Source organism: Eptatretus burgeri, chromosome 5 (assembly GCF_056783735.1).
Source record: "Eptatretus burgeri isolate ZD-2024b chromosome 5, Ebu_testis_v1, whole genome shotgun sequence".
Classification (NCBI taxonomy): domain Eukaryota; kingdom Metazoa; phylum Chordata; class Myxini; order Myxiniformes; family Myxinidae; genus Eptatretus; species Eptatretus burgeri.
In genome coordinates this window covers 67,911,361-67,983,449 of record NC_140965.1, presented here as the reverse complement: position 1 = coordinate 67,983,449, position 72,089 = coordinate 67,911,361, and the positions used below count along the sequence as shown (strand labels likewise).

General features: G+C 43.8%; 1 protein-coding gene across 1 annotated transcript; it reads right to left on the bottom strand.

Moving 5' to 3' along the window:
- Positions 1–14,113: 14,113 nt before the first annotated feature.
- LOC147026629 (uncharacterized) lies at positions 14,114–47,467 on the bottom strand. The gene is made up of 5 exons (XM_085882267.1): positions 46,952–47,467; positions 39,293–39,417; positions 17,443–17,593; positions 16,352–16,382; positions 14,114–14,364 (listed from the first exon to the last, which is right to left on the bottom strand). The coding sequence occupies exons 1-5, from the start codon at positions 47,133–47,135 to the stop codon at positions 14,310–14,312; spliced, it is 546 nt and encodes a 181-aa protein (XP_085738393.1). The 5' UTR covers positions 47,136–47,467; the 3' UTR covers positions 14,114–14,309.
- Positions 47,468–72,089: the final 24,622 nt, after the last annotated feature.

Genomic DNA, 72,089 nt, shown 5'->3' with positions numbered 1-72,089 from the left:
GTCACACATTTCTGCCAACGTACAGGTCGTTTTGTGATGCCGTCACTATAGAACTGTGCATTCTGCTGACTTAACGAACACTTCACAGCGGCCTTGACATCATCGTTGGAAGAAAAATGCTCTCCACGAAGGTGTTTGTTAAGTTTGGCGAAGAGATGAAAATCTAGCGGAGCCAAGTCAGGGCTGGTGATCCTTTGTGGCGATACTCCATTGACCATCTCGAGCGATTTACACTCAGTCATCCCAACTCTCATCTGCAGCGCTTCACCTTTCACATACGAAGTCATGCCGCCCGCCCTCTTCCATCTTGATGAATCCAGCACGAAGACATTGAGTGTCAGATTGATGAAACTTTTCACTCATTGGTGGGAAGAACAAATGTGTGGACTGTGCTTTGTTTCATTCAAATATCTTTACCCGTTTTGGAATAAAAGAATAGGAGGCATTACTTTTCAACATGACTTGTGTAGATACATATATACAGATATTATACAGAAGACAAGTCTCAGAGTTGTGAGGTCAACAGTTAGAACCCCAGCCGAGTCAGAACAAAAAAAATTGGTAAGTACTGCTTCCTTGCTTGATGTTCAGCATTTGCCTCGGACATGAGCAAAAGGATAGAGCATGGACAAACAACCAACCATAAGTTGGCAATATCAGTACAGGCTCTGATGCGCCGAATGACCTCTTCCTGCATGCACGAGTTTGGGAACATTTTCAAGTCAGAGTACAAGTGCATGACGAAGCCAAGGTGACAAAGCCATCGGACCTTCGTTCAACTCCTTGGACACGTTGTTTATAAAGAGATCTCATTGCACCCCGTGTTTCACATGACATACACAATTGTACCCATGCTGGTTGAGTAACCACTTTGGTGTCAGTGACTGGATAACAAGAGAAGAGTAAAAAGGTGCCGGAGAGGGCAATGTGTCAGTCAGGATAATGTTGGTTATATCAAGAGTTTAGTTGAATACGAAATGATGGCTCTGTGTGATGACTTCACAGTGACGTCACATTGGGCATGCCCGGGAGAGATGTCTAATTGAAGACCGCAAGGGCACTAGAGTGGATGTGCATGTGCTTCATTACCTGTCGAGTCAGAAACCTGAGAAATATAAATTCCCGGTGGCCTGAGTGCACAACTAACCCGGCCTGGCAAGATCGCTCAGAGGTGGTGCACTTAACCTGACTAAAAACTACCACCCTGGTGTGTGCACCGTCCATGGGAATGATGTTAAGCCGGGTGTCCCATCTGGTAGCATTTGCTGGTGAATCTTACACATTTCACGGTAGCTTTCGATAACAGGTTTTTGTGTGCCGGTACCCTGGCCAAATTCCTACCCTGACTCCTGCTGGGAAAAGCAATGGCAAACAACTGAGTGTATTATCTTCTCAGCGACTCAGCAGGGAACAAGGTGCACACCCAGTGGCCTAAAATAATTTGCTCTGTCGATGACAAGTCAAATGGTGATCCCACAGGAAAGAGTTAATAAAAGAATGTTTAAATTTACAACAGTAAATTTGTTGTAATTGTTGAATCACTCACTTTCTCGCCAAATTTCCTCATTCAATCACTCATTTTGTTTCTTTGTCATGTCTCTTGCCTTAAATGGTTGTTGCGATCAATGATTTCCGTTTCTGTTGAGCCATGCATACTCGTCTCACCCAACCCCGAGGCTTGTCCCACCAAACAATACAAGGAGTCACGAAACAGCACCAGCTTGGTAAATGAGTAAGGAAGTGAAGTATCAAAATAATCATCATCATAGTTTCATATGCAGCATGGCTGCTGGTTGCATCATTGCTTGGAGCATGGCTGTGCTGCTAATGCAGTTCCCCCTATTACCAGTAAGCTGGTATTCACACTGTCAGAAGGATAACAGGCCGAGTCAACCTACTTAGTGTTATTTAACGACCACACAGGGGGCTCAAATTCAAAGCCCTAAGATCTTAAGCTCGCCGCCTGAACCATTAAGCCAACACCAAGCTTTATCAAAAATAATAATATCATGTGATAACACTTGAGAAACTAGAAGGGCACTCGGTAGAGAGCACATTCCTCCACCAGGCTGAACAGTTTACGTTTTGTATCCCACTGTTGGCTAGATCTGGATCCAGACCTGAACCAAAATCGAATCGGCTTGCTCTTGTCACCGAACCAACTCATCCACCAAGTTGTCATAACTCGTCCATAACTTTTAAAAATACCATGCTATACAGTATCTCGTGCTTGGCCCTCTCAATGGTGATGAATCACTTAAATAATTGTCATATCCGGATACGGATCTGGATCTTCACCAAAATCGAATCAATTCGTCCTTGTCACACACCCAACCTGTCCACCAAGTTTCGTCTGAATCCGTCCCCAACGTTTTGAGATATCGTGCTCACAGACAGACAAACAAATTGGCGTGTAAACATAACCTCAGTCCACCTTCGGTGACCGAGGTAACAATACAAGGGAACCGAGAAAAATGCTTCTGTAAAAGTTTCATGGTGTCATGGAAAAATATTTATTGTTTGTTTATACTATAATTTAGTATAAAACACCATGACCTTCTTGAACCACAGTACAAACGGATGAAAATTCTGAGCTCCTGACTACATACAAAGCTTTCATCCACAGTCTGATGGAGTACTGCTTCCCCCTCTGAGGTGGTGCTCCTGCCTCACACCTAGCTCGACTTCACGCTGTGGAAACCAAGGCTTTTAGGATCATTGGTATCTCCCGCGATGAGGCTGAGTCTTTGGGCCTCTCACTCTCTCACTGCAGGCAGGTTGGTGGTCTTTCTGTCTTCTACTGTCTCTTCTCTGGCCTTGACACCCCCCCCACCCTGTCTGTGATATGTCCCCCCCCCCCCATATTTCCACAGGGCACTCAAGGTCCACCAGCAATCCCCTTTTGGTAAAACTACCAAAATCAAGAATTACTACTCACCTTCACTCTTTCATTCCTCTTTTTTCCAGCCTATGGAATAGACTCCCACACTCTCTTCAATCCCACTCTTTTCCTTCCAGGTCTTCAAAACAGCTGCTCACCACCATCTCTAAGCCTGGTGTTGGCTTCGTGTTTAGGATGGCTGATTTGGGATCCTTGGGTCCTGAGTTAGAGCCCTGTTGGCCACTGAATTAATACCAGGTGGGGTTGACTCAGCCTGTCATCCTTCCGAGGTTGGCACATTGAGCACCAGTGTACTGGTAATAGGGACACTGCATCAGTGGCATAGCCGCTTCCCTAATCAATGATACAACCAGCAGCCGTAAGGCTGTGCTCAAAAGAAAGAGAGAGAGACCACCATCTCTTATCTTCCCCCATCCAAAACCACAATCTTTTCTACCCCCATTAATCCACCCCAAACCTACCTCCTTCAAATTCCCTGCTTTCCTTCCTGAAAATCCTCCTCATGTCCATCTTGTTTACCTTGTGTACCCCACCCCATCCCTCTCCCTTACACAGATCTCCTCATGTCTCTGTTCCCCACTGTTTTTTCCTTCCCTCTCCTGCCCCTCTTGTCTCCTGCTGCTCTTGTTGCACATTATGTGTGTTAGCTCTCATACGAGCCTTGACATTGTCCACAAAAAAAAGATGGGGACATTGGATAGTTATGGAATGGTTGATGATACAGAGGAAAATGGCTTGTTCTGTTGGTATATTGGCCACAAACGGGAAGGATTGGGGTGGAGAAGTAGGAATTCATGGACGCACTGGAGAGGATTATGGAAATTGTTGAGCTGGAGGTGATGCTGTGCATTGCGAGGGACATTAATTTGCATGTGGGAGTGGCGAAGTTGGTGAAGACGAATGTGTTGGGAAATTTGGTGGGGACCGAGGAATAGAGAGGGCTAAGAGCTGGTGGAGCAGGTGGTGAGAAATGGGATGGCCATAGTTGGTTCACTCTTTCAAAAGTGGGAAAGTCACAAGATTACCTATAGGAGTGGACTATAGGAATATAATTGGATTTGGTGGTGGTGAGGAAGCAACAGTTGTGGAGGGTTCAGGATTGTAAGGCAGTGGCAGGAGAGCGTGTTACCATGCAGCACAAGCCTGTGATGTTTGTGGTATGGAGGTAGAAAAGAGGGAGGTTAAGAGCAGGGATTGGAAGATTATTAGGTGGGCGAAATCCAGGAGAAACATTATTGGAGGATACAAGGAGAGGATGAGGGCCAGGTATGATCAACTTAACAAAGAAGTGGAAAGTTTGGAGGAGGAGTGGAAGAAGTACGGAGAGGTTTTTAGGGGAATTGCAAAAGTTTTGTGTAGAAGGACGTCAGGAAAGGGTGCATAGTCGAGGGATGGAAACCAGGTATGGTGGACAGAGGAGGTAGCAAAGGCAGTTGGTGAAAAGGAGGTTTGGAAGAGGAAAGAAGATCAAGGATAGAGGGAGGCAACCGAATGCAGGGTTGGTGCACATGTCTGGACAGAAGAAGAAAGCAGCAAGGACAGCTGTTGATAAGGTGAGGAATGATATGGAAGAGGTGTACAACAAGTTGGAAGAGGAAGATGGGAGGAAGATGATTTATAAATTGGTCATGAGAGGGATGAGGTTGGTAAGGACATGAAAGGGGGGAGGAGGGAGGTTGTCATTAAAGATGATGGTGGGAGGCTTGCGACAGAGAGGGGGGTAGTATTGAAGGTATGGGAAGGTCATTTCAAAGAGCTGTTGAACAGAGAAGAAAGCAACGGCGAGCTGGAGATACTATATTATGTAAAGGGGAAAGTGGAGTTGATGGAGATCACAGAAGAGGAAGTGCAGACGGCATTGAAGAGGATAAAGAAGGGAAGAGCACCAGGCATTGATGTGGTGCATACAGAAATGATAATTGCAGCAGAAATCGGAGTCAGTTGGATGAAGAGGCTGTTGAATATATGTTTGAGAGAGGGTTCAATTCCGGAGGATTGGAGGACAGAGTATATTGTGCAAATCTAGAAGGGGAATGGCGATGCTCAAGATCTGGGGAAGTACAGGGGAATTACACTCCTTAGTCATGTCATGAAGGTGCTGGAGAGGATTCTGGATGGGAGTGTGGAATTAAAAATAATTAATTCCATCTTGTGAAAGATGAGCATGGACATTTTGGTAACAGAAAGCTCTATGGATCACATGACTATTGCAAAGCACTGGTGTTTCTGCCATGATCATGCTGAAACAAATATTTTCCATATTGAGATAAGTGTTCTTTGTCCACAAATTATGTATTTATTTCTCTTTAATTTTTGCTTTCAAACAATATTGAAGTATAAAATATGTTGTAAAGCATTGGCTAAAATCACTCTGCAAAGAATGGTTCACATGCGCTGAATTGAGATAAACAATTTCAATTGTCTGCAAGATAATTATGCTTATCAGGTCTCTCACAATCACAAGGTCAGAGCTCATTAAATTTGCAGAGTTGAAACTGACAGGCTACAGTAAATGTTCATTATACTATGGTCTTGCTAATAAACTGATATATCTTTCCATATTAAACCTTAGGATCATTGATTAACCAATATAATAATAATGAATATATAATCCCCATGCTGGCCCAAGTGCATCTGGGCCTGGAAAGAGATCTTGTTAGTCCATGTTTAGTTAATGGAAATATGTACCCATCTGTTATGTTTGTTACACTAAATATGTACTTGATAAATCATTACATACTGAAGGTTTAAAAAAAAAAAAAATAGATATAGTATGTTAGTTAACTCTTCTTCTTCTTTTGGCTGCTCCCATTAGGGGTCGCCACAGCGAATCATCCGTTATGATCCACATAATGATTTGGCACAGGTTTTACGCCAGAAGCCCTTCCTGACGCAACCCTGGTCGCCTCTTAAGACACAGGGATATGGTACACCTATTCTAACCGGGGCATACACCGGGCCCAGTACACTGGTACTCACTTCGCCGACCTTGGAAGGATGACAGGCTGAATCAACCTCCCGGTGTGTATTAATTCAAGCAGCCAAATACTTGATAAATCATTACATACTGAAGGTTTTAAAAAAATAAATAAATAGATATAGTATGTTAGTTAACTATGTAACAATATAATCTTATATTTTCCACTTGGTTGACAAATTGGGGAGAATTACTTTGGTGACGCCGGAGAGTCTTGTCCCCAAAGGCATTAGTCTCATTAACTCTGGCCTCCCATTCAATTGCAAAGTTGCACAAACACGAACTCTGTCTTCCCATTGTCCTCTTATCAACAGGAGTCTCATCGAACTGCAGAGGTCATTGACCTCTAATTGTTCTGCAAAGCTGTTCAAACCAGATGCTCCATCTGCTTGCTGAGATAAATGCTTATCATTGTCTAAAGTAAATGAGGTTTTCTGTGCATACACGCCCTACCAAAGACACGCATTCTTTCACAATACAATTTGTGTAATTATGTTTTCTCTTTGCTGAAAGGACCTCATGTGCAAACAAAGCTTTCTTGAAGTTTGATTGGCCAAGTGCGCTGTGATGTTCTGACCTCCTCCCAATTTCAAATTGTATAAAAGGCCATGTATTCTGGCTCAGAGGCAGAGATAAGATCTGCTTGGACTCTTGAGACGAGCTCTTCTTTCCACATCTGTGTTTTTTGTATCATAAACGATATGTTAAATTATAAAGGGTTTTCTCTGTTGGTTGTAAATCTCCACCACAGAGGATAAAGAAGAGCATGGAGATGGAGATCGGAGAAGAGCAGCAGGGGTTTAGAAAGTGTAGGGGGACAACGGATGTGATGTTTGTGCCTAGACAGCTGGTGGAGAAGAGGTTGGAGGTGCAAGGGGAGATGGCACTGGGATTTGTGGACCTGGAGAAGGCCTACGACACTGTCCTGAAAGAGATGGTGATGGCAACACTGAGATGGATTGGAATGCCAGAAGCAGAAGTCAGGTTGGTGGAAGGGATGTACAAGGGAATGAAGGGAAGAGTTTTGGTTGGTCCTAAGATGTTGGAGGAGTTCAGCGTGAACATCGGTTTGAAGCAGGGAAGCTCTCTCAGCCCACTCATGTTTATCATAGAAATGGAGCTGGTAAGCAGGAAGATGAGCTTGAGGGGTAGTAATGGGAGGATGTTGCATGAGGACGATCTAGCTGTTGTGGTGGAGAGTTGACAGGAGATGGAGGAAATAATGGGTGTCTGGAAAGAGGCATTTGAGAAACATGGGCTGAAGATGAGTATGGTGAAGACTGAGGTGATGTGGGTCAGGCAGCAGAAAATAATATGATGGGGTAAGAGAGACTGGCAAAAAGAGCGAATAGGTTGAGGGAGAAGGGTAGGCAGAAAAGAGGTAGACTGCGGTTGAGATGGGAGGATTGTGTGAGTAGGGATATCAGTAAAGTAGGGTGGTTGGAGAGTGGAGAGTTGACTGAGGACAGAGGTTGGTGAAGGAGAATCATGGTCAAGGCAGGGCAGAAGTTTGTGGTCATCAGACCTTACCCCTTATAAAGGGAAGAAGAGAACAAGAAGAATAGGCAACTGACAGCTGCCTCAATTGCTTTCAAAAAATAAAAATAAAAACCCGGGTTACTTGCATGAAGCAAAAACATACTGACTGTTTCTCATGTAATACACCGCACTGCACAGGAAAACTGTACTGTAAATGGTGGAGACTTGTAATACCCTTTCGCACCTGCAGTGGCACGACATGATATACATTTACATAGAGAATTTGTGCCCCTTCTTGTGCCCATAGAGAAAACCCCGCCCCCAAGACCACAGAAAAGATTAAAAATACCACTATCGGAGAGTGGGCTAGCAATTTCTATGTTGGGATGGCACGGAAAAAAAAACTGGTGGTCCCACCCACTATATACAAAATTAAAGTTGGAGTATCTCCTCGAAAAAGTCACTTCGGATACATATGAGAGCCTACCTGGTCTGTTCAGCTGACTGTCGAGGCAGGGAGACTTTTCAGTACTCCAGACCATGGCAAAAGCAAAAAACAGCAAAAAACGTCAAAACCAGAAAATCTTCTCGTTCATAATAATGATAATAATAATAATAATAATAATAATAATAATAATAATAGGACAGCACATTCTGAAGCTCAACAGGATCAGGAGCAACAGTCACTCAAACCCCCTGCAATCCTCCTTCGACCCTGATTTTTTTTTTAAAGCCATGAAAAAACTTTGGTACATCACAGGTGATGAAAGTTGTGATAATGTTTCATCAAAATCATGTTTGTAGTTTCGAAGAAGAGAGAAAATACCTATTTTGTGGGGTCAAACCATCCCACCACTCCCTCCCCCCCCCCCTGTAGATCGCCTTCATAAGTGCAGATTTTGATGCGGTCAATACATTTTGGTACATCACAGGTGGTGAAGGTTGTGGTCAAGTTTTAAAGAAGAGAGCAAATACCTATTTGGGGGGGTTCACTGCACACCCCATAGACACCCTTAATGAGTACAGATTTTCATGCGGTCAATACACTTTCGTTAGGCATCAGATAAAAAGCTTGTGGCCAAGTTTCATCAAAATTATGTGTTTAGTTCAAGCGATAATGACTGAAGTGTTCACAGACTGGCTGACACTGCTCGATCACATAAGCTCACGAATCTAAAGTCCAGGTGAGCGAATAATAATATTCAGACGGTGCATTTCCGAGCTGCCTCTCTCAATAGCAATGACTGGTACCATCTGACAGTTTTACTTGGTGCAGCATCCTTTGCTATCATAATTTTAATAGCTTGAAAGGATAACACGAAAAGTACCAAAATTGCTTTCCTTTATCTCTACTAATATATGTCAGTATGTGTGTGTCAGTTTGTGTGTGTCAGTTTGTGTGTGTCTTCCATAATTCCAAAGCCCCAGCAGGCTGAAACTTTGCATGCATACTAAAGGACCTCCGAGGAAGTGCATGGCAGAAAATTAGGTTTTGGTAAATGAAAACACCCCTTTTTGAAGATAATGAAAGGCCTTATTTAATTACCCTTTATTAGATGCGTCCTCGGCCACTTCGCTCTCTCTGGGGTCTTAAGGCATATCCTGGGTTACCTCGCTGGAGTCTGAAGCCGCCATGTTTTTTGACCTGCTCAACCATACCTTGACTTTGAATAGGCACAATGATTTCTGAATGATAAAGTTTTTTGGTTTTTTTTCCACTCTCCTCACTCATATTGTCGATACCTACAAATTGCTGGATACATGGCAATGCTTATAAATGCCTGGAGATGCCAACGCTTGTGGCATTATTTCATTTCCGCACGTGCCATAACCTCGAGAATCAATTAAAACTAAGCTGAATAACAAAATTTTAGCTACAGGATTTAACTTCATAGAAGTTCCGACTCCTAAAAAATGTGTTCATTTCTTCAATTCGGACATCACTTGGGCGTTTCTGGGTGCATGGATTTATTGATGGTAATTGGTGATTGCTTGCCAAGCCCGGAATTCTGATGGAGTGCTTTCTTGACTGCTAAAGCCACTTGCCGAGCGCCCTACAGTCGATAGCAGTACAGTTCATGTCCAAAACGGGATGTACAGTCGGCAGTTGCTATACAAGGCAGAGGTACATATACAGCACACACGGACGTGGTACACATGGGTAGATTTGGATCTGTAGGGACTCTCAGTGGGTGAGTGGACATGCCATGTTTGTCATGGGCACCATGGTGGCAAAGTTTCATCCCGTATCTTATGGAGGTTTCATGAGGTTTTCCTATGTCCTCGTGACTGTTTCGAAAGCAATTGATTACACTGGGCTGCATTTGAAATATTTTTTTCAGAGGTCTAGGTTTTCTCAACGGTGGTTATGTGTTTTTTGCATGCTGAATTCAGAAATGTATCGAATTTTGCTCAATCAGGTCAAGTTTTTGCACAAAAAAAATTCACTATCTCAATTTTAAGGAAAAAAAAGTCAAAATTTTTGTTTTTTTAATTAGCATTTTAAAAATTCAAAATCAGACTTACATTGACAGAAAATGTACAAACTATACATATAATGACACACATGGCTGGTGGGATTCTAAATGTGATGCGTTGAGAAGGGTAAATAATAGATTCCCTCTCTTATGGAAAGCTCCTTTTTCTCTTTACGACAGACACATTCATGCACGTGAGATAGCATTAGAACAATGAAGGCTCAACACCCGCCTTTTCCATCGACGTTTGACACCCCGTTCAGCAGCTCTATGGACGCTAACTGGCTCTTTTTCATATCGGGCTGAGGTGATAATGAACATTGAGGTGATAATTGTTGTTGATGTTTTATGAGCGCTTCACGTTTTCGCTCGGTAATTCTTACAGATGGCTGCTTTTTGCCGTTCGTCCAGCACCACAAACATGGCACCGTAAGCCAGGAATAATTGCGGGACGTGTGGGTTGTCACAGCAATGATTCACAAATGGGGCAGGATGGGTTTTGCTGGAGTCTGTGCCCACCCAGATGGGCCGCCTATAAAAGGAGGATGAGAAGTCCGTTCTAGGTGGGTCAGTTGACAACGAGTCAGTTTGCAAGTCAGTTGGCGTCATTGAGTCAGTATCAGTCAGACGACTTTACCAGTCAGTCGGAGTCCAGTCAGTCAGACGGCTTTACCAGTCAGTCAGACGGCTTTACCAGTCAGTCAGAGTCCAGTCAGTCAGACGGCTTTACCAGTCAGTCAGAGTCCAGTCAGTCAGATGGCTTTACCAGTCAGTCGGAGTCCAGTCAGATGACTTTACCAGTCAGTGAGTCAGTGTCAGTCAGACGGCTTTTCCAGTCAGTCAGTCGGCACCAGTGAGTTGGTGACAGCCTCAGCGTCTTACAGCTTGTCACAGTGCCTCACAGCGCCTCAGCACTTCACAGTGCCTCACAGCACCTCAGCACTTCACAGCGCCTCAGCACTTCACAGTGCCTCACAGCTCCTCAGCACTTCACAATGCCTCACAGCTCCAAACAGCTGTCCATCGGTTGTGGCTCCTGGCGGTGGGTGACGCTCGGATCATTAATGCTCCTGCTCGAGACCTGCTCTTGGCGTACCTGATTCTTGGCGTCCCTGGTTCCTGGGCGCTGGCAATGGACAAGGCACGCTAACACATTTCAGGACGTTTTCATTTGACGTACGACTTCTATTTGGTGAGCGAGATGATTTCTTGCCCCCCTCCCCCCCCCCCATGATCTGCTGGGTACCCTTGTCTGTGTTTAATTGTTAAATAAGGCATTGAGATAAGCCTTTGCTCTTTGTCTCTTTTTCTATCAATGCCTGATTATTTAATTGCTTGTGATCATTTTGATTGATTTGGCCTGATTAATTCTTTATTTGCCTGCGATTATTTTGATTGATTTGAATTTGCTAATTTTTACCACACAGAAATAAAAAGTTCTTTTTATTTATTATTTTTTTATGAATAAATTGCTTTGTTGACGTTCCAACCTGTCCGTGCTTGTCCTTTCCTCCATTGATCCAGCATTATCCGAACCTAGATGGACCGGGAGGTAATTATCACAGGAATTAACCAATAATAGTCGGCATGCACCAGCGGTTAAACGCTCGGCCGCCCAAATTAAGATCTAATCAAGATAAGATTGGTGCTTTGCCGAGGGCACGCTCCATGTTCAGGAAACCACGTGACCTTTAGTTAAACGGCATAATTACATCGTGGACACTGGAACTCGTGGTTAACTGAGTGGCGTTCATGGTTCTAAAGCAACCCACCGTACCACAAAGTTAATGGTGAGCGGTGGCCCCGGGTCCGGCGCTTCAGAAGACAACCGGGATTAAACCCCCTCATAATACACTCGTACCCAAGGCCGTAACACGATGTACTCCAACATTTATAAATCAGTCTTAGAACATATATATATATATATATATATATATATATATATATATATATGTATATTATATACAGTATATATATATATATATATATATGTATATATATATATATATATATATATATATATATATATATGTAAATATATGTATATATATATATATATATATATATATATATATATATATATATATATGTAAATATATGTATATATATATATATATATATATATATATATATATATATATATATATATATATATATATATATATATATATATATATATATATATATATATATATATATATATATATATATATATATATATATATATATATATATACATGAAAAGTGAAGAAACAAATAATAAAAACTTGCATTTTTAATGCAAAAGGATGTAGGGATGTTACTCCAAAAAGTATCTAAACAAGGTAGGGATGGTCACATTAAATGATCATGTAAATCCACACCCACATCTTTCATTGAATAATAGTTGTTCCTCGAAAAGACAAAGTTATATCGATCGAAAAAAATACACACACACACACACACACACACACACACACACACACACACACACACACACACACACACACACACACACACACACACACACACCACACACTTTTCTAGGGACAACCATTATTGAAAGAAACCATGTAGGGATGGTTTTGCATGATCATTTCTTGTGACCATCCTTAACTTGTTAATGTTTACATACTTTTTGGAGAAACATTCCGACATCCTTTTGCATTAAACAAAAAAATTTTTATTACTTTTACACTAAATGGGGTCATGTTGATTCGATGAAGCAAGTCTTGATGTAATCGGCCCAGAACTGTAGTAGGAGTAACGCAACAAACACAGAAACACTTACAGGAGGATGAGATTGGAATCCATACTCTGTGCAGAGCGTTGGTGCTGCTTAAGCAGTCTCCTTGACTATTGGGCACAATCCTGGACGGATCGCCACTCCGACACAGTATACCAGCAAGCTGGCACTCATTTTGCCGACCTCGGAAAGATGACAGGTGGAGTTAACCCCACCTGGTATTAATTCAACAGCTGAGCAGGATTTGAACTCAGGACCCTCGGATCCAAAGCCCACCACCCTAACCATTAAGCTAACACCAGGAATAAACACTTACGGGTCCGAGAAGTAAGGAATAACCAAGAGCTCATGGAGGAGCTTGTACAGAGAGCATGTGTGGGACAATGGCATGGCATTAGGAGACATCAGTGTAAATTAACGTGACTTACAAGGACGTTGGTAAACAATGGACAAATGCGTAGCACATGGCATTCAAACATGGGTTTCTGATATCATCACCTATTATTCAGAGGGGAGCGTGAAGAGACCAGCCCAAATGAATGTCTGAAAAAGGTCTAATGGTATCGTGACCTTGCCGAACCATGCAAGGCACTAAAATCCCGGTAGACCTTGCTCTCTTTTGAGCAGTTCATTTACAGTTTACACTCCAACGTTTCAGGTGGTTTCAGAGATGATAGCAACGTTGGATGCATGGTTCGTGAGAGATCTTGAAATAATGAGAAAAGCAAGTGAAAGTCCTTTAACCCCCTTGGGTTACAAGGAAAGTGTAGAGAAGGTCATATGTGATCACAATTAAGTGATGCCATTCTCACCAATTAACTAGGAGAGTCTTGAGAAGTGAAGGGAGGACTGCAGAGCTATATAGTATAGAGTTTGTCAGGACAGGAAACATGAGCTACAGGGTCTACAAAGCCATTTGGAAGGGGCCAAGTTCAGCTCAAGACCCGACCATGCCATAAGCATCAATGGGATGTCCCACTGTGGTCCTACTAGAGCTTGATCATAAGTGCATTTACACCTGATCCCACTAAAAAGGTCCTCAAGAACATATGGTAGTAAACTAGTAAACCATATAGCCTATTTACATAATGGGAACGAGACCATTGAATAAGGTAGGGGACCTTCCCGAGTACCACAGGCTTTGTGTTTGCACTTGTTCATTTATTCGGCCGTCCCCTGCGCAGCGCAGTATGGGGTTTTGCATCGTGTGCGTGTGTGTGTGTCTGTGTGTGTAACTTTTTTTCTTTTTTTTTTTACCATTTTAGCTTTTGTCATCAAATTTTCAACAAACCTTTATTTTGAGTATATAGAGAAGATAAATTAATAATTTGGTCAAAAGGTCAAAGGTACCGTTTAGCATACGGGAGAAGAAGTCAGAATACAAAGCAGACAGGCTTTGCATTTTCAGATGTTTTCTTGTTTGTCTTTGACATATATGCACTCCTGAACCACTGAACACGGTGGGGAATTTATATTTGACGGTTTTATTATCCTTATAACTTTTTTGCTTCTAAACCAAATGAAATAAAATTTCTATACAACATAGGCACATACTTCAGGTTTTTTAAATCAATTTTGATTCTTTATTTCTTAAAAATTACATCAGACAAATGGGCCCCTTGCGAATGCGTGCATTCACGACAGCGGATCATCATATTGTTCATTACCGCAAGCAATGTCTCTTGATCAATAGAGCGGATGGTTGCAGTGATGTTTGCCTTCAACTAATCGATCGATGTTGGATGTTCCTTATGAACTTTGCCCTTCAGAAATTCCCATAGGAAGAAATCTGGTGGAGTTAAATCTGCCAAATAAAAGTGTATCTCATCTGTCATGATGACCTTGTTTGTGAAATTGGCGTGTTCATTGAATTTAAAGAAAATTAAAAATTAAAAATGCTCATTGCATTTACAGTGCTCCATTATGAAAAACTTTCAAGTGTTATCTGTAAAACAAAGAAAACAACAAGCAGTCATAGACTGGTACTTACGATATCGTCAACTTGACTTCTGACCTTGTCTAATAAAAGCTGTCTCTAGAGAAGGTAGCGACGCAAACCAGAAGTTTCTACGATGATTCTGCACCGAACGATCAAAAATCGAATGTTTGACCTCACTGTGACCTTGAACTTTGACCGATTTTGACCAAAATCTAATCAGCGCTAGCCATCACACTCCTGAATCACGTGGTGTAATTTGACATTGGTAGCTTCTTCCGTTCTCGAGTTACCGTGCCTACAAACAAACACACAAACAAACAAACAAACAAACAAACAAGCAGTCATAGACTGGTACTTACGAAATCGTCAACTTGACCTCTGACCTTGCTAATAAAAGCTGTCTCTCGAGAAGGTAGCGACGCAAACCAGAAGTTTCTACGATGATTCTGTATCAAACCATCAAAAATCGTAACGTCGACCGAAGCAAAAATCTCCATTTCTCCACGCAATTATATTATACCTGAACGTAATTCAACGACGCGTCTGCTCGAGCGCGCTGCATCATGGGATGACCTGTGATGCGTCCAGTGAAATATTTTTTATACAATCTTAAAACGTCTCCAACACATCCGATTTTTACCAGAATTCCGACAACCGAGTTTTAAGCGTCCAAAGCGATCGCAAAAACCGAAGACAAAATTAAAATCGAAGTTAAAACGAACTCGTAACGTCGAGCGAAGCAAAAATACTCCATTTCTCCACGTGAATTTACGGAATTATGTTTGACCTCACTGTGACCTTGACCTTTGACCGATTTTGACCAAAATCTAATCAGCACGAGCCATCACCCTCCTGAATCACTTGGTGTAATTTGACATTGGTAGCTTCTTCGGTTCTCGAGTTATCGTGCCTCCAAACAAACACACACACAAACAAACAAACACACAAACAAACAAACACAAACATAGGACAGAAGTCATCAATATATTTACGAAATCTTTAGATTTTGTAAGTAACAAACACACAAACAAACACACAAACAAACACACAAACAAACACACAAACAAACAAACAGAAACGGAACTGATCAATAAACCTACGAAATCTTTAGATTTCGTAAATAACAATCACACAAACAAGCAGTCATAGACTGGTACTTACGAAATCATCAACTTAACCTCTGACCTTGTCTAATAAAAGCTGTCTCTGGAGAAGGTAGCGACACAAACCAGAAGTTTCTACGATGATTCTGTACCAAACCATCAAAAATCGAATGTTTTGGATGTTTGACCTCACTGTGACCTTGACCTTTGACCGATTTTGACCAAGATATAATCAGCGCGATCCATCACCCTCCTAAATCACGTGGTGTAATTTGACATTGGTAGCTTCTTCCGTTCTCGAGTTATTATTTTTTGGATGTTTGACCTCACTGTGACCTTGAACCTTGACCTTTAACCGATTTTGACCAAAATCTAATCAGCACTAGCCATCACCCTCCTGAATCATGTGGTGTAATTTGACCTTGGTAGCTTCTTCCGTTCTCGAGTTATCTGTACCAAACCATCAAAAATCGAATATTTGACCTCACTGTGACCTTGACCTTTGACCGATTTTGACCAAAATCTAATCAGCACTAGCCATCACCCTCCTGAATCACTTGGTGTAATTTGACATTGGTAGCTTCTTCCGTTCTCGAGTTATCCTGCCTGAAAACAAACAAACAAACAAACAAACAAACGGAAACGGAAGTCATCAATGTACTTCCGAAATCTTTAGATTTCGTAAGTAACAAACACACAAACAAACACACAAACAAACAAACAGAAACGGAAGTGATCAATATACTTACGAAATCTTTAGATCTGTAAAATCTGTAAAATCTGTAAAACAAGGAAAACAATCTTTAGATTTCGGAAGTAACAAACACAAACAGATGACGGAAGTCATCAATATACTTATGAAATCTTTAGATTTTGTAAGTAATAATTAGTTGTGCCAAGAAAGCTTCCAGCGAGAAAGATTGCAAATGTGTCAGGTGCTAGAATAACACCTCGACATTGCAAATGAAATGCTTGATGTCAAATAACGGAAGGGTGTTGCACCGACAGGCATATGGCACAGCTTTGGAATGACCTTGGGGCAATACAGAAAAATTACTTGCATTGTACAACTCGCAAATGCAACCCATCGCTTCTCTGAAGGAAATATTTAGTGGGGGGCAGAAAGAGGGAGGGGAGGGAGAGAGGATGGAGGGGAGGGGGGAGAGGGAGAGAGAGAGAGAGAGAGAGAGAGAGAGAGAGAGAGAGAGAGAGAGAGAGAGAGAGAGAGAGAGAGAGGGTGGTGTGGGGGAGGAAAGGGAGGAGGTTGAGGGTTAGAAAAGAGTCTGGGACTGGAGTTAAATCTGCCAAATCAAAGTGTGCCTCATCTGTCATGATGACCTTGTTTGTGAAATTGGCATGCTTATTGAATTTAAAGAAAATAAAAAACGCTCATTGCATTTAAAGTGCTCTATCATTAAAAAACTTTCAAGTGTTATCTGTAAAACAAGGAAAACAATAATTAGTTTTGCCAAGACTGCTTCCGACTGGAAAGATTGCAAATGTGTCAGATATAAATGCCCCACCCTGTACTTGGGATGTGCCAGGGAAGGCTTTAGCTGGTGAAAAAAATATATATATATTGGCCAGGGGGTTCACGATGGGGGAGGGAGGGTGTGGGACCACCACAATTCTCCAAATGTAAATATGTAGGGCACAACACCGCTTCCAGTGTGAGGGTGTATTGCATGTCATCCTATAATGCCTAAATTCTGGGGGAATTAACCCATTAGCCATTAACGAGGTTGTCAGGTGAAGGTAAAATGCACCCTTAATTTTCATCATGTTTGCCCTGCCCTGAACCATTAAGTTGTCATGACATGCAGCCTCACCCCTTGGTTACCTTCCAAGCATCCTAACAATGTAGTCAAGTGAGTGGGATGATGGAGTAATTTAGGCAAGAATAACACCTCCACATTGCAAATGAAATTCTTGGTGTCACACAACAGAAGGGTGCAGCACCGACAGGCAAATGGCACAGCTTTGGAATGACCCTGGGGCAATAGAGAAAAATTACTTGCATTGTACAACTCGCAAATGCAACCCATCGCTTCTCTGAAGGAAATATTAAGTGGGGGAGAAATATGGAGGGGAGAGAGAGAGAGGATGGAGGGAGTGGGGAGAGAGAGGGGGAGGGAGGAGGTTGAGGGGTAGAGAGAAGAGAGAGCTGGGGACTTGTGGAGGGGGAGGGGGGCAGTGCAGGATTGAACGAAATGGAGTATGTTAAAACAGCACATTAAGACAGCATGCAGAGACCGCTGGGAGATGTCCATGGGGGTGGAGAGAGGAGGGGGTAAGTATAAGGGAGATGTGGAGGGAAGGCAGCATGAGGGGAAGAGAATGCGGTGTGAGGGGAAGGGAAGGCAGCACAAGGGGAGGGGGAAGTGAAGGCAGCATGAGGGGGTAGGGAAGGGAAGGGTGATAAAACATGCCAGAATTGCAATATTTTCTTTTTAACTGCTGGATTCTATATAAAACCGGGTGGGAGCATTTAAAACCCATGCTATCTACCTGGCAAAGGCCTGCCTGCATGCATACTCGCGCATGCAGCTACCTTTGCACCCCTCTGGTCGGATCACTCCGAATCTTATTTTTTTTTGTCTCAATATTACAACAAATAAAATACACAATTACACCAACCCACACTACAAATCGACAACTACCTTTAAAATAGACATCTTCATACAATTGTTACCCTTGCCAAAGGAGAGGGTATTGCGTTTGGGTCCGTTTCTCTTTCTGTACAGAACTTTCGTACCTTTCTCCGCAACTGCTTGTCGGATTGAGATGAAATTTTCACCAGAGTTGCGACAACTCATGTAGAATGTTTTAATGATAATTATGACATCATAGGTCACGTGGTGTGGTAGCCATGTTGGAAAAACGGAAAAACTTTGGACCTATGTTGAAACTTGGCATATGGCAAGTACTCATGGGGAATAAGTGTGATTTTTTTATGACATCATAATTGCACATGTAGAATGCTACATCTGATCAGTTTGAAAAATTTTGAGGATCATCTAAAGATAAAATGGTTTCCAGAAAAAAAAATTGATGACATCATCGGTCACGTGATTCGGCAGCCATACAACACACAACAAGCATTTTAAGGCCATTTTCCCCGCTAAAGCGGAGGTTAGCCTTGCAGGACCCATGACAATCTCCTCCACTTTGCCCTACTTTCTGCATCTCCCCTTCTTAATCCCTTTGCCCATATTTCTTCTTCCACCACCTTTAGCCAAGTTTTTCTCGGTCTTCCTCGTCCTCTACTTCCTACTACACTCATTTCCAACATTCCTCTCACCCAGTCACTTTCATCCTTCTTCAACACATGACCCAACCATCTCAACCTGTTTCTCTTCACAACCTCCATCACAGACTCTATTCCCATCATCTTCCGCAAGTCATCATTTGTCTTCCTCTCTCTCAACGATGCTCCGCACATCCACCGAACCATTCGCATTTCGACCCTTTCCAGCCTTTGTTGCTGCTCCATGTTCAGTACCCATGTATCACTCCCATAAATCAGCGTACTCCTCACACATGTAGCATACACCTTTCCCTTCAGCTTCAACGACACTCCCCTCTTCGTCAGCATGCCACTCAGTTCCCGAAACTTCTTCCATGCACATCTCACTCTCGCAACCGTCGCAGAGTCTGATCCACCTTCTCCATTCAGCATGTCTCCGAGATAGCAAAATGTTTTCACCCCTTCCAGCTTCACGCCATCTCCAAGATCCAACTCAACAATTCCTTCATCTGCAGCTCCCTCTATGCACACCTTACACTTGAATGTAGCTGCCACACTGGTTAATGACTCTCTTACACCACTACATTTTCGATGAACCCATTCAGCACACATTGTACACTGAATGGAGTTCACTCCGACACCCTTCCTGCACACAGCACACGGCCACTTCCCAGTCCTTTCCACCTCACCACATGCTTTACCACTTGCCATCACCTTCCTATTTCCGATATTCACCTTCAAACCTTTTGCCTCCATACATTCCTTCCACTTCTTCATTTTCTCTTTCAGCCCATCCATACTCTCTGCAATCAACACCAGATCATCTGCATACAGCAGCTCCCATGGGAAACCCTCCTTTACCCTCCGAGCCAGCACCTCCATCACAACTACAAATAGAAGTGGATTTAGTACCAACCCCTAATGAACTCCTACCTTCACCTCAAACTCACCACTGTTCCCGCCCTTCGTCTTTACAGCTGTGCGCACTCTCTCGTACATGGCCATCACTACTCTGTTCAACCATTCCTCCACTCCTAACTTCCTCAATGCCCATGTCATAACTTCACGTGGAACCCTATCAAATGCTTTCTCCAGATCAACAAACCCAAAAAACAACTTCTTCCTCTTCTCTATGTACTTCTCCTGCAACTGCCTTACAATAAAAATCACATCTGTCGTTCCTCTTCCTGGCATAAATCCAAACTACATTTCGTCAATCTTTACCTTCTTCCTTATCCTCTTCTCCAACCCCATTTCCAATACCTTAATTCCATGCTCCAATAACTTTATTGCTCTATAGGAGCCACAGTCCAGAGGGTCACCTTTCCCCTTGTACAGAGGGACGAGGGTACTCAGTTCCCGATCCACTGGAATGCGGCCTTCTTTCACCACCAGATTACAGATCTCTGTCATTCTCTTCACACCCCAACTTCCCGCTGCCTTCAACATATCTCCCACAACTCCCGTCGGCCCTCCTGCTTTTCTACTCTTCATTGCTCTTATAGCTTCCTCGACTTCCTTCTCAGTTATCTTCTCTGCTGGTCCTAAAACCGGGTTACTCTCGATGTTGCTATCCCATTCATTTTCTACATTCAACAGCCTTTCCATATATCTCTTCCATCTTCCTTTAATTCCATCTGAGTCCACAACGATTTGTCCCACTTCATCCTTCAAGCAACTCACCCCCGTCACATCAAATCTCTCTCTCGCTATCTGCTTTGCAATCCTGAATACCGCTCTCTGACCCTCTTCCGAATCCAAACGTTCTCCGAACATTTTCCTATAGGCCTCCTGCGCCTTTGCAACCTCTTTCTTTGCAGCCTTCTCGGCTACCTTATAACTTCCATACGCCGCCTCTTCGACCACCGTAGTCTTGGCCTTTTGCCATTCCTTGAACTTCTTCCTCTTCTCTTCAATCATCTTTCCAACTTCATCACCCCACCACCATGTTTCCAAGTGCCTCGGTGGTCCTTTTGTCCATCCACATACCTCACCAACGGCTCCCAATAGACTATCTTTCATTGACATCCAACCACGTTCAAGCTCAACCACATCATCCTCAACCATACTCAGCCTCTCTCTTAATGCTTCCTTCACTGTCGCCTCTTTCAACCTCCACACCTTCATCCTCGGTTGGTACTTCACCCGCTGAATTCTCCTCGCACCTTTCACCCTTACATCGCAGACAACCAGGTCGTGCTGTAAAACAGTCTCCTCCCCCAGGATCACCTTTGTGTCCCGGAGGTTTCCCCGATCTCGCCTACGCACCATCAGGTAGTCAATGGTTGTCGTTGACCCACCTGATGTGTATGTAACAAGCTTATTATCCTGCTTTCTGGAATTGAGTATTACAAATCAGCAAATCAGCTCCATCAGCAAGCTCCAAGTTCCTTTCACCTTCTCCATTTCTCACACCATCTCCATAACCCCCATGGACTCCCTCAAAACCATCTGTACTCCTTCCCACATGTCCATTCAAGTCTCCTCCTACCACAACAACTTCCTCATCTTTCACATTTTCCATCAACTTCTCTATCGCACACCAGAACATGTTCTTCTCTTCATCGCTTCGACCGAACTGCGGGGCATATCCCGAGATGACGTTCACCAAGAGATTTCCGATCACAATTCTCACCATCATCAACCTTTCACTCACTTTCGTCACACTCACTACACTGTCCACAAACTCTTCAGAAAACACGACACCAACACCATGCACGTCTTCCGGGCACCCTTGCCACTTAAACTTATACTTCTGTCCCTGCCTACCCTTCACCATTCTCGCACCAATTCCTTTCCATCATGTCTCCTGCACATAACATATGTCCACTCTTCTTCTGACCAATGTTTCAACCACTTCTCCTGATCTCCCTGTCATTGTCCCTAAATTCCATGTCCCAAACCTCAGAAACCGATCTCCACGTGGGGCATCAGATGATTGGTTATCATGAATGGAAAGATTTCCTCCCTTGCTTCGATATGGTTCCCCACCTTGAGTTTTAACGAGAGGGGGTGAGGACCCCCACGGGGTACTTCAGGCTGTACCCTGCCCATAAGTTGTACTCATCATGGTTTCCTTTTGAGGCAATGTTTTTTTATGGCCGGATGCCCTTCCTGACGCCAACCCTTTTAGTCACCTCTTATGACATGCAGGGATACGGTGTACCTATTCTAACCGGGACACACATCCGGCAGCCATATTGCTTAAAAAAAAAGAAGAAAACCTTCAAAAATCTTCTTCTTTAAAGTGTCTGAACAGATTGAGGTGACACTTTACACGTATGACCGCCTATCCATGAGGAACAAAAGGTTCACACATTTGACATCATCGGTCACATGGTTTGGCAGCCATATTGGATTTACCCGAAAAATCGATTTTAAAAATCTTCTTCTCCAGAACGGCTGGACAAATCAAGGGGAAACTTCATACAAATGTTCCCCAAGCCTTGGATGTACAAGTTTAAGGAATAATTGACAGGTCATATGGTTTGGCAGCCATATTGGATTGAATTAAAATATTAAATAATATTTTCTCTGGAACTGCTTAATCAATCGACATGAAACTTTTTTTTTCCAATAAGGCTCATTTGGCTCTGCCTGGATGGGTTTGAGGGTACAGGAGTAGCAGCTGAAATGTGAATCCTATCCAGGTTCTTCCTGATGACTTCATCTTTGTTTGTTTGGGTTCCGTCTGATTACTCCAATGCAGGACTGACTATACCTATTTGGTCTTCCATTTGACTTGAATTGAATATATTTTAATCCTATTCTAAATTCAATTGAACAATAAATAATAATTTAAATAACTTTATGGGTCAGGGTCAGGGTCAGGTGTCTGATCAAAGCAGTTGCATCAAAGTGGGATGTCTTGGTACCTGGTCATCACTGCCAGCAGTTATAAAGTGGCAGTTCTCATTATATCTCTTATTAATTACATAACATACCAGTACACAGACGCCACACAAAATAAGTCCTGGCGAGGGCCTGCAATCTCTGATTGCTCTTTTTCTGGTTACTTTTGCTATCTATGACAAAAATGTCAAAAGATGTTGTGATGGCAATCCGTAAAAGTGTCACTCCGACCTTGTCATTCCTTCCTCCCTTGTTTGGCTGTTCTTTGGAGATTCCATTCCAACATGGTTATTTTTTTGTTTGTTTGTTTTAATGTTTTTTATGACTTGTATAAGGTGAATATCTATAATCAACTGTATGATTTGAATCTCCCCCCCCCCCCAAATCCCCTCCAAAAGGCCTTGCTCTTGCAATAACAATAATACACAGTTTTTTCTTTTGGATAAATGCTGGACTGTCATACGATGTTGGTAATAGTTTGGAGAACTCATGCTTGAGTTGTGTGCTCAAACTGTTGAGCCAAAGAGGTTTATGCAACGATGAAGACGGTGCATGTTCATATGATTGTTTTCAAGTGTTGGTCAAGAGGATGCAGCAACCTTCTGGCTTTGACTGGGTTGTAACATACAGGAAATCACTGGTTTCTCGATAATCTAGTAACTTCCCTAGTTAGACTGACTTTCTCACGTAACAATGGTATCGACTTTCACAATCTGGTGGTATGGCATTCCAAAAGTCTATACATGATCTGTGTGAAACTTCTGTTTGAAGCCGTTTGGAATTCCGATTGATATCTCCGTACCTGATCTACAGTATAACATGCCATTTGACACAAAGGTATTGTTCAAAGATGCGAATCTTGCTTTTCATGCCCGTCTTGCCTTTCATCTTGCTTTTCACATGAGAAATTTTGACAGATATATACCTCTGATTGAGTACACATAAAAATGTTTGAAAGGCCACATTTTGTGTCTTGATGTTTAGTGAATACGATGCATTTTTACCCGTTGCTTCGCTGATTATTTTAATCAAAGGACGGCATGTTGTACTTCACAAACATTCTGCTCGATTCACCCTCTGATTTGCCGAAGGTTATCTTCCATCTGCTTGGAAGTCAGCCCACATCACCGTTATCAACTATCCTTGCTTGCTTCTTATGTATGGTGCGAGCAAAAATCACTTCCACTTTGCTGTGAACCTCATATCAGTGCTGGATGATTTGCTTTGAACTTCCACTTAAAATTAATGAAATGAAACATTTTGAAAACTTCAAATTATTCTCACTCAGATTTCAACATCTGTAATCCATGTTATCGAGTTGTTTAAAAACTTTCTTCATATAAGAAGATGATTTGTAATCATGGGAAGGCGGGTACTCCTGTGTGGCACTACATGATACAAATTTGTATAGAAAGAATAGAGGTCTTCCCCCCTCCCTGAACACCTACTGCACATATGCCACCCAGATAGAAACCCCAGACAACATGCAAAATTTGGTTGGATTTTGTTCAGTATTTATTTCTTATTTTTACTTTTTGAAGCGTATGTATGTATGTATGTATATATATATATATATATATATATATATATATATATATACATATATATATATATATATAAAAATATATATATATATATATATATATATATATATATATATATATATATATATATATATATATATATATATATACACATACATATATATATACACATACATATATATATATATATATATATATATATATATATATATATATATATACAAATACATATATATATATATATATATATATATATACATATACATATATATATATATATATATATATATATATATATATATATATATATATATATATATATATATACACATATATATATATATATATATATATATATATACACATACATATATATATATATACACATACATATATATATATATATATATATATATATATATATATATATATATATATATATATATATATATATATATATATATATATATACACATATATATACACATACATATAAACATATATACATACATATAGATATATATATATATATATATATATATATATATATATATATATATATATATACACATACATATAAATAAACATAAATAAACATATTGTTGCGGGCCGGGGACCGGTGGCAAGAGCGACCGCTAGGTGGGGGAAGTTACGCCGTCTCCCACTAGACTCCTAGAATTGTAGGCTGTCGCTCACGGATAATTCCGTGAGGCGGTGGGTCGCTTAACCCACCGTGGACGCCAATAACTCAACCGCATGGCGTAGGGTCTTTTTGTCTAGAACCAATTTACCTAATTAACCATGCGGTGTCGTCTACCGGGAAACGACGCCCTCAGTACGCCTTGCCCGATCCGGATCACTCTACCAACTACCAACCACCTTTCCGGATTGGATGCAGCCGAGCGGAACTACCAAGGACGTACCGGCGAGAATGAACAGAATATCGGGAATAAAGAACCCAGCTAAAACTCAGATCCGAACCATGCTGGACCAATGAAGGAAAAGACGAAAATGAACTGGGAACATTTCTACAATCATTTATTTACAATAAAGCGACGAAAAATATGTGACACAGGAAACAGGTTTATTGGCGATGTTATGCAGGGGAAGATGAGAGAAAGATGTAGTGTGACAATTTTACAGCAACTTTCAAAGGAGACAGAGCAGACTTGTTGCGAGAATAAAACAGGAAAGATTTACAATGATCAAATAAAAACACTTATGCAATTCTTCTTAAAGACGGCCCCACACACTCAGACGCACACTCAGACTAAAATAAACCCAGATGTATGGCAAAGGACCTTTTGCAGCCAGAGAGGGAGGTGAGCTGAAATCGCAGTTCTTTGGGGTACCTGAACGTTGGAGGGAAGGGATGCTTCGTGGTGCGGCACCTGTCAATAGTCGTGCGGCTCGGTCCACGGCCGCCCGCGTGGAGACTGTGTCTGCGAAGGAGCCCGGGTCGAGTAGAGTGGAGTCTGAGGCGGGGATCAGGGCTGCAGACAGGACCCTACGAGAGACCGGGTCAAGGTCGGGTCGAGGTCTTCCCAGCTCTCTCACACTCAAAACGAACGACCTCCAAAGAGCACAACCACTCCATGACCTTACTCCTTTCTTTTGCTATCAGCCGACGGACTGTCTCACTCCAACGCTCCGCTCTAGATGACTCACTTTCCAGCTCACCCGACCGTTCTGAACGAATGGTGTCGTAATTTATCGATCGCCCTCAGCGGGGAGGGGCCTTGGTGAAGCCAACGTCACTGTTCGCCCTGATTGGATGGGGCTTCCATGGAGCCGCCCTTTCTGGGCAGGGTTTCAGCCATACCAGGAAGCCCGCCCACTCCACGCATGTTCGGACTCACCAAAAAGGTACAACACAAAGATTCAGTCACAAAGATTCTGCCTCGGAAGCGAGTCGCCGGTTAGGTGAGCAGGCGAACACGCGCTTGTTCAGCCCATGCAAGAGTAGCAAGCGAGATGAAGGTGCGAGCAGGCAGAGGGTACCGTGGGTCATCGTGGATGGGATATAATGATTTATTAATCGAACTAAAAAAACATCGCAACGTACCCCAGTGTCTTCCCACTACACACAAGGAGGGGTTCTATCTGCACATATACTTAATGGAATAACTGACTTCGGGTCAACTGTATGTTTGTATGCATATGGTTCCCAGAACCGTAACGATAAACATATATATATATATATATATATATATATATATATATATATATATATATATATATATATATATATTAACACATATTTACTGTATATAAACAAAAAAGCAAACAAATATATTAACAAACAAGCCGGTAGGCGGTGATGGGTCGCCTAGCATGGAAACTATAAGATAGAGAGCAAAATGGATGTCATATAGCGGATAGGGAATCACCTGAAGATTATGCATATCACATCTCATCCAGTTCTATCCACTGATAACTACTCAGTATCCATTTGAATGAAAAATACTGAAAATGCGGTTTGAAATCGGAAATCCCCAAAGTTCGAGGCGGTGCTGTGGGTGAACAAAGATCTAAATCGAAAATCAGGCTCGATCATTTGTGCACAATGTATTCCAGACGATTGGTGTGAGTTTTCATGACCATCCGACCATAACCCAAGGAGGAGTAGCATTTGGCGCAAATATGCTCTCGCATATTATCGATTTTTGCACTAATTGACCTTTGACCCCTGACCTCCGTGAAATCGGTCAATATGTCCTGAGGCAAAGTTGTAGTACTCATTGAGTACCCTGAACCTGCAAAGTTTCATTCGTATCGATGCACTCACCTGGTCGCTAGGGGGCCTTCAATCTTCGCCAATTTTCGCGCATACCCTAATTGTAGGGGGCGCTGTGGGTAAAGTATTCCATATATCACAAAAACCGGAATATATTTGATAGAGCATCACCTGTAGATCATTCGTGCCAAATTTCATAACCCTACGTGGGATAATGGCTTTCGGAATTGACTTCGCGTGAACGGTACCGATTTCAAAGGTTTTTCGGTTGTTGCTGGGGAACCAAAGTGTCCCTAGCAACCATCATAATTTCAAAAGCACTAGGTGATAAGATGTACCTACCACCCGAGTTTGGTCAAAATCCGCCCACGTTTACTACCAATTATGCTGATGACAAACGAACAAACAAACATCCAAACAAACAGACAGAATTATTGACAATAAGGGTCACCTATTTCAGCGACCCAATATACAAATTCACTTTTATAATACTGTCGGACCCCGCTATTCGCAGGGGATATATTCCTGAAAAATGCCACGAATGTCGGGGCATTGGTTTTACATTTTTTTGGTTTATATGGTCTACGCTCGTGGAAGAGCGATTACACAGAACAAATCAGGACAAAATATAACAAAGGGAACAGCAGGAGAAGGGGGAAACACCAACGGCAGGGGGGAGGGAGAAAGTAGATGGACACGGACAAACAAGGGATGCAGTTTACGATGAGGGATAAGGGAGAACACAAAGGGTGGACAATATGGATACATAAGAAAATTTGCATTTGACCAGTTTGTGATTTTGTCAAGGTCTGAGGAAAGGGAAGAGGTTACTACCTGTCTGTCAGAAGGATGATATATTGTTGCGGGGCCGGGTAACGGCGACGAGCACGACCACTAAATGGAGCAGTAGAGTCGGCTCCACCGATCACCCGGAATGTATAGGTCGTCACCCCGGATAACTCCGGAGCCGACAGGTCACTGAGAGGACCGTGGTTGCCAATACTTCGATGGCGTGAGGTAGGGTCCACCTGTCTAACTCCAATTTACCTAAGTACTCACGCCGTCCAACTACCGGGGAAACCACACCCTCGGCCGACTTTGTCCAAATCGACTCGCTATCACCGACTCGGATCCGGCGTAACAGAGCGGAATAACCAAAGCTGCACCGGACCAAATGAACAATTTACCGGCCCGAACGGCCTTACTCATTCCCAACACGCACCAGGCTAAACCAATGAAGAAAACACAAAAACGAGCTGATAAATTCACAAATGGGGATATTTATTTACAATAGGTGGGGATGAGGGGGGGGCACGTAAGGGCAGAGTTATCCGACTATAAGGAATGAAATACAAATCATGTACAAGGCACTTAATGGTTCCTACTTATAGACGGGCCCATAGACACAGACACACACACACACACACACACACACACAGAAACGGACCCCAAGGGTCTTTATTGAAGGCCTCCAGCTCGAGGACAGGGAGCAGGAGACCAGAGCCTGCGCTTGGACCTGTCCACCTCGTGTGGTCTTCGGCGATCTGGCTCGATGGGACTCGAACCCGCAACATGATGCCACTCCAAGCGAAAAGTGTCGGACGCCAGGGGGACGAGACGGGGGACGACCCAAGCACTCCAAGCCGACCAGACCAGACGAGTCAACCCTGAAGCTGACTCTTCCGTTCACGCCTCTCTGACTCCCTTTTCAAAGGCCCTGGCGTTTCTTATATGGCATTTCTCCTGCGGGATGGGGTGTCGTGGGGAGTATCACCGTCTGAGACGTCTCGCCTCCCATTGGTCCGGGTTCATGAGAAAGTCGATGTCTGTGGTGCCTCACGCCTCCCGTTGGTCGAGGGGAACATTCCATCTCTTCGGGGCGGAGTCGGAGCTCTGGTGGCCGAGGAAACCCCGCCCATGTACGTGGTCGAATGCAGGAAGACAATGGCGTCGGTGTGAGGAAGCGAGGTGAAGGCGTGTTGTTGTTCTTATAAGGGGTGTAAAAATCCTAACCATTAAAACAACGCACAGTGCATTTACATTTAATCACCCATTAAACAACGGACGGGACCCTAACTGAAAACACGTACTTACCGAAATAACTGCGCTATAGGAACCTGAATGTTGTGTGCTCATGGCTTCCAGATTCGCAACAATATGTCATGGCAGAGAGTACAGTCATTAGCAAAGAGATAAAGCGGATTTTACAGAGTCAGTGAGATCAATGATGAAGATTAGGACTAATGAGGCCTAGAACACTGCCTTGGGGGACTACAGGCTTGACAAGGAAAGGAGAACAAAGGGTTCCATTGAGAGCCACACATTGTTTATGGGAGTGGAGGAAGTCAGCAATCCAAGAGTGGAGTTGGACTTGGATTCCATCGGCAAATAGTTTGGAGAGCAAGACAGGATGCCAGACTGTACTGAAAGCTCGAGATATGTCCAGAGAGACGGCCCTGAACTCAACTCATACATTGAGTGCCTTCACCATTGTTTGGAGAGTAGAAGTAGCATTTCCAAGGTAGAGTGACCAGGTCTGAATCCGAATTGATGATCTGTGATGAGGCTGTTGGAGAAAAGGAATGATTTTATGTCAACTACAATGATGGATTCCATGACCTTGTTGATGATTACAGTAAGATAATTGGGCTGGAGTTAAGGGGATCCATTTTTTGCACCTTTTTTATGTAATACTGTGAACGTTGACTGATTTCCAATTTCCCAGGTGAATATAGGAGATTGGTCCTGAAATGTAAATAAATAAATAAATAAATAAATAAAACCCACGAATACTTGATTGTCGAAGTCGGTCACACTTTATGACCCGTGAATAGCAAATTCGCGAATAGCGGGACCCGACAGAATAGATATATCTAAAGGTTCACTCACAATGAGTCATCATGTGTATCATTTCTATCTACCAACATGTCAAAGATGTTGAGGCTCATGGTAGTTGGGTTTGATTGGGTTAGAAGGGGTAGAAAGATTGTGGGTAGGGATAGCAGCTGAGAAAAGATGGTGGTGTATCACTTGGGTGAAGCCCTGGAGAGAAGAATGTGATGGAAAAATGAAGTCCTGGAGGTGTGAGACAGATGCAATCGAAAGCAGTTCCACAAACATGAAAAATGAGGAACAAAAGAGTTGACGTGTGGTGAGAGCCTGAATTTTGAAACATTAACTAGGATATTGTTACTTGAAGAATATATACATCCTCGAGGAGCTGGGGAATGTAGAAGGGATGAGAGAGCAGAGGGAGTGAGATCGGTGGGGAGGTGGTAAAAATCGAGGTCACCAATCTGTCTGTGATGCGAGACTAGTGGGCATTGTGGTCCGGCTTCATCGTGGAAGATGCCAATCATGGTGAGAGGTTTAGATTCAACATTAGCAAGGGAGACATGAGCTAATGTGATGCTGGGGGCACCAGCCCAAAGGAGAGAGCAGGACTCCATTGAGCTTCGGCCAAAGGCCTCCAAGGACATCAAGACACAAATGTGGCCTGTAGTTTATTGTCAGGTCAGGCCAGATTCCATCGGTGACTTGCTACAGGTACCATGTAAACCTGTACTAACCCGTTTCATGTTCGGATTGTCGATGACTAAACTGTCTCCCCCACCAGGTTTCTTGGTGATGAGGGTGTATGGATATGGACACCCATCAGGATTAAAAACAAAACCTGTCAAAGGGCAGAGGAGCTCCTTGTGAGCCACCGACCATCCATATCTAGTGGCCAAATGTGTGTGCGGATGTCCTCCTGCAGTTGGGTCACATATTTTTGTTTTTTTAGGAGGTTAGTGGCTGGATTTGCACTCCGGCCACCGTAAAACCCTTCACTCCACAAAACACAAAAAAGCAAAGAAATCTCAAAACCCACTCCGTGGGAGTACTTCCTGTGCAGCTGCCTTCTGAAGAGCAGCTCATCATATGACGGGAATGGGGCAAAGCCTTTGAGACCCCCACTCTTCGATGATAGGAGGAAAACCATGGGGTAACCTTCCCGGGTCAGATTGCGGTAGTATGTGTCGGGGTGGTTCTGAGGTGGCGTCCACCAGACAGTGGTCTCCTTGGGTGCCTGGAATGTACTATCCCTAAGAGAGGATGATCACCTGTCTCTGCTATCATCTGAGCCCAAGCGTTTGAACATCAGTATTGCAGCACTCTGAGGTTCAGAGAGCGGATAGTGGCAAGATCATGGCGGGTGGTTACACCTACTATTGGTCTGGTCACTCTGATGGTTACCATGCCCAAGGAGTTGCTGTACCTGTGTCCAATAAGCTGACTCCAATGACAACTGAGGTAACACTGGTCAACAAGCGTATTATGAGACGAATGATTCGTCACTCCTTGGATGTCGTCACCTTGGTCTCTGAACATGCTCCAAATGAGGAGCATTATCTCACCATGAAGGATGCATTTTTTGCCACGCTCGAGTCTATGGTTGTTGAGTACCCTAGGCGAGATACTCTTCTCGTCTTGGGGGATTTCATTGCATCGACTGGAACAGATAGAGATGTTTATGAGACATGTGTTGTTCCCCATGGGTCTGGAACTGTGAACAGAATAGCACCAAGTTCCTTGACTTTGCAAGAAGTCATGGACTTTGGGTTGCTGGTTCATGGTTTCAGTGCCCACAGGCTCATCGCTGGACTTGGTATTCAAACACTGGTGGTGTGGCAAAGTAGATTGACCATATGCTCGTTGATGGGCACTGGACGATGATCCAGATCTGCAGGGTCTACTGGAGTGCTCAGTTCCTCAATACCGACCGCAGGCTTGTGGTAGCAACTCTGAAGTTGCAGCTTAAATCCGGGAGAATGGCACCATCCCAGCCGAGGCTGAATGTTGGCAAGCTGAAGAATGAGAGGGTAGTTGAGGAGTTTGTGAACAGGCTGAATGGAGATTTGGGGGGGGGGGTGGGGTCTGGATACTTTGGGGAATCCTGAAGAGTTGTGGAGTGCTTTCAAGACCACCATCCTTGATGTTGGCGGTGGATGTCTTGGAAATCACCTGAGGGCGAAGAACAATTTTGTCTCTCAAGGAACACTGGATACCATTGACCAGTCACAGGGCCAGGTTTAATAGCAGAGCTGAGCTGTTCAGGGAGTTGAGGCATAAAACTGCACGTGCACTGAGGGTGGACAAGGAGGCCTATGTGCAAGGAATCTGTGAGGGGGTAGAGCACCACCTGTGGTCAAGTGATTCTCATCCTGCTTTCAGAATTTGCGCATTGCATTTCTCCAAGCCCGTCCCTCAGTGTTCTGCAGTGAGAGCGGAGGATGGTGTGCTCTTCGCACAGGAGTCCGAAGTGAAGGCCCGCTGGGCCGGTAACTTTGAGCGGCTGTACCAGGCTGATCCAGCAGCTGTTGAGTTGGATGTCAGGGGTGTTACTATCCCTATTGCTGACACTACAATCAACTGTGATCCACCTTCGTTTGTGGAAACACAGGCTGCGGTGAATCAGTTGAAATGGGGTAAAGCTCCTGGGATTTGTGGCATCCATTCTGAACTTCAAGGCTGGTGGAAATGCTGTACCCATGTCTTTGCATGCAGTTCTGTGCTCTGCCTGGGACACAGGCATCATCCCAACTGACCGGAAGAGGACCCTTGTTGTTCCTCTCTGGAAAGGAAAGGGTGATTGCCAGGACTGCAGTAACTACCGAGGTGGGACGTTTCGCTCAGTGCCGGGCAACGTCTTTGCTTGGATAATTAATTCTTGAAGGGGTTCACCACCATCGACTTGAGCACCAGGGCCGAGAGCAGTCAGGCTTTACACCAAAGAAGTCAACGATTGACCGCATCCTTGCCCTTTGGGTCCTCACCAAACACAGACGAGAGTTTCGGCAGGGGCTGCTTGCAGCCCATGTTGATCTCTGCAAAGCGTTAGATTCAGTGCATCGAGATGTCCTCTGGAGGATTCTTGGTCTGTGTGGGGTAGCACCAAAACTGATCAATCTGATGTCTTAACTACAATTTGGAACTGAGTGCTGTGAGATGTGGTGAAACCATCTCCAACTTATTTCCAGTTGTTGCTGGAGTTTGTCATTGGTGTGTACTGGCCCCCACACTTTTCAGCGCTTGTATGGACTGGATTCTTGGAAGGATGTTGGACAGATCATGCTGTGATGGATCGTTTGGGAATGTCAAGATCTCTGACCTTGATTTCACAGATGATGCAGTCATATTTGCGGAGACTCTGGATATCCTTTTGGGGGTCCTCAATGTGCTGATTGAGGAGTCGGAGCCACTGGGATTTTGGGTTTCCTTGGTCATAACTAAGATCCAGGCTTTCAATGACATCTTCAATGCTGCTATCCTGTCTGTACCTGTTTGTGGTGTGGATGTTGAGGTCACGGAGAGATTCACTTACCTTGACAGTGATATTCATATCTCTGCTGGCTGTGAGCCAGAGGTCAACAGACAGCTAGGTCATGCCTGGGGAGTCATGAATTGACTGGATCATGCGGTGTGGCACTGTCGGTACCTGTGCAGGAGGACGAAAGTCTGAGTCTTCAGTTCCTTACTGCTTCCAGTCTTGCTCTACGGATGTGAGACTTGGACTCTGACCACGGATTTGAGACAGACTTAATTCCTGTAGTACCAGGTCTCTTCAGAGAATCCTTGGCTATCGCTGGTCAGATTTGTATCCAACGAGCATTTGCTGAGAGAGACTCAAATTATATTTGTTACCTTCAAAGTCCATGAGCGTCAGCTGCGGCTGTATGGACATGTGGCTCGTTTTCCTGATGCTGATCCTGCTCACCAGATTCTCTCAGCGAGGGAGCCTCGTGAGTGGAGGAGGCCAAATGGGCCAACCACATGCTTCGTGGTTGCAGCAAGTTGATCAGCATCTCACGTAGATGGGGATGAACCAGGCATCTGCCTAGGCGATGGCCAGCTGGAGGCCCCTGGAGTATCAGCGGAAAGCGGATGCAGAGACACGCTGCTCCAGCGCATGCTCGCATACCTGACCTGGCTTGACCTTTGAGGATATGAATGTCTGATTTTTTTCAAGGAAATCCTTGGAATGACAAAGGATGCCAATTCTGCAGGACTTGCTTTGCAATGATGGCTGATGGTCATGGTTCTCCAAACAGGGGTCATGGTTGATTGCGAGTTCCAGAGTCCGCATCTCTTCCAGGGGCTAGCAGGGTAAACAGACAGGTGAGTTACCTATACGATCCTTCCAGAGCAACAGGGTGAAACAGTGAGATTTTGCAGCGTTGAAAGACATGTTTCATTTATCAGACTGGTGTCTCATCATTTCCAGATCAGCACAAAGAGATGCAACTGCTTTGTGGAGTCGTTAAAAAAAAGAGAGATTCAGCTAAGAAATATGCAGATAAAATGGATGAGTGCACTGCATGGCAATGTGGCATCATCTGCAAAAAAAGGAAGACGTTTTCCAGCACATCAGATAGATCGTATATATAGATGAGGAACAAGACTGGGCCCAACACAGCCCCTTGTCGAACTCCAATCACCATGCCATCTGCGGTTTGAAGACACCAAGGCATTTTTCTTCACCGATTAAAAAATCCCATGTCGCCTCGGGCTTTAAATTCCATTGGCTCCATAAGCACAATGTGTGAATCAGTGTGACCACTCCTTGGCTTTTTTCACAAGATCTTGACTATTCGTTGTTCACCTTGGCGTCTTGGTTTTCTATAGGTTTTCTGGGCGTATAGGTTTTGTATTATCATCGCTTTTCCGAAACCTTGTGAATTATTGGCTTCTTTCATTGGCTCACCTTGGCATTCATGAAAATGAGGAGTGGTCACACTGGTGTCAAGTGTATTTGATGAAATGAAAGCCTTGTCTGCTTGGGGTGTTTTTTTTTTCGTATTTTAACATCGACTGACCCTGACACTTCAAGGAGCTCGGGCCATGTTTGCACGAAGACATCATATTCGGAATGGAGTTGGATATATAAATGGAGCCTTTTCCTCCAATATCCACTGCCTTTCTAGTATACTTCCCAGAACACAGGCCACCTACTCTTCTCATAGCTTACATAACTTCGACAGATGTGACAACAGACACTTACGTTCGCATATTAAAACCTGTGAGCCCACAGTCATTGCACAAATGCACTGACCTCAGACATTACGTGAAAGCAGCCATTTTGGAACATTGCGGTAGCAAGTATTTATCTGCAGGTGAGCTCACTAATTTGCCTTTTCAGGTGAGTTGCAAGTGAGCTCATTAATTTACCTGCTTTCCAACACACTTTTTGTCACCTGCAAACCAACTGTGAAAAAGAACTCCTAAACGTGTTACAAAACAGCATGTTTGCTGTCAATTGGCATGGTGACGGTGACAATTTTTCAATGGCAACTTGCGCCACCTGCTGTTTTAAATTTCAAGATAAGCAGCTTTAACGGAAAGGTGGGGTGGAACTGGGCTCACGTGTCGACGCAGGTTAAAATCACTTATTTGTTTAATATGCAGGTATCAAGGCTCATGGAAGAACACAAAGACAAGACGAAAAGGATCAACAGACAAAATGAGACAAAGGGAAAACAGTGGGAGAACAATAAACATGCATGCCAGCACGAGGGGGGTAGGGGTGAAAGGGGAATATTGTCTCATTGGGGGGGGGGGTGTCATAAATCACAGAGGTATAAATGAGAGAGATCATGAGGTGGCAGTTGGCAGCAGACAATATCAGAGAGAAGATCTCGAGACAACCGACACCAGAAGGCAGTTCCGCAGGTGAAAGAAGGAAATGAAGGACTGATAGGAGGAAAGTATTACTTTTACACGAAGGAAGATAAACAAACAGGGATTTCTGAGGGAGGGCAAAAAGGAATGGATTCATGGGAAAACATGGAAACGTTTTGGGGTAAAGACTGGACAAAGAAATGGCATGCAACTGGACGACCACCACCACAATAAAGGTAGTTTAAGAAAAACTTCAGGGCCACCAACCTGCCTGCAATGAGTAAGAAGCAAAACCCAGAGACTCGACCTTCTGTCCAAAGAACATTCACCCATTCAGCAAGGTGGTGGGGTGGTGGGAGGGGGGGGGGTGGGTGGGTATCTCCCAAAACATTCAGCAGAGGGCTTTAAATTATATCATCTCTGGAAGTCACCCTGTGGAGGGATCAGTACCAATTTAAAGATAAGGTCCACATCAACTTTTTGGGGGTGATTTATGGGAAATAACCTCGTATAAACATTTTTGAAATCAATTCTTTTCACTTTGCAATCATTCCTATTACGAGGCAGCTGGAGTATGTTGCACGTTCGATTTCTAAACTCATACAGCGCACATGGTAGTTTGTACATCGATGAGCTGACGAACCATGGGCTGCGAAACATCGGGTAGAGTCGGTAATCAAATTCACCAAGATGTCAAAACGTCTGTCCCAGTCACGTGTACACACTATGGAAAAACGCAAGAACCCACGATGTACAAGGAACGTTGGCACGCATGCGGGTATGACGAAGCATATCATACGTGATGGTTGCTCACCAGGAAGGAAATCAGTTTAACAATACAAACCATTGTTACCAGTGTTAAATGTAGGTTCATGGTTTATGCTCCCCACCTGCTCCCCATTGCACCCCCTGTCGCATGAAAGCATTCCGTCCTGATGTGCTCTCTTTAGCTGAGCCTCGACTATGTATACCGTGTGTTGTGGAATCCTTCCCTCCTGTTGGAAGTTGTACTCTCCTGTCGATTTGCTGTTTTCACAAGGTCGCTTTGTCTTGTGAATAAAAACAGTTATACACATTGTCAATGTAGTCGATTTCCATCAAGGTAAAACCTCAGACAGGTAACAAAGCATGGAGCAAACACCCTATGGAGGGGTCATTTACTAACCATTCAAAACCTCCAAATTTACTGTATATTGTGCTCATCAATCACGATAAATAGAAAGTACTGTGTTATTTATTTATAACCAGAGAAATGTCACATCGTCGATAGGGATCGACCCACACCTGACATCCTTAAAATGGAATCACAACATGGGTGGGGAAGTTTAATGTTCTTTCCAAAATATAACAAACTGTTAAACTATGGGGTGCAGCTACATGTGGTCTAACAAAATGCGGTCCAACTACATGTCATGCGATGACCAACAATGTGAATACGTGTGGTGTAACCACACGCGGTGCAACTCCATGCAGTGTAACTATATGTGGTGCAGCGCATGGTGGGACGACTTTGAGTGCGACTTGCACGTGATGCTACTACACACGGTGCAACACATGATTGGTGGGACGACTTGAGGTGGAATTACACGTGGTACTACTACACATGGTGTGATGACTCATGGCTAGTAGCGGTGTACCCAGGGACGCTGGAGCAGAGGAAGGGCAAGGGGGGACAGAATTTATTTGAGTGCAAAAAACAAAAGCAAAAAAAAAAAAATAAAACCCACATCCTTCCCTTTATTGATTTCGGGTGGAAGATAAATATCTGGAGATAAACAGCAAGTTACAAATTGAAGAAGAAATCGAGGCCTCAAATCGAACTAAAACGTGGCACAGGAATTAAACATAGATCATAGCGCTCATAATCAAAACGGAAGAGCTCCAGTTGCTGTTGCACATGCACACCAAAAAGTTCCAAAAGTGATCACGCCCACGCAGTGGCAAATCCAGGGGGATTTCCTGGTTGCCCGGAACCCCCCCCCCCTTTCCCAACAAAAAAATATTTACCATTACAGTGGCAAACCCAGGGGTTCCCTGGTCACCCAAAACTCCTTCTCCTACGAAAGTGTGCCACAAAAAAGGCCACAAGCCTCAGAAAAACTGTATCAAGACAGTACCTAACTAGAGGGGGAGCACTCGGTAGAGTGCAAAACCTCCGCTGCCAATACTGCTGGGTCACTTAAGTGAACCTGATATCCTATTCATTGTAGGTCAAAACGGATCAGACTCTACTGAACCACGATTGAATAAACTAAACGAGATTGACGTCCATGTAGAAATGCCCCAAAAAAAAAAATCGAAATTTTTTTGAAAAAAAAGTTGCAAAATTTCTGGGTTTTTTTCTCAAACAAATTTTTTTGGGGGGTTTTGGAAATCACTTAAAACATGTAGAAATGCAAAAAAAAAAAAAAAATTCAAATATTTTTCAAATAAAATCGAAATTTTTTTGAAACAAAGTTGCAAAAATTTTTTTTTTTCTCTAACACATTTTTTTTTTGGTTGGAAATCACTTAAAACATGTAGAAATGCAAAAACAAAAATTCAAATATTTTTTTAAAATGGCCGCCATAGCAGCTATATTGTACTTTGGACCAAGTCCAAAATCTAATGGCATGATCCTTGGATCATACCTAATCCCCCCCACCAAGTTTCGTCGAAATCCGTCGAGAAGTTTTTTTCCATAATACTGTTCACAAACAAACAAACAAACAGACAGGGGTGAAAACAGTAACCTCCGTCCATCTTCGATGGCGGAGGTTAATAAACAATAAACCACTAACAGCTCACAGTAACAAAAAACAAGATTTCAGTTTATGCTCAGTCTGTTAAGCAATGCATGTTAAAGACAGCCAAGGCATGTCTTTAAACAAAAGAGCTGGCTGTCAGATCTTTAATTAGCACACAGGAATCAGGGTCATATGACTTAGATTTTCTGTTATTTGGAAACCCCCCCTACCCAATTCCTGGATTTGCCCCTGCCACGTGTGGTAAGATTATTTTAATTAATTGTGATAGTGAGAATTATCAATCATATGAATTGGTGGTAGTATACTGCATTGCACTATCGCTGTCCTACGTAGCTCTATGGCAGCTGCAGGCTTGTCAAGTAGCGTCATTCGCTGCCAGGATACATACGATGTATTATCGCAGTGAAAATTGACTAAATACAGGACTAATCCCATATATAAATACAGGACTAATCCCGTATATAAATACAGGACAAACTGTAATCGGTGAATCCTTTTGAGGAAGTTTCAAGGTGTGCCTCCTCAAGGCTCTGGAAGTTGTGGGATGACAAAATAATTGGCACTCAAATTATACGATCCATCTTATAAACCTCTTACACTCTGTCAGTTCAGCAATGTCGTCAGACTTTTTCAGGTATTCGCATGAAAACGCACTTTGGGCCCCTCCCCATCCAGTGTCTCTGGGTGCAAGTACAGACGGTGTGATAACTAGCAATGTAACAGCTGGTGGTATAAGAAGTTACAGTGTGATGACTGGCCGTGCAACTACACATAATGTACTGACTATCCAGACAATCACTATCGAGTGCTGCAACTACATATGGTGCGATCATTAGTTGTGCAAAGACTAACAGTTTGACTACTTGCAGTGTGACAAGCAATCCACACCAGGTGCAACATCTCACCTGTTCAATGTGATAACGTTGTTTCTCTCTTCTCTCCCTCTCACCCTTGTCCCCCAGTTGTTCCAATCTTCCAAGGGCATCTCTATCAGGATTTAAAATGACAATCGAACCACCTTTTTCTTCATCTAGAGTAAGCACAGACATGTCCTAATAAAATGGCCAAACAGGATCAACCTTAGGTTTACGTGAATTAAACATCTACAGCTATTCAACAAACATCGAATGAGAAACATGTCCAGACTCCTATATTTTATTGATTATTTTTGAAACTCAGACTGGAGAGGTCACGATTCAGACTCATGTGTGAGGTTTATGTCTGGACACTGAAAGTTGTGTTTTAGAAGCAGTGCAGGATTATCTTTGTGAGCCTGGAGCCAAACTAATTTGTGGGCCCCCATTTGGTCAACCATCATAAAAGACAGATCAACAACGACGGTTACCTTTAACACGGCACACAACCACACATATTTTATTTACAAGTAGCGTTGTTCAGCTCACGACGTTCACCTCTCCACATATTGTTGCAGAGATTGACGTTACAGATTTGCTGTGCTGGCATGATTTACACCAATCATAATACTGTTGTGGACCTGGGGTTGGGGACAAAGATCACGAGGAGTGAACGACCTCGGGTTCCCACCAGACTCTCTGGAATCGCAGGCCATCTCACACAGATAACTTTGTGACGCGCGGGTTGCTAATCAACCGTGAACGCCAATAACTCGACCATGTGACTCAGTATCCTCCATCTAATACCGTTTAACGAAAGGTCACGTGATCTAATTACCGGGGGACATGCCCTCGGTACGCACTTGCTCTAACTGTATCACTTTACCAGATCAGATGCAGCTGAGCGGAACTGCCAAGCACGTACCGGTTAGGAAACAGATCATTGAGGAATAACGTCCAGGCTAAACGAGTGTGCGGGCCATGCTGGACCAATGGAAGAAAACATGAAAACGAGCTGGGAACATTTCTATACAAAGCATTTACTTACAAACAAGCAAGGAAAAGTAAGTGGCACATTGAATGGGGTATATTTTATGTACAGTAGGGGATAGCAAGGAATTTGTGGGGTGCGGAAAAAGACAAGCAATCTTACAAAAGCAGACTTATCCTGTTATTGGTTCATGAGTCAGTAAGTGACCACTATATTCGTTATGAGTGTGTGTCTGTCTGTCTGTCCCGAGCATAGCTCCATGGGTTTTGATCCGATCCTGATAAAATTTGGGTGGGAGGTATATATCATGATCTAGTTGTGGTTTTCTGAGAATGCGTGTGCAGCGCCCATTATGGGCGGAGCCACGCCCAAAAAACATGTGTTTTTAGGGGGTAGCCGGTTTCAAGTTACATCTTATCCGAGGGGGTTTGTTGAATCTGGCAGGGGTTTCGGTATTTGATTAGCCCAATGGCACCTTCATAGCCCCACGGAGCTCGATTTTTCATTTTCGTCCCAAGGTCAAGGTCACAAGGTCATGAACTTATAAAATGTCCAAAAAATCAATAAATTGGGCATTGAGCTCCTTGGGTTCTCAACTGTTTCGAATGAAAGTTGTTATGCAAGTAGTGCTCTTGGAGTACTACAACTTTCATCATTTACATTTTTCCCGATTCCCGCCAGTTTGCCCGTGGCATCCCCTCGAAGGTCAAAAAAATTAAAAAGGCGAACCGTGTACATTGCTCGTGAACCATTGCCGTCTCCAGACTTGTATCTTCTACAATCTTAATTTATACTTGGACGGGCGCCATCACACACATACTCAAGGAAGATTAGATAGCCCAGAGAGAAAGAAAGCAGATGAGTGTAAATGACCTCTCAATGCCTGGCGTGGTCGCCAAACCAATGCAACCCAGAATGCTTAGGGAGAGGTAGGCAGAAGGAATACTGGTTGTGTCTAAGATGTGGGGAGTTGGAGGTGTGGTGTGGTGAAGTGCAATGTGAGGGGTGCGGTGTCGTGCTGGAGGAAAATGAGATTGTGAGTCAGTAATGATGTTTTTGTGTGTCAAAAGAAGACAGGATAGAGGGGTGGATAGAGAGAGAGAATAGATGCATGAGAAAGATCCATAACCTAGCCATGTAAAGGTCTGCATGTGTCGCGTGTTCCTCTGTGGGACGCTCCGCCTGAGCGCTCCCACCTCGTGATATGGCATGTTATTGATTCACGAGTCAGTAAGTGACCACCATATTCGTTATGGGTGTGTGTCTGTCTGTCTGTCTGTCCCGAGCATAGCTCCGTGGGTTTTGATGCGATCCTGATAAAATTTGGGTGGGAGGTTTACATCATGATCTCGTTGTGTTTTCCTGAGAATGGGCGTGCTGCGCCCATTATGGGCGGAGCCACGCCCAAAAAAACATGTGTTTTTAGGGGGTAGCCAGTTTCAAGTTACATCTTCTCCGAGGGGGTTTGTCGAATCTGGCAGGGGTTTTGGTATTTGGTTAGCCCAATGGCCCCTGCATAGCCCCACGGAGCTCGATTTTTCATTTTCGTCCCAAGGTCAAGGTCACAAGGTCACAAACTTAGAAAATGTCAAAAAAATCAATAAATCGGGCATCGAGCTCCTCGGGTTTTCAACTGTTTCGAATGAAAGTTGGTATGCAAGTAGTGCTCTTCGAGTACTACAACTTTCATCATTTACGTTTTTCCCGATTCCCGCCAGTTTGCCCGTGGCGTCCCCTCGAAGGTCAAAAAATAAAAAAAGGCGAACCGTGTACATTGTTGGTGAACAATCGCCATCTCCAGACTTGCCTCCTGCTTAATTATTTGCCAGGGCTCGTGGCAACGTGTGCTCTGAACTGGTCCATCTGGCTGCGTGGGGGTGTTGGGACATCGACAGCACAGCCGGGAGTCTCGGAGGACGGCAGTCGCCCCAGATCTGGCTCTCGAAGAAGAAGTATGTTCTGGCAATCGCACACCAATAGCGTTCGGAAGAAGAGCGAGACAGGGAGCAAAGCGAGACTCGAAGGCAGGGGTCTCCAACCTTTTTGGGCGGAGGGCCAGAAAACCAAAGTGGTGAGGGATGGAGGGCCGCACCCAAAAAAGGACGCAAAATTCCGAAAAAAATATATCATTAATATGCGGAAATTTAAACAAAATTAGTGCTGAATATATTTTTCTTGCCAACGAATATGATAAATGAATAATCGTGTTAAAAACACGTGTCTAATATGAATCAAAATCATAATAAAAATTACAGAACGCTTTGATCATTGACCCTGACAAATTGGCAGTATCGCGGGCCGCATTGTAATGTAAACTTAATATGGCACCGTGGGCCGCATAAATCCATCTAAGGGGCTGCATGTGGCCCGCGGGCCGCAGGTTGGAGACCCCTGCTCTAAGAGCTCAGAGCTACCCCTTTTATAAGCTCCAGGCAAAGGGTGGGGTGATGACCGGAAAGTGACACGCTGTGGCCCAAATCCGGCTCCTCTATTGGGCCACAGCAGCCCTAGCCACGCCCTGTCAGGCTCCGGGACTGGAAACTGGCTCAGTTGCTTACCAGCTTCGGCACGGCTCGGAGCTCCTGACTTAACATAGGGCATGCTCCCTGAGCCAGCAACCCGGTCCGTGTTCTGAGTGCAGTCTGAATGTCAAAAAGCAGTGGACTTTCTCCGCCACCCACGGGCTCCTTCACGAGCCAAAATACACACCCAGGACCCGATCCAAACTCCCGGATCACTCTTCTCGTGATCCCTCCTCATTTCCCCCGGTCTTGCCGTGGTCTGACGACTGAATGACGGCTGTATCATTTCCGGATGCTTACCCAGGACGTCCCCGGTGAGATGCGGTCAAGCTGTTAACGTCTGATCTGTGGTCGAGCATCTTGTGGGCCTAGGACAATCCGATGCCGTGCGGTGCTCCATAAAATAGTGGTGAATTGTATCGGTGCAGGGGTACGAGGGGGGTGTGCAGAAGGTGTTTGTGGTTAAAGTGGTGAGGTTTGGTGAGCGAGGTGCAAAGTAAGGAGGTGCCAGTTGGGAATTGGTGCACAGATTTGAATGAAATAATTCCCGTGCATGGGTTGTGTAGTGTGCAGCGGAGATGTGGTGGATCCGAGCCATGGGAGTCATCGTGGTGTGCGTATTATCAATTGCCGAATGAATGGCATGTGTGCTTGCATCCTTGTTATGTACTTTGGCTAAAAGGACTGGGTTAGAGTAGGAATCATAATATGAATCAGAGGCGTTTATGAGACCTAACTGCAAGACCCACAAAATGCACATCATCTCGTCAACCCATTAGACATGAGGGGAGGACTAACTGCATGAAGACAAATTAAATAACTGCCTGGGGATCACTGCATGTTGGGTGCCGTTGCCCAAGAGGCATGCGGTTTTGCAGAACCGCAGCAATCCAAACATTTCTTTTCGACAAATGCATTTGTAATATGAGTAATGTAATATTTATTTGAAATGTATTTGTGATAAGAAGGTGCAAGTGGTCCAAATGGTCAAGGGTCGAAGCTGTCTAATCTGTCTGAAGGGTGTAAGCCTGTAAGGGGTCTAAATGGTGTTAAGGTCTCAGGGATCTCAAGGGTCTTAGGGATCTTTGGAGGTTGAAAGGGTCTTTTGGGGTCTTTTTGGGTGTTCTGGATCTTTTGGGACTTTTTGGGTGTTCAGCGTCTTTTTGGGGTCATTTTGGGTCTTTGGGGTTGAACATTCAAACAGGACGTGATGAATAGGCATATAATCTTCATGGACTGAAGGACAGCTTCACCACCTCACCACGCCTTTCGTTGATATATATTGTTACTGGCCGGGATTCGGCCGCCAACCGACCGCTCTGAACGGAGCCGCAAGTCGAGTCAGCCCGACCGATCGCCCGGAATATAGATCGCCGCCCGGATAACTCCGAGCGACGGGTCCTTGTACAAGAACCGAAATACGCCAATCGGCAGATTACGTGGGGTAGGGTCGATTGCCAATCTTCAATGTACCTTAATACCCACGTGATCCAACTACCGGGGTATTCCACCCTCGACGGATCTCGTACGGAACAAACCGCCGAGGCGAGCTTGTCCGTGCGCGATTCCGAGCGGCGTAATCGCCGAGAACCGTCGGTCCAAATGTCCCCCTATTACGGCAAACCAACGGCTTTCTAACTCCCAACAGACGAAATGTTCAGTCAATGAGGGAACGGACGCAACGAGCAGGTTTACATTCACACAAGGACATTTATTATAATAAAACTCGTATGCAATTAAATAAGGCAAAGCACGTATGCAATTATACAAGCAACAAAAGCACGACAAAAGAACTACAACCGTCTACTTATTATATAGTCACTTACACTTAAAGCAGTTCATACTTATTAGACGGGCTCACGGACACAAGTACGCGTGCGCGCGCACACACACACACACACACACACACACACACACACACACACACACACACACACACACGAAACGGTGGCTGAGGCCGTTAATCACGAGCTCCAGCTCGGAGGACAGGTGAGCTGAAACTCAGAGCTTGACTCGAACCTTTCCACCTCGTGTGGTCTTCAACTTGTCCGGACCCGGGCTGCAGCGAGAGCGAGCTGGATCCAATCGCCGCGATCCTTCCGAAGCTCCCGCGAATCCTCCCACGCTTCTCAACACGTGCCGGTGAGATGAGCGCCGATCCTTCCTGTCGATTGTCGCTTCCCCGAGGACCCAACTCCAAGAAGAGGTCGATACGTCGCACCAAGCCAGGAAACAAAATGGAGATCAAAAAGCGCCACGAACCAAGAAGAACAGGAAGAAGAGGAAGAAGCCTCCACTCGCAGCTCGAGCCGAACAACCGGCTCAAGTTCCTTCCAAAACAAAGCAGCAGCATAAGCTCACTGAGCCAACCAAAGCAAAAAGCTTCCGAAGGCCTCAAGCCAAAGCAAACCAAGTAGGACCCGACGGCTGAACGACTGCTCTCTCTAAAGCAAAAAAGCTTACTCCTCCCACGGGACTCAGCACACGAACTCTGCACACGGGACTCAGAACGGGACTCTTCACGAACTCTGCCACGGGACTCCCACGAACTCAGCCCTACCACAGGACTCCCACAGGACTCCTTTTGAACAAAAAAAAGATGTCCTCTTTATCCTTTGCACCCCCTCCCCCACACCCGGCGTGACTCATGCCCTCGTGATCCACCCCCCGCTTAACCACGGGGTAGGAGGGAGTTGTTGACGTCACAACAGGGTTCTTCTTCCTCTTCATAGAAGAGGGGGAGGGACGTCTCCATTGTTCGCTCCCTAACTATCAAATCGATCCACAGCGCATCTCATCGATTTCAAAACATTTAAACAATGGAAGGTGAGCTATCTCGGGAACATACACTTATCGACATAGCTGACTGAGGGAACCTGTATGTTGTGTGCAATTGAATTCCAAATTCGTAACAACATATATATATATATATATATATATATATATATATATATATATATATATATATATATATATATATATATAGTTACGGGTCGGGGGTCGGGGGTCGGCCGCCAACCGACCGCTCTGAACGGAGCAGCAAGTCGAGTCGGCCCGACTGATCGCCCGGAATATAGATCGCCGCCCGGATAACTCTGAGCGACGGGTCCTTGTACAAGAACCGAAATACGCCAATTGGCAGATCACGTGGGGTAGGGTCGATTGCCAATCTTCAATGTACCTAAATACCCACGTGATCCAACTACCGGGGTATTCCACCCTCGACGGATCTCGTACAGAACAAATGGCCGAAGCGAGCCTGTCCGTGCGCAATTCCGAGCGGTGTAATCGCCGAAAACCGTCGGTCCAAATGTCCCCCTATTACGGCAAACCAACGGCTTTCTAACTCCCAACACACGAAATGTTCAGTCAATGAGGGAATGGACGAAATGAGCAGGTATACATTTACACAAGGACATTTATTATTATGAAACACGTATGCAATTAAACAAGCTACAATATATATATATATATATATATATATATATATATGTATATATATATGTATATATATATATATGTATATATATATATATATATATATATATATATATATATATATATATATATATATATTGTTGTAGCCACGGGTACTGAGACACCAGCTTGTCACTCAGGGGGAGTAATCCCCGGTTGTCCTCGGTCGAGCCGGACCTGGGGCCACCGCTCACAATGAATGTTATGGTACGGTGGGTTGTTTTAAAACCAGGAACGCCACCCAGTCAACCACGAGTTCCAGTGTCCGCCGTCTAATTATTCCATTTAACTCCAGGTCACGTGATTACCTGAGCGGGGAGCGTGCCCTCGGCAAAGCACCAATGTTATCTGATTAGATTTTAATTTGGGCGGCCGAGCGTTTTAACCGCTGGTGCGTGCCGACAATTTTTTTGGTCAAATCTGTGGTAATTGCCTCCCAGTCTATCTCGGTTTGAACAATGCTTGACCAATGGAAGGGAAAGGACAAACATAGACAGGTTGGAAATCGACAAATAATTCATTAATAATAAAATAAATAAATAAATAGAACCTTTTATTTGCTGAGGTAAATAAAGAAATTCAAAGCAAAATCAATCAAAATGCCAGGAAAGAGACAAAGAGCAGATGCTTATCGGGGGTTGACTTACTTACAGCTAAACACAGCAGGGGTACCCAGCAGATCATTCAGGGGGAGGGGAGGGGGAGAATCGTCTCGCTCACCAGAAAGTCTTCCATGAAGCGCAAACGTCCTGAAAATGCATGCGTGCGTGTCACGTCCGTCGCCAGCACCCAGGCCCGCCGTGCACCCTCTCGTGGGGCAGCCTTGAATGCCAGTCGAAGTCTGGAGGGCACCGAGATCGTCTGATGCGGGTTTAGACCTTGGTCTTGTTTGTGATCGACCCATGCCTCACTTGTTGGAGGTGCTGCTCACACCCACACGCGCACCACACGCTCGCTTGCCGAAGCACTCGGAAGGGCGAATTGTCTCATCGGCGCTGGTCAGACACCCGCTTCTTGGTCGCTTCTCTCGCCCTTTGCTTTTTCTCTCCTCACTTTTTCTCTTCCATATCACTTTCTCTTCAGAACGTATCTCTCTCTCCACAGAATGTCCCTCTTTCGCTTTTTCCTCACTTTTTATATCTCAGAACGTCTCTCCTCACAGAACGTACCTCACGCTTTCTCTCGCTCGTTTTTATATCCTTGGGCCGTCTCCGCGGGGTGCCGTCTGGCCCAAGCTCACCCCGCCCCACCGGGGCACAGTTACCATGACAACACATGCGCTCTCAAAAACGGCGGGCGTCGGAGCTCGTGAAGGAATGTTGCTGAGGAAAAATGAGGGTGAGCTTCAGAGCTCGTGAAGGAATGTTGCTGAGGAAAAATGAGGGCGGGCTTCAGAGCTCGTGAAAGAAATGTGTGTGAATGTGTCTGTCGTAAAGAAAAAACTTCCCATAAGAGAGGGGATCTATCTTTTACCCTTCTCAACTCATCACATTTAAGATCCCATTACGTTAGACATGGGGATGGGGCTAATCTGAACATGCATTTAAGGAAATAACTGCCTGAGGACCTGGATGTGTGGATGCATTCATCAGACCGGATTCTGAAATCCGTAACAATATATATATATATATATATATATATATATATATATATATATATATATTAGCGATACCCGTGCACATGCACGGGATAGCAGTACAACATAGCTGGTAGCAGACGACAGACCGTACACGGGGAATGACAAAAATACGCATTGTGCAAAATGCAAGGGGTACTATGGAACGCCAAGACTTCCCAAACATTGTCGGCATGTCCGCTAAGTGCCACAGCAATTTCATAGGGATCGTGTGACGGCGAGCCGAGTTTGTGGTGTGCAAGCTTTGTATTATTATATATATATATATATATATATATATATATATATTTATATATATATATATATATATATATATATATATATATATATACATACATATACATACATATACATGTGCATATACACACATATATATATATAAAAATATACATATGCATATACACATATACATATATACGTCGATACATATACATACATATACATATACATATATATATAGGCACACAAATACACACACAAACAAACACACACACACACACACACACACACACACACACACACACACACACACACACACACACACACACTACATGGCCAAAAGTATGCGGACACCCCTTCTAATTAGTGGATTTGGCTATTTCAGCCACACCCATTGCTGACAGGTGTATAACATCAAGCACACAGCCATGCAATCCCAATAGACAAACATTGGCAGTAGAATGGGCCGTACTGAAGAGCTCAGTGACTTTCAACGTGGCACCAACATGGCTGTGGCACCGTCATTGGCAGTGATATTCATGTCGCTGCTGGCTGTGAGTCAGAGGTCACTAGACATCTGGGTAGGGCCTGGGGAGTCATGGATTCACTGGATAATGGGGTGTGGCACTGCCGGCACCTGTGCGGGAGGACGAAAGTCCAAGTCTTCAGGTCCTTGGTGCTTCCAGTCTTGCTCTATGGATGTGAGACTTGGACTCTGACCAAGGATCTGAGACGGAGACTTAATTCCTTTGGTACCAGGTCTCTTCGGAGAATCCTTGACTATCGCTGGTCAGACTTTGTCCAACGAGCGGTTGCTGAGAGAGACTCAAATGAGATTTGTTACCTGCATAGTCTGTGAGCATCAGCTGCGGCTGTATGGACATGTGGCTCGTTTTCCTGACGCTGATCCTGCTCACCAGATTCTCTCAGCGAGGGAGTCTCCTGAGTGGAGGAGGCCAATGGGCCGACCACGTGCCTCGTGGTTGCAGCACGTTGATCGGAATCTCAAGGAGATGGGGATGGGCCAGGCATCTGCCTGGGTGATGGGCAGACGGAGGGCCCTGGAGTACCGGCGGAAAGTGGACGCAGTGACGTGCTGCTCTGGCGCATGCTCCCATACCTGAACTGACCTGACCGGCTTGGGATGCCACCTCGCCAACAAGTCAGTTCGTCAAATTTCTGCCCTGCTGGAGCTGCCCTGGTCAACTGTAGGTGCCGTTATTGTGAAGTGGAAACGTCTCGGAGCAGCAACAGCTCAGCCATGAAGTAGTAGGCCACACATACTCACAGAACGGGGCCGCCGAATGCTGAAGCGTGGAACGCAGAAAAATAGTCTGTCATCGGTTGCAACACTCACGATTGAGTTGCAAACTGACTCTGGAAGCAACGTTAGCACAAGTACTGTTCATCGAGAGCTTCATGAAATGGGCTTCCATAGCCGAGCAGCGGCGTGCAAGCCGAAGATCACCATGTGCAATGCCAAAGCCAAGGCTGAAGTGGTGGAAAGCTCACCATTTTTGGACCCTAACAGTGGAAATGAGTTCTCTGGAGTGGTGAATCACGCTTCACCATCTGACAGTCCGACGTATGAATCTGGGTTTGGCTGATGGCAGGAGAACGCTACCTGTCCGAATGCATAGTGTCAACTGTAAAGTTTGATGGAGGAGGAATAATGGCCTGGGGCTGTTTTTCATGGTTCGTGCTAGGCCCCTTAGTTCCAGTGAAGGGAAATCTTAACGCTACAGAACACAATGACATTCTAGACGATTCTATGCTTCCAACTTTGTGGCAACAGTTTTGGAAAGGCCCTTTCCTGTTTCAGTGTGACTATGCCCCCGTGCACAAAGCGAGGTCCATTCAGAAATTGTTTGTTGAGATCGGTGTGGAAGAACTTGACTGGCTTGCACAGAGCCCTGACCTCAACCCCATCGAACACCTTTGGGATGAATTGCAACGCCGACTGTAAGCCAGACCTAATCACCGAACCTCACGAATGCTCTTGTGGCTGAATGGAAACAAATCACTGAAGCAAAGTTCTAACATCTAGTCATTCTAGTGAAAAGCCTTCCCAGAAGAGTAGAGGCTGTTATCACAGCAAAGGTGGGACCAACTCTATATTAATGGCCATGATTTTGGAATGAGATGGTGGATGAGCAGATATATATATATATATATATATATATATATATATATATATATATATATATATATATATATATATATATATATATATATATATTATCCTTGTGCCGTAAGAGGCGACCAGGGTTGCGTCAGGAAGGCATCCGGCGTAAAACGTGCCAAATCACTATGCGGATCATACGCATGATCCGCTGTGGCGACCCCTAACGGGAGCAGCCGAAAGAAGGATATATATATATATATATATATATATATATATATATATATATATATATATATATATATATATATATATATATATATATATATATATATATATATATATATATATATATACAGTTTAAGTTGCGGATGGAGGTGGCCACCACTCGATTACCAGCAATGGTAGCGCTATAGAAGAAGGACATACACACAAGTGTAAATAAACTAAGGGCTGGCAGGATGGCTTATAGGTATACACACTCACATTTATGCAATCTTGCCAGGGTTCGAATTCGGACCATTCTATAAACTTTCATCCCGGTGTTTCACAAGCAGGGCGATTCGCAAACGTGTGTCCCGTCCCTTCGATAGACGTTAAACTGGGTGTCCCATTTGCCAGCATTCGTTGGTGGATGTTAAAGATCTCACAGTGTTCTTCGCAAAGAGTAGGCGAGCTATCGCCGGCACCCTAAACAAATGGAAAATTCCTGCCCAAACTACTGCTGGGAAAGGGATAGCAAACCACTCAACATGACCCTTGCCAAGAAACTGCTTCAGCAGAACCAACATTCTGTAACAGAGTATGGTACATCGGTTCAGATTGGACGTAAAAATAAATAACAAACGAGAAAATACAAAATAAAACATAATGCGTAAAAACAGCCTGCGACGTGCTGATCCCCCCCCCAAAAGGAAACCTCTTTTGAACCAGAGACTTCATAGAACACTTAACCTCACACCGTGGTTCAGGTATATCATTCGATTGAAATAAAATAATTTTAAAGGTCGAATGAAAAATAAAAATTCTGGAGGTTTACTGCTGATGACGCGGTTTAAGTTGCGGATGGAGGTGGCCACCACTCGATTACCAGCAATGGTAGCTACAAAATCGATACCAGCAATCGATGACCAGCAAAAAGCAATTTGAATTCACCTATTTTCACCACAAGGAAATAAAAAGTTCTTATGTTTATTTATTCTTCTTATTAATATATTCCTTGTTGACATTTCAACCTGTCTATGTTTGGCCTTTCCAAACCTGTGTGTTTTAACGGTGCAATCGATTACTCGATTACCAGCAATGATTATACACAATCTTATTTAACATGTCCAAGTACTGCAAAACTGGAAGTTTTTTAAAGTGCCAAGAAGGTGATTTGTGTTTTCCAATGTTCAAGTGCAGCATACAATTCAATTTAAAGAAAAGAGATTTTACAGGTCATATAAAAAAAATAATTCCGGAAGTTTACTGCCATCGATTCAGCGTTTTTAACACGACCTTCTTTGATAGTTACATTAGTTATCCATGCCTTTGTTTGTGTCCTTTATGACATCACTAAAACAGTAGGTTTTCTGTTTAGAATGATCTTTCGGTCACCTGGAACGTAGTTCCGGGGAGCTTATGCGGTGTTGTGTCATCCGTCCGTCCGTCCACAAATACTTGCAACTTCTCTGAAGCTACACATCGGATATCAATGAAACTTCACCACAATGTTCATTATATTACCATGTATGTACCAAAGTTTGTTCATGGCATTAAATATAATAATAATAAAAAATAATAAAAAAATTGGGTCTTAAGGGAGTCTATGGGGGTTGCCCCCCCCAAAATAGATATTTGCTTTCTTCTCAGAGACTACACGTGCAATTCCGATGAAACTTCACCACAACCTTCATCACCCGTGATGTACCAAAGTTTGTTCACAGCATTAACAAAAAAAAAAAAATCCATAATCCAGAGGTATTTACTTTCTTCTCCGTTACATATTTTGTGGGTCATCCATGCCTAACAGTGGCTCCCTGGTTATCTTATCCAGCCGCTACCAGGTGAGTGCCCTGAGATATTGCCCATATGTTCAATCTTGTTTTCCTGCCAGAAAAGTGCCAGGATTAAAATTTTAAAAAGAAGAGATCTTACTCCTCTCTGCACATGTGTTATCAGGTCGAATTTAGAGACGAGGGACTGCTAAGCTACAGGTTCGATTCATGTTCCGATTTGTGTTCAAAATATAAGATCAACTTAAAATTACATTGTTCCTCGATCATAAACTGACATTTGTTAGGGTTGGGTAAATATGATTGAAATTTTGTGCATAGCATTTTCTACGGCCGTTTTCCATTCTGAATCCGAATCAGGTCGAATTTTTTTTTTTACCTCCGATGACCTATGACCCCCGGAACCTTAATTTATTCAAAATGGCGGCCAAGATTAGACCTTTTTCATGTTTTCCTTCTCTAATGTGACTAATAAGGCTTGTAATATATCATTTCATATGTTTTTCAGGTCAAGGAATACGCTAATCATATTTTCAAATTGATTGGATATTGCATAGGACCGAAATCAAGTTATTTAGGCCCGAAAATGTGATCTAAAATGTTTTTTGACAAAAACTATCCTGATTATGAATATTTTAATTATCCATTTTGTCTTTCCAGATTCAGATGCTAACCAAACTGTTTACAAAACACAATAAAAAAATGAAGTATACTTTTTATCGTTGCAGAATCATCAATCATGACTGACGGACGAAGATCCAGTGTTTCAAAGATGAGGAGCAGCGCTCAGAAAAAACTGTTTGGTGAAACGTACAAAGAAGTGCTTGAATAGGAACTAAAATCTAAAGAAAATCTAAAAATTCCGCACTCAAAAATTCAGTTTGACCGGGCTACACAACTATATAAGGAATGCGATCAAACCCGATTAATCCGTGCAGGATAACATTAATGAACTTTTATTGGCGGTACTGGTGTGATCTCGGTCTTATGTTGATCTGAGAATGACAAAAACAGTTCAATTTTAGCAAAATAGTGCTGTTTTCAAAAATTGTGTTTTAAAAATCATCAAATCGTTGCATAAGTGTCATTTTCGTATTTCCTGATCAGAAAAACCTATAAATTGATATATTACAAGCCTTATTTTCTCCCGTTTGGTCAAAAATTCATAAAAATATCATTTTTTTTGGTCACCATTTTGAATAAATTAAAGTTCCGGGGGTCAAAAGTCATCGGAGGTAAAAAAAATTCCAACTTTTCAGATTCAGCATCAAAAATGGCCATATAAAATGCTATGCAAAGACACTTAACCGAAACAACTTCACTATTTACCCAACCCTACATTTGTAGACAGGACAGACAGACAAAAGTGAACTGATGCTTTATCCTGTTCTTCGCTTTATGTACCTGGGGTAACTGGCACTCGGTAGAGTGCATACCTCCACTAAGCTGAACATTTTATGGTTTGCATCAAACTGATATTCCAGATCTGAATCTGGACCTGAACCAAGATCGAACTGGCTCATTCTTGTCTGCACACTCAAAACCTGTCCACCAAGTTTCAGCTGAATCCATCTAAAACTCTGAGATATCGTGGTGTATACGCTCAAATAGCGTGGGGGTTAGGTTCCTCGAAAATTCCTGTGATAGTTAAAACCGTGATCGTGGAAACCAATCGGTTGCTCGGCCTCGAGAAAATATAGAGGAATATCGACGGCAGCCAGAAATAAGCAAATAACAAATTAAATAGACACGTAAATATTGTTACGGCCATGGGTGCCAAGTAAAGTGTATTATAAGGGGGGTTAATCCTCATTTCTCCTCAGAAGAACCAGACCTGGGGCCACCACTCACAATTAACTTTGTGGTACGGTGGATTGCTTTACAACCACGAATGCCAATCAGTTAACCACGAGTTCCAGTGTCCACTGTCTAATTAGAGGTCACATCGCTTCCTAACCAGGGAATGTGCCCTCAGCGATGCACCAATCTTATCTTGATTAGATCTTAAGTAGGGCAACCGAGCGTTTACTGCTGGTGCACGCCGACTATGACAGGTTAATTAGTTTGGGAATTACCTCTCAGTCTATCTAGGTTTGGACAATGTTGGATCAATGCAAGGAAAGGCCAAACACACAGGTTGAAATGTCAACAACAATAATAATAATAATAATTATAATAATAATAATAATTGGAACCATACTCTGTACAGAGAGTGTCGGTGCTGCCAAAGCAGTCTCCTGGGCTATTGGGCACAATCCTGGACGGGTCACCACTCCGACGCAGGATACTCGAATGGCTCAATTATCCCAGCAAGCTGGTACTCAATTTGCCGACCTCAGAAGGATGACAGGCTGAGTCAACCCCCTAGTGTATTAATTCAGCAGTCAAAGGGGCTTGAACTCAGGACCCTAGGATCCCAAGCCACCAGACTAACCACTAAGCCAACACCAGGCTTGAAATGTCAACAAGGAATATATTAATAAGAAAAATAAATAAACAGAATAACTTTTTATTTCCTTGTGGTGAAAATAGGTGAATTCAAATCAATCAAAATAATCTCAAACAATTAAACACACATTGATAGAAAAATAGACAAAGAGCAGATACATATCACTATGCCTTACTTAACAATTAAACACGATACAAGGGTACCCAGCAGATCATTCAGGGGGGAAAGAAATCCGACCTCGGCTTACCAAGGCAGAAGTCATTGTGCGTCCAATAAAATGTCCCAAAATGTGCGAGCGTGCCTTGATCCGCTGCCAGCAACCTGCCTCGCCGTGCACCCACCCGCAAACAGGCTCGAACACCAATCAACGTCACGTCGTCACCCACAGGGATGCCAAGAATCAGGTACACCAAGAATCAGGTACGCCAAGAGCAGGTACTGAGCAGAACCAGCAGGAACGGTCCAACCATCAGGAGCTATCAGGAGCCATAACCAACAGGCAGCTGTAAGGAGCTGTCAGTAACGGTCAGGAACTTTAAGGAGCTGTCAGCAATGGTCAGGAACCGTCACCAACTGTCAGGACGATGGTCCTCCCATCCTTTTTATTGACAACCAGTGTGGGCGGAGCCTCAAGTAGACTTCAGCCAAATCCAGCTTGCCTATTGGCGCATCGTTGCACGTGACCTCCAACCATCAATCTCGCGATCATCCCTTCTTTACCAGAGTGAGACGCAACCCTCAATCAACACAGGCCCGGCCCAGGAAACCACGTTTGAGGTGCTGGACGGGCACCAAAGGGCGGCCATTCACCGGAATTGCTGAGGGAAAATGTGGGGCGCTCACAAGATGTCAATGGCGGCCATAGCCTCCCCGTTCGACCTGACATGAGCAGGAGCCTACCAGCGTCCATGGAGCTGCCGAATGGGGTGTCGGGCATCAATGGAAAAAGGTAGATGTCAACGTCGGTGAATGAGAGGTGGGTGTCGAACTTCAATGGAAGAGAGGTGGGTGGGAGAAATGATCCACAGCCGTATTTGACTGTCAGAATTAATGAAATGTGAAAAAAAACTGGTGGTGTGTTTTGTCAAATATCCTGTCAGTCCAAAGTGTCCTGATGGAAAGGGGTAGAATAAGTCTCCGTTGGGCTAACTGCTATCTCTCGCATGCATGAACATGTAAAGAGGAAAGGGCCATTCCATAAGAAATGGAATCTGTTCTATACCCTTCTCCAATGCATCAAAGAGTTACAATCCCACCAGACAAAGGGAATGGGTCTATTCTGGACATGCATTTATGGAAATAACTGTCTGAGGACCTGGATGTTGTGTGCATTAGACAGACCCGATTCTGAAATCCATAACAATATAAATAAAGCATGTTAACATTAAAATAAAAATGTAAATACAATATATATTGTGTAAGATAAACAAACACAAGATTTTTTACCTTTTTAATCGATTACAAACCAGCGAGGTGATTTTTTTACAAAACAGTGAAGTGGGTGAGGGTAAACATATTATGTTCTCGTTTGTACTGTACTCTGCTGTAAATTGAAAACACAAGACTTAGCTTGGAGATAATGATGATGCTGCTATAGAGGAGAAGGTGAATGTTAGAAAGATGTGGATATAGAACTTGCCATGTTCTATTGAATCAGATGAGTGCTGGGTGCCTCGTGGAATCGTTGGTAAGTCCACGGTGGTTTCTCCCGTACAGCGGTCCACTCAAACGGGTAAATCCACAATGGTTTCTCTCATACAGCGGTCCACTCAAAGGCATTTTTTCCGTTTGGTCCTCAATCCAAAAATTAGGCGCTCTCTCCATCCTTTCAACAAGAGGATCACGGGACTGGAATGAGCCTTTTGCGCTTTGCTGGCAGCAACCCTTGAATGGATATTTGACTCACGTTTACAAACATTTGATTCATTGATCCGGTAATGGTGGCCCACAGATGTCACTTTCACCTCTTGCTGACAGATCCAACAACTCGATTTTTTTTCACAATGTCATAACCTTTCTTAGCCTTTTGGCACGATTCATTTTGTCCATCGTTTTACATTCTGGGCACCATTATTAACTGTTGCGTGTGTGTCTACAATATATTATAGACCGAGTATTACAGGGTCTCTGTATGAGGTCCGTCTAAAAAGTAACGGGACTGACTTCACAGAAATTTTATTCCATACAATATATTGAAATCACAGCTTGTCCGCTTCAAAATAGTTTCCCTCCAGTCTTACATACTTGTCCATCCTCTTCTTCCGCGCTTCGATGCATCCCCGGAAGGCTTCTTCTGGAATCCTCCAGAGCTCCGTCGTCACAGCCCTTTTGATGGACTCCACATCAGGAAATTGGGTCCCCTTGATCACCCCCTTGAGCTTGGGGAATAGAAAAAAAATCACAAGCGGCAAAGTCTGGCGAATATGGGGGTTTCTCCAGAGTTGGCACGTTCCTCTCCACCAGAAACTGTCAGATGCTCAGGATACTGTGAGCAGGGGTGTTGTCATGGTGGAGCACCCAGACGTTGTTCTCCCACAGATCCCTCTTGTCCGGCACTGATCTCATGAGGCGCCGGAGGATCTCCTTGTACATGTATTGATTCACTGTTCGACCTTGTGGTAGAAACTCGAAGTGGACGATGCCCTTGATGTGAAAAAATGCGATGAGCATCACCTTTACCTTCGACTTCGACATCCTTGCTTTCTTTGGTCTTGGTGATGCCGGACTTTTCCACTGACGACTCTGCCGTTTGGTCTCGAGATCGTATTCGAATATCCACGATTCATCGAAGTAATGACTCTCCCGAGCAGGTCTGGATCATCCTCGAGGAGCTCGACAATGTCTTGACAGACAGTGACTCTTTACTGTTTCTGGTCCTTGGACAACAGCTTGGGGACCATCTTTGTGCACACCTTGCGCATTTCGAGATTTTCAGTGATGATGCTCCAGACAGTGTCCTTGTTGATGGAACCGCGAGTCGACGATCTGCACGCACCATCTGCTTCACACACTCGATGATGTCTGCCATTCTGCTCGTTGAAGGTCTTCCAGACCGTGGATCGTCTTCAACCTCCTCCCATCCCTCTTTGAACCTCTTGTGCCATTCAAATGCACGTGCACGTGACATCGTTTCTTCCCCGTAGACTTGCTGCAGCATGGCAAAGGATTCGGAAGGTGTTTTGCCAAGCTTGGCAAGAAACTTCAGATTGGCTCTCTGCTCACGACTCATAGCACAATGACTCAGACTCGACAACGTGTAAAGCACGACCTGTAAAAAAAAAACCACACAATGAGCGCAGTCAACCATCACCAATCATATATATTGCTGGAATGTTGCGAAAGACTGTGACGCAACCCGTTCATTCAAGTTGTGTAAGTGGAGCACACAGCAGGCTCAGGCCCGTTACTTTTTCGACGGACCTCGTATGTCATTTCCTGTTTGATGATGATTCATTCTTAAATTTCGCTTCGTTCCCGAATGCTGGTCTGGTGACTACAATTAACGGTGCACGAGAAGCAAGTAAAGACTCGTAATGGGACACAAACGAGGACTCGGCTCGGCTCAAACACCGCGATTGACTGAAATTAAATACCGCCATAACGAAATTGGAACACAATAGGTTGCCACGATTGGTAGAAACCCACGATATTTGAGAGTTTACTGTGTGGTTATTGTTTTTTGCACCATCTCTCAATGGTGAAGAATTACTTAAAAAAAATTAAATAATTCTTGTAGCAGATCTGGATCAGGATCTTCAACAAGATCGAATCAATTTGTCCGTGTCACACACCCAACCTGTCCACCAGGTTTCGTCGGAATCCATCCACGACCGTTTGAGATATCGAACTCACAGATAGATAAACAGCGTTGAAAACAGAACCTTCGCCCACTTTCGCAGGCCGGAGGTAAGTGTCTATCAGGACTGGAATTCCACCCTCATTACCGTTATCCCCAGGATAACTTCATTAACAGTAGAAGTCGAAACCTTGTTATCGAAATGACTGTTTATACGATGCGGTTTTACTTCTTTTGTTTTTGAATCCAATTGTGCTTTACGATTGCTTTTCTGAGCACGGTTTAAGTGATTTCTTTTGAAAGCCATTTAATTAATTAGCCGTATTGGCCGATGAATATTCCACGTTTCAGCTCGTTTTTCAATGAATAGCCTTTGAGATAGAAGCGCCAACACATTTCGGACGGACTTACAGACACCAACGTGAATTTCGAAGGGTTTTCGTTAAAAACTCAAGAATGTGGAAATGGACGTTGCTGAAATTTGGAACATATTACCTCGAAGTACAAAGGATTTACTTCTGAAATTTGCAGCCCATTTCCTCCAGTAGAAGCTGTGAAACGAATTTTCAGTTTTTGTGTTCAAGTTCCATTCAGAGAAACCGTTCCATATAAAGGGAATGGCATTTTGCACCTCCCCTTGATTTTATCATCATTTTTGTCTCCAGTTCTCACAACCAAACTCTCCCGTTCACCCACGGCCTGAAACAGCGAGTGCACTGGAACCTACACCGTTTACGCCGCCGCACTGGGACCTACACCGCTTATGCCGCACTGGAACCTACGCCGCTTATGCTACACTGGAACCTACACTGTTTACGCCGCCGCACTGGGACCTACACCGCTTATTCCGCACTGGGACCTACGCCGCTTACACCGCCGCACTGGAACCTACGCCGCTTACGCCACCGCACTGGAACCTATGCCGCTTACGCCGCCGCACTGGAACCTATGCCGCTTACGCCGCCGCACTGGAACCTACGCCGCTTATGCCGCACTGGAACCTACGCCGCTTACGCCGCCGCACTGGAACCTACACCGTTTACGCCGCCGCACTGCCTATGCCGTTTTCGCCGCCGCACTGGAACCTACGCCGCTTATGCCGCACTGGAACCTACGCCGCTTATGCTACACTGGAACCTACACCACTTACGCTAGACTGGAACCTACACTGCTTACGCTGCACTGGAACCTACACCACTTACGCCGCAGTGGAACCTACACCGCTTACGCTAGACTGGAACCTACACCGCTTACGCTGCACTGGAACCTACACCGCTTATGCCGCAGTGGAACCTACACCGCTTACGCTAGACTGGAACCTACACCGCTTACGCTGCACTGGAACCTACACCGCTTACGTTGCACTGGAACCTACACCGCTTACGCCGCAGTGGAACCTACACCGCTTACGCTAGACTGGAACCTACACCGCTTACGCTGCACTGGAACCTACACCGCTTACGCCGCAGTGGAACCTACACCGCTTACGCTAGACTGGAACCTACACCGCTTACGCTGCACTGGAACCTACACCGCTTACGCTGCACTGGAACCTACACCGCTTACGCCGCAGTGGAACCTACACCGCTTACGCTAGACTGGAACCTACACCGCTTACGCTGCACTGGAACCTACACCGCTTACGCCGCAGTGGAACCTACACCGCTTACGCTAGACTGGAACCTACACCGCTTACGCCGCAGTGGAACCTACACCGCTTACGCTAGACTGGAACCTACACCGCTTACGCCGCAGTGGAACCTACACCGCTTACGCTAGACTGGAACCTACACCGCTTACGCTAGACTGGAACCTACACCGCTTATGCCGCAGTGGAACCTACACCGCTTACACTAGACTGGAACCTACACCGCTTACGCTGCACTGGAACCTACACCGCTTACGCCGCAGTGGAACGTACGCCGTTTATGCTGCAGTGGAACGTACGCCATTTACGCCATTTACAAGGCAGTGACGTCACGTGCCAGTAAACGACTGCAGTGTGGAAATATAATGTAAACTACAACACGACATGGTTATGTGGTACTTAAAAAAAAACATGTTTACAGCATACATGTATACAACTTTTAAATGTTTTTTTTTTAAGGAACAATTTTGATTGTTCCGGCCCCTTTCTGAGCGGATATAGGCCTGGGCTGTGTTGAGTTCCGAAATTTCTTGTCGAGAGCTCACCAAGTGGCATAAGCACTCATTTGCAAGCATTCCATTCGAAACTGCTGATAAGGAACGGCTGGCTTGGCAAGCGCGAGCTAGCTGCTTGGTGAGTGAACAACCTTGGTCCTGGTGCCACAACAAACCCGGCTCTGTCGAGATCTAAGATTCCCGAATGATGAGTCAGGCGACCAACGAAGGAAAGTGGAGTGGATGTAATGCAGGTCCATTTAGAGAATGTGGATATCAGGGTGTGGCCAACATTCTCACCCCAAAATATAGTCTTGCAAAGTGCAAATTATGGCGCCATCAGTCTGGGAGTGGCACAAAAGGCTTTGCCTTCGATTCACCTTCTTTATCCAGATATCTTTGGCCATTTGCGTCACAAGTCTAACGGTGTTATTCCATTCCATCTGTTTGTGCAAAATACCTGAGAATGTGGAACACTGCACACGAAAAAAAAACAAAATCAAATCAAATCTCGTTTCAGGTTTTATTGGTCGTTTCAGATGTTTGGGGTGGCTTTGGTTACCCCCGAACCCCATTCGAGAACTTTCTCCCCACAAACGTTTCTGTGAATTGTCACCGCATGATTTTAGGACTAAACAGCCAAAAACTTCTCTAATCCGTTTCCGTTCCAGTAACCCACCTACGACAAGGTGTATCTGCATCAGGGTTTGGTTGCTAACACACAACCTGGGAGGTGTTCCATTACCAAGCAGCTTGTAGAGCGCTCGCCAAGTGGCTTAAGCAATCCAGCAAGCACTCCAACGAAACGGTTGATAACTAAGGAACGGCTGGCTTCGCAAGCGGTAGCAAGCTGATTGGTAATGGAACACACCCCAAGAGTCCTATCTTGATCCATTAGAAAAGGTACAACTATCGAAGCACTCAAAGAAGTCACCCAGGACCCAGGCACCTCTTCACAGACCCAGTAAACGCAATAACCAAGATGAGAGTTCGGACGGTTTTAAGGCAGGGGTCCTCAAGTCGAAGAGTGGTTAATGCATGGAAAAAGGTTGAGGCAGCACAAAGAGTAGATAGGTTTAAATTGGTAATTCGATAGGTACCGGTACCTGAATGCATTGGAGATAGAAGGGTATGGGGATATTGGCAGGGATTGCAGGTAACAAGAGTGTGGATGGGTGATGGATCGTGGGATTGGTGCAGCGTAGGCACGACGGGCCAAATGGCCTCCTCTTATTGTGTCAAAGTTAACTTTGTGTGTGTCAAGCGAGTGAAGCGTTTATGTTCATCTCAGTTCAGAAGTGAATAGTTTGCGGTTGTCGTGTGGAGTCCATTATAATGACGAGTGAATTAGTTACACGTCCGTAGTTGTAAAGGTTGAAGTCAAATTTTCGTCACCCTCATACATTGATGAGGTGAAGCCTGGTGGTGGTTTAAAGGAAGAGGTGGTTGGCTTAACATCTTAGTGTCTTGAGTTCAGGCACCTGTCAACCGTTGAATTAACACCAGGTGAGTTGACTCAGCCCGTCATCCTTCCGAGGTCGGCAAAATGAGTACCGGCTTACTGGTAAGAGGGGGCACTGCATCAGCGGCACAACCGCGCTTCTAGAAAATGATGCAACCAGCAGCCACAGGTCGTAAACGAACACTGGCTTCCAATTGATGAGGTTCCAAATATCCCATCACATGATCATCTATCACTATCCCTTGTCCTCATGGCCTCATGTTAGCCGCACCCTCGATGCTCAACGCCGAACATTTACACAACAGTTATGGGAACTACACTATCTGTAACTGAGAGAATCTATTTTTGGGGTGAGGGAGGATTTTTATGGGAGTTCCACGTCAGAGTGGAGGAAGTAAAGAAACAGCTCGGACAGACAACAGGAATTCAAGCTCTACGGTTGATAATATGCACCCAGGAGTTTTGAGGAAGGTGGCAGGACAAACTAGAAGGACACTCAGTAGGTAGAGCACATACCTCCACCTCCACCCACTTGTATCCCACTGATAGGTTGGATCTGGATTCGGACCTGAACCAAAATCGAATTGGCTTCTTCTAGTCACCTAACCAACTCATCCACCTAGTTGTCATAACTTGTCCAGAAATTCTTAAGATATCGTGATACATATCATTTTAACCCCTTCTCTCAATGGTGAATAATCACTTTTTCAAATAAAAAATTTTTTTAAAATTCTTTCCTCCATTTCTGCATCCTCACCCAAATTTGTCCTTGTCGCACACCCAACTTGTCCACCAAATTTCGCCTGAATCCGTCTCCAACTTTTTGAGATATCCTGTTCACAGACAGACAAACAAGGGGTGAAAACATAACCTCTGCCCAGCTTCGATGACGGAGGTAATAATGGAGATCATTATCTTTCACAGCTCACTGGAGTCAGGACAGGTACCGGAGGATTGGAGAGCAGCAAATGTAACACCATTATTTAAGAAAGGATCCAGAGGAGAATTGGGAAACTATAGACCTGTTAGTTTGACTTCAGTTGTGGGGAAGGTGTTGGAGACATTAATTAGGGACCGGAAATAGAGAAAAGAGAAAATAGTCAGAAATAAGAGCAAACCTGCAATAACCTCTACAGTAAAAGCGCTGCTTTTGAGAAGAGGTACTTCTAAAGGGTTCCTAAATTGGCGGCCATAGTATAGAAATTGTGGGTTGAGTCAGGTGAACTGTCCAACCAATGGGTGGAACGTGCATGCACGGACGGATGCACGCATGGCTCCCTTGATAGGATAACTTATAATTGAACAATGCACATATTTACAAGTAAAACACTCATGAAAAAGTCATCTTCTCACAGAAGGCCCTTGAAACAATCACTTACCACAAATAACTTCGGCATCACATTCATTCCGGGAAAAGAAGAAGAGTAAAGTTTATCGAGAGATGAGTGCTGGAAGTGGGGCATGGGTGCGACCCCGCCATTACCAAAATGTGATCCGGCTGGATCAGATGGTACTGAACTGTGTGAGTGGTATGTGTGTGTGAAGAGGTGCGGTGTGTGATGTGCGAAAGTGTGATGTGGGTCCTGAAAAGAACCGTTGGCGACTGTTGATCCTCTGGTGCTCCGAGTGAGTCAACGAGACGGGTTCATGTGGAGAACGAGAGTGAGAGATGCAGAAGTATGATAAGGGGCTTAAAAGAACCATTGGCGGACTCCACTGATGCTCTGGAGTTTTCGATGGAGTGAGCGAGATGCAGCTCGAAAGAATGGTCGTAGGTGTGTAGTGACCACGCGCAGGAGCTCATTCCTCGTCGATCCGTCAGACCGCTCCACGACAAGCTCCAGCTCCGTTTCTGACTCCAAACTCCTTCGTATGGCTCCCAGGTGTGTCACATTGCTTGCTTGCTTGGCATGACACTTTATAGGTGTGCCGCCTGTCTCCCCACACGTCCGCACTTCTATAATCCAGCAGCGCTCATGCATTGGTTCCTGTGATCCACCGGTGTCCATTGGCTGGATCAAACTATCTCAGATCAAAGCTGAGCAGGACAAGTCAAAACACAGGATAAAAACTTCCATATAATATATTACAACACAAGCAATTGAGCAGGAAATGGTGGGAGGAATGGCAGTTTGGAGAATTCAAATGGGAAAATGGTGGGAAGGATGGCAATTGAGGAATGCAAATGGGAAAGAACCTGTATAATAAAGATGGATCCAGACACCCGAAGGAAGGGCACAGATAGTTTGGGAAGAGGGGTATAGAGATAGAGTGAGAGAGAAGCATGGGGACTGCTACGTGCCCCGGCACACCTTCAGCAACCTCGGTGGAGGTGACTGTGCCCACTGCTCGGTGGTTCAGGCTCGCCTCCCTCGAAATCCCTTCCGCCCTCCTGCAGCAACGCCCGGTTGTATGGGGAAGCTGCAGGAGGTCTGTTCGCCCAACGCGATGACCTGCGGGGCTCCGGGAAATTTCATTCCATCATGCGAGGGCAGCGGCGCTCTTTGGATGCAAGGACAATGTTAGATCGGCGTCCCCGAGGCAGAATGGCAATGGACGTGGTGCGGAGACGGTGCACCGGCTCCCGAAGAGTGTCAGTAAGAGCCACGGAAAGTATGGAGAAAGAAAAGGGAAGAAGAAGAAGAGAAGAGGTGCTCTGGGCCATGTGAAAGTGCATGTGTGAAAATGTCGTGAGTGGAGAAGTGTAAGGTGTTGAGGAATGAACGAAGGGTGATGTGGAATGAAAGTCCAAGTGAGTGGATGGGGAAAAAGTCTTTGTACACGTCAGCGGACTGCGCAAACCAACTGCTGGGACAAAAACTCAAGTACACTCATGAACGGACAAAGATAAAAAGAGATGAACTGCCCGACGAGACATCTCGCTTAGTATTCGTTCTCTCCCCTCTCCCACCCTTGGGCTGGTGTGGGGCGTTCCCAACATGGGTCTGACCGCCGCAGGTTTCTCCACTCCTGCTGTGCTCACACCAGATTGACGGAGCCTTGTCGCAGCGGTGTCACACCAGGGATGCGGAGGAGACGTTTGGCTCTCTGTCTTCCAGTGTTCACTCCTTTGCGGAAGAATGAGGAATTTGGAGATCGGAAACGTGTGTGTGAGTGCGTTGTTTGCGAGATGTTGAGAAGTGAGAAGGCAGAGAAAGTGAGAAGAACAGAAACTTCTGCTAACTCACACTCGCAACGCATATTTATCCCATGTATAAATGCTAAACACAATACGACAGTATAACTGACTTAATCTTATGTGTATGTGCTTTGACTCGCCTGAGAGGTGCATGATGTCCTCTTCGGCCCCTCAACCTTCACACACTTTCATAGATGAGGAGAAACATCAGCATATACACTTTAGCATGAAGAAATGTAAGGTGCTCGGGATAGGTAAGGATAATGAAAATAAGGATAATGTGATGCATATGCCTGGTGTTGGCTTAATGGTTAGGGTGGTGGGCTTGGGATCCTCAGGTCCTGAGTTCAAATCCTGCTTGGTTGTTGAATTAATACCAGGTGGGGTTGACTTCGCCAGTTCGTCTGTCATCCTTCTGAGGTTGGCAAAATGAGTACTAGTTTTCTGGGATGATTGAGCCATTTAAGTATCCTGGGTTGGAGTGTGACCCATCCAGGATTGTGCTCAGTAGCCCAGGAGACTACTTCAACAGCATTGATGCTCTGAACAGAGTATGGTCCTATTGGATGGATGGACATGATGCAAGATGCAATGTTAGAGTGTGTCACAGAGGATTGGGTTGTGGTTATTATATGTATATATATATATATATATATATATATATATATATATATATATATATATATATATATATATATATATATATATATATATATATATATATATATATATATATATATATGTAGGGGAGGTAAAGCAGACAGCACAGCACCAGGTACCTGGAGGTAAAGCAAACAGGGTTTTAGGTTGTATTCATAGGGGGATAAATGATACATGAAAGGAGGTATGGTTAACACTGTATTGGAATTTAATGAGGCCTCATGTGATAAAATGTCATCCGTCTATGTATGTTCGTACTTTTTTGCAAATGCCGCTGGGCTGATAACCACCACATTTAGCACACAGACCAAGTTAAACATGCGGATTGTCTTAAGGGTATTTTCATCCACCACCTCAGTCTTTAAAGACCCTGAAGACCCTTTAGACCACAAAGGCCATTTGAGACCTCAAAGACCCTTAAGACTCCGTCCATCCGTGGAGTCGTCTGTGAAGCCACGTCACTCTTTGTCCATTAAATAAGTACTGTTTGAATGTCAGTTGCACCCTGACTACACATACGTCTATTAATTACGTACTAATGCAATGTACCTTTTAGAGTTTCGACTGTTGAGACCCCTTAGACCTCTAATACCTTTAATATCCCAAAACCTAAAGACCCTTAAGACCCTTTAAGACCCTGAAGCCCAAAAATATTATTTAGACCCCAAAGACCCTTTAAGACACCTAAGACCCTTCAACACCCTTTTGACTTCCAAGACCCCCCAAAGACCCATAAGACCTTTAAGACTCCTTACACCCTTCAGACAGATAAGACAACTTGGACCCTTAATCATTTAGAGCTTTAGACCACTTCGACCTTTTTTAGACCCTTTTACACGCTTAAGAGATTAGACGCTTTTGACCCTCATCGACACGAACTACGATTGGAACATACCCTTTGGACCATCTAGAACCTTTAAAGCACACACCATACAACACATCTATCATCTTCTTGCAAAACACAGACTATACTTTGCTCAGTAAGTAATGCATAAACTCGACCCACCCAGAGGGTGGTATTCTCTACTATCTGATATCTAAAGAAGAAAGTTTATTTGTTTGTTTATTCATTTCTACATTCGGACACTGCAGAAACCAGTGCACTCAAACATTGCATGGCCTCCTCTTTCATCCAGAGGAAGGTTGAGGACTATACACTGCCATGGATTTTTTCCCCGGGAGCGATGAAGTAATACGTTTTGTGAAGTTCATATGCTGAGGTTTTGGTGAATTGTTGTCAACAAAACAAATTTTATTATCATGCTGTTTACAAATGTGCCTGCTGTTAAAAGATTGATTTACACAGGTTTGAAAAAGATTGAAAAACCTCCATGCTCAGGGCTCGAGTGAGTATGTTGCTTATTCACTGCCTGGGTTTTACCCAGATCTATGGAGTAACACATTTCGTGCAGAAATAAAAAGTATGAGGTTGTAGTGATTTGTTGCCAACAAAACAAGTTTAATTATTAGAGTGTTTCATTGCATTTCCCCAGGCAACGCAGCGTGCCTCAGCTGGTTAATAATAATATTAGCAATTGGAATAGTAATAATCATAGATATTAACATGGCTGAGTCGAAAGCATCATCGGCTAAGCGAGTGTGAAAATGTAAAATTAAGGCAAAAATTACTTTGAAGACAAACTCATCTCTGTAGATATGCACAAACACATACACATGACCCCCACCCTTTGGCCGCTCCTGCAGGGAGCACGTATTTGTAATGTAAATAAAACAACCGAAGTTTGCACACCAACCTGCTCATGATGTCACACAGTGCGTTTGCACGGCATCATGGTGTGCAATGTACATTAGTCATCCCTCGAGAGGCCATTGTTGTTTTATCAAACGTGTTTTTCTGTAAAGCGAGTTTGTTATTGATTTCCCAACATAGCACAGTGTTTAAATAATTTGAGAAAGGCTTGTGGTTGCTGTGGATCTGGAGAGGTCAGGTGTGAAGATGGGGGAGAGGTGGGCATGGCTTTGGTCTGGAGGGAGGAGGGGGTGGCTGAGAAGCAATCAATTGTTTTTGTTTGGCTGAATGTATAATTCATGTCTAAGCATGCAAGTGAAATAAGTCTCCGAATAAAGAATCTTTCTATTTACATCATTTATTCTTCCAGGTACATTCTGGTTAACCAAGCCAGACTACGCCCTATCGCTCATGGTAACTCAGGGCAGGCCCTGTTTCAGCGTTTCCACCCACGTGGTAAGCTCAAGGCAGAATGAAAAGGAGCCCATTCCATTACAAATCGTCAGGTGAGAAGGCTGGGAAAGTTTCATGTATTTTCACCTCCTGGTTAAATGTCTTGTAGTTAGTGAGACGCATAGTTCACATATCTCCTTTGAACCCTCATGTCATGGCTTAATCGAGAGTTAAATAAAGATTGGATCTGAGCTAGATCGAATGGTGAGGTTGGACTTGTGCAGACCATGACCTGTTTACCTTAGCCGGGGTAGATAACTTCAAGTCTGGAATAAAAAGCATCCCCAATGGAATGATAAACGTCTCGCAAGATAATTGTGATATGGTAGTTCATTGCGTTGAGATTTTATAACAATATCAAAAGAACTTGGACACAAAAGGGGGCCATTTGGTCCATCATGCTTGTGCTTTATCAACATTAATTCAACCTCTTAGTTTATTTCCTTAATTTCACTTGTAGAGGTGGGGAGGAGGAGGGAAGATGAAGAGGGTTTTCGGTTGAGGAATTAATAAGCACCGACAGCACATTCACATTTTTACGAGACCCTCATAAACATCACAATCATGCACTGGTATCGAATCATCACCAACACATACTGTACCTTATAAGGTACCTACTTGTTCTGTCAATAACCATGCACCCCTCTATCCCCGATACTTTGAGGTACCTGTCGAACTCAAATTTAAACATATCCACTGTTTCTGCTGCCATTACCTTTCCAGGGAAACAATTCCAGGCATTAACTACTCTCTGAGTGAAAGTCCCCTGCCTTACTACAGTCTTAACTCTCCTCTTCTTTACTCTCAGGCTATGGCCCCTGTTCCTGTCACTTCATTCTGCTGAAAAACTCTTCTGCCCTTATTTTGTCTCCACCCTTCATTATCTTAAACATCTCAATCATATGACCTCATAACCACTTCTTTTCTAGGAGCCCTGTCTCCTTCAGCTGCTCCTCATAGCTGAGTTGAGCTAGGCTGGGGATCAAACTAGTATCCCTGTGCTGAACCCTCTCTGTGAGTCAATGACTGGTATTTCCTTCTTCAGACGTGATAACCAAAACTGGACACAATATTCTAGATGAGTTGAAGTTCCCGGCTTTACCCGGGGAAATTCAATGAAATACTGTGATAATTATTAAATTTGTGTTGTTGACTACATATCACTACAACCTCAATATATGATCTTCACAAAACATACTACTCAATTGCTCCATACTCCAAAAAGCAACATACTCACTTGAGGCCTGAACAGGGTGTTGTTAAAATAAACCTGTGTAAAGCAATTTTTTAATAACAGGCACAGGTGTAAGCACTATGATAGTTCAATTTGTGTTGGTGACAATAAATCACTACAACCTCAACATACAATGTTCACAATACATATCACTCGATAGCTCCTGGGGAAAAAAAGTCTAGGCAGAAAATAAGCATAAGACCCGATCGAGGCCTTAAGGCCAATTATCTGGTTTTATCTGGGGTAATTTTTGTCCAAACATAGCCCCAAGCCTTCCTCTGGATGAAAGAGGAGGCCATGCAAAGTTTGGTCGCACTTTAATGCATAAACGAACAAGAAAGATGTCGTGCATAGCACGATACTTGCAAAATCCATAAAATAAATTTGACCTTAAAAATATTTGGTGGTAGAATTCAATGACAAAATACACAAATCCTCTTCAAATTTTAAGTCAAATGGATGAAAATTGACAATTTTAGAAATGACTGTCAATGTTTTGGCCTATGTTGACCTCAAAAATACTTGTTCATAGAATTCATTGACCTGATATGCAAATCCTCTTCAAATTTCAATTCAATGGGATAAAAAATTGAGTATTTCATAAACTCCACCTCAGTTGTTGACCTTTAGTCGATGTTGGCCTCAAAAATAATTGGCCTGGTGAATCCAGTGACCTAAAATAAAAATCTTCTTAAAATTTCAAGTCAATCGGATGAAAATTGAGGATTTTAGAAATCTCACCTGAGGTGTTGACCTTTGGCCTATGTTGACCTTTTCACCCATTTTGACCTCAAACATAATTGGCTGGTTGAATTCAGTGACCTGCAATATAAATCCTCTTCAAATTTCAAGTAAATCAGATGAAAATTGAGGATTTTAGAAATCTCAACTAAGTTGTTGACGTTTGGCCGATGTTGACCTTTTGGTCGATGTTGACCTCATACATAATTGGCTAGTTAAATTCAGTGACCTGAAATATAAATCCTCTTCAAATTTCAAGTCAATCGGATGAAAATTGAAGATTTTAGAAATACCAACTTGGTTGTTGACCTTTGGCCTAAATTGACCTTTTGACATCAAAAACAATAGGCTTCTTTCTTATGCCAAACTCTACCATGTGGTGAAGTTTTATGAATATCGCTTTAAAATTGTGACCTGTTATGTAGGTGATAGACTGAACCAATATACTTGAAAAATCTTCGATTTTACAAGCAACAAGAAAAAGATGTCGTGCAGAACACGATACTTGCAAAATCCACCCCCTCTCCAAAGGTTGCCATGGATACATCAAATTGTCCATTTCATTAAGATTAAAATTGACATTTATCAAAGCTCAGGTCAATCGGATGAAAATTGATGATTTTAGAAGTTTGACCTTGAGTTGATCTTTGACATTTTGACCCCCAAATAGTTGGTTTCCAAATTCAGTAATGCACGATGCAATTTCTGCTTAATTTTCAGGTTAATCAGATGAAAATTGACGATTTTTCAGAGGAAAATTGATGATTTTAGAAATTTGACTTAGAGTTGACTTTTGACCTATTGATCTCAAAAATTGTTGCTTTCCCAATTCAGTGATGGTCTATGAAATTGCTGTTTAATTTTCAAGTCAATCGGATGAAAACTGACAATTTTTCAGATAAAATGGATGATTTTAGAAGTATGACCTTGAGTTGACCTTTGACCTTTTGACCTCAAACAGTTGATTTTCAAATTCAGTGACGCAATATGCAAATCTTGTTCAAATTTCAAGTCAATCAGATGAAAAATGACCTTTGCCCTTTGACCTCAAAATCAATAGGCTTCTCAGTTGAGACTACCTCGACAAGTTGGTAAAGTTTCATGACGATCGGTTTAGAATTGTGACCTGTAGGAAATAAACAGACAGACAGAATAACAACATCGACAAACCAATATACTTGAAAAATCGAAGATTTTGAAGTAATCACGCACGCAACCAACCAATATACTTTTAAAATCTTCAATTTTGCAAGTAACAAACAAACAGACAAACAGATAGATAGCAGAGATAGCAGAGTTGTGGGTGCTCTGGTTGGGTCGCGTTTACACATTACTTGCTGAAAAAAAATAGTATCATCTGTGTTATGCAAGAAGATGTTTTGTGGTGTCTGCTTAAAAGGTTCAAGATGGTCGAAAGGGTATGCCCCAACAATAGTTAATGTCGAAAGGGTCGAATCTCTCAAACATTTAAAAAGGGTCTAAAAAGGTCCAAGTGGTTTTAAGTTCTAAAGTCTAAATGGTCAAGGGTCCAAGCTGTCTTCTGTTCTTGCATATGGCAGCTTGGCTGCCAGGTAGCTATCATTTCCTGATGTGTGGCTGTGCCACTGATGCTGTGCCCCTCTAACAGTACACTGGTACTCATTTCACCGACCTCAAAAGGATGACAGGCTGAGTCAACCCCACCTGGTGTTAATTCAGTCAACAACGGGGCTCAAATTCAGGACTCTTGGATCCCAAGCCAGCCACCCTAACCACGAAGCCAACACCAGACTTGGTCTAAGCCGTCTCATCTGTCTGAAGGGTATAAGAGGTTCCAGTTCTGGGTTTGGAGCGTCGGCAGGTTCTGTCAGGGGTCTCTGCCGACTTTCTCAAAGTTAAGTCTCCAGTCGATTTTTGTCCCGTTTAACTGTTTATTTTTCTCACCTACATGTTTCTGTGTGTTCCTAGTTCGGTTTTTTTTTTCAAAATCGTGCAATTTTGTGAGTTTTCCTCGACCTTGTCTTTCAGGATCCCTTGAGGCCTACCCATCCTTCCCCTCGAGGTGGACGATCGTTTTTA

Excerpts from the sequence above, each read along its gene's own strand:
- LOC147026629 (XM_085882267.1), bottom strand. The coding sequence starts at position 47,135 with ATGGGTCGATCACAAACAAGACCAAGGTCTAAACCCGCATCAGACGAT. Across the intron at positions 39,418-46,951 it reads GCTTCATGGAAGACTTTCTG|ATGAAGAAAAAGGTGGTTCG; the intron begins GTGAGCGAGACG and ends TGCTTACTCTAG. Across the intron at positions 14,365-16,351 it reads TTTACAGATCTAAAGATTTC|ATTTAACTCCACCAGATTTC; the intron begins GTAAGTATATTG and ends TTTATTTGGCAG.